The following is a 71,873-nucleotide window of genomic DNA, read 5'->3' as shown; positions in this document are numbered from 1 at the left end:
TCCGTTTTGTGATGGTCACTGTATCTCTGCAGGCACTCTCTGGGTGTTATGTCTGGTGGCTCATAAGAGTCCCCTGGGAGTGCCTGGCTCCAGGGCCAGTAGGTCTTTGGCTGACCCTTGTACTTTAGTGCCTGCTTTCTCTGATTGCTGACCATCTCCTCTTAGCGTTATCACTATCCTTCTGGCTGCAACAGGTCTCCCTTCATTGGTAGCAAGGTTTTGGTCCTTTGTCCCATCAGTGTTTGCACTAGACTGGTTGGCAGTGCTGGATGGGGTATTCCTGTGTGCCAAAAATGCTAACAAGGGTCAGAACCAGAAGAAACAGCCTTTCACAACAATTTTTTTCCAGCTGATTCCACCTTGCCATTACTCTGTTGGTCTGCTGGGGAGGAAGTATGTTGGTCAAACTCCCATTGGCATGAAAAATCATTTAATATTTCTGAGGCAAACTGGGGTCTATCGTGAATGGTGTCTGGAATGCCGTATCTTACAAAGTGGGCCTTCAATTTGTCAATCACTGACTTGCTGCTTTGTTTCAAGCAAGGACTCAACCTCCCCAAAATGTGAATAGTAGTTCACTGTAATCAAGTACTGCTATTTTCTGAAGGTATATAAGGCTACTCCACCTTTCCCATGGTAGGGTGGGCAGCTCATGTGGTAGCAGAGTCTCCTTCTGCTGGCGGTTATCGTATGTGCCATCCCCCTCTTGTACAAGTCTGCCCGAATCTTTCTGGGACCTTCCTCTCCACTTGCACACACTGCTGAAGTGGTTCAATCTGCCACATTCCTTGCAATGCTGTCCTAGTGTGCGGCACTTCTCCTTTACTTGCTCATGCTGTCTCCCTCAGTAAATTCATCTCACTGTGAGTGTGGAACCCTGGCCACCTGCTCTCCCTTGCTGTTGTCTCTCTACCTGTACTTCTGGGGATGTTGTGCCTCCTCAGGCTTTCATCATTTCTCTCAAGGTTTCCACTGCACACCCCATGGCTAAGCACCTGTCTAAGGTGAGAATGCCTTCCCAAAACACCTGCTGCTGCAGGTGGCGATTCCAAGTGCTGCGGACTGTCCTGTTCCAAATTAGGGGATCTATGAAATCCCCAGAATTGTAGCCAGTGTGTGTAAAGCAGCTGCAGTGTGGGGGTCTATCCCCTCCCCTTTGCACTGGTTGCTAGTGTAATACCTGTGTTGCTGCATGGTTTTGTTCTGCTTTGGGGAGCACTCATTCCCCAGGGCTCCTAAGAGTGCTGTGAGGCTTGAGGCAGCGGTGAGCTGCAAAGTACGGCAGATCTCCCTGCCTTGCTGCTCACTAAGGCAGAGTTACTGTTTTATTCTCCTGCTGCTGTTCTCCTGTATGACCTGGTCATTGTCCTGCTCAGGAGCCACGCCAGGGTTTTTGGTGCCTTAGGCGCAGGGCTGGCTCGCCGGTCCCGCGGCTCCGGTGGACCTCCTGCAGGCGTTCCTGTGGATGGTCTGCTGGTCCCGCAGCTCTGGTGGACCTGCCGCAGGTGTTCCTGCGGATGCTCCACTGGAGCCACGGGACCAGCGGACCGTCCACAGGAATGCCTGCGGGAGGTCCACCAGAGCAGTCTGCCGCCCTCCCAAATCCTGGCACCCTAGGCGACAGCCTAGGTCGCCTAAATGGAAGCGCCAGCCCTGGTCCTGCTCAAACTCTTCCTTCCACCAGGTCAATCACTACAAAATCCAGGGCGCCAGGGACCTTCCCTGGCTAACACTGCCAGCTGCTGCACTGCAGAGAACTCACAGCTCAGACGCTGCCGCCATGTTTCACTCACAAAGCGTGACGCTAAATGCAGTTTAAGTTGAACGAGTGAAACTTTATTAAAGCCTGGGGACTCTGTGTGCCTGTGGCTGAGTTGCTTCCATCCTAACTCCCCTGTTCTACTGGTGTTCTGTCAGTAACAGTCCCTCTAGGGAACATGGGCCCTGTGACTCTGGTTCTACTGGTCACGATGCAATATCAAGGTTGCCACAAAGCTGTGAATTTGTAGAACTAGGGTTATATCAACTGCTGTATGGAAGTAAAATACTGGCACTGAAGACAGCTGAAAAACACTGGAGCGACGTTTTCAATTCTCATCACCTCATCAGCTGCTCAATGTTAAATGGCAGGATGAGACCAGAAATGAGGATATTCAAAATCAAACCCAGCAACTGTGTCCACCCACATTGGTTCAGTTTTGGTGGCTTTCTCGGTATGGGCATATTATTAAAATGGACGATCAACGCATTCCAAAGCATGTGTACCAAGAAATGCTGCTACATGGGCCAGCAATCTCATGGGTGCCAAATGCTTCAGTGGCATGAAAAGATTGTCAGTGATGGACACAAACTGAATACCCAGACGTATTACCTTAAGGATATAGCCAGAGATCACTCCAGGTGGTGCTCAATCTTCAAGGAGGCTGCTCCCTTTGGGATTTTCCATGATAATGATGATCACCTAAGAGCCCCATTCATGGACCAGGATCCCATTGCACTAGGTGCTGTACAAACAGTGAACAAAAAATGGTGCCTGCCTTAAAAAGATTACAATCGGAGGTTATCTATGATAGAGCACCAGGATAGCTCTCCCACTACCTTAAGAACTGAGGATCTTTAAGAGCTTGGAGTTCTCCTAGTCTTGCGCTAGGGAGCTGAAATCCAGGAGTGAGACTCCTGTTGGAGTGATATGTTCAGTGAAGTAGAATTAGTGTCAGTGGAGTTACACCTTTGTAAAACCTCTGTGAGTTAGATCAGAGTGAGATCCTTGATTTTCAGAAGCAAGAGAAGGAAGAGGGAGAGGATCTGTATTAATGCAGAACTTTAAAACATTTCATATTTTATCACAATGTGTCTGATTTCATCCTATTTTTCCTTTTCATCTGTTTCTGTGGCCTGCATGTGCAAAGTTGCAGCATTTGTTATGTTTTGCACCTGTTATGCAACTGATGTTATGTTTTAAAACCCATTTAATCAAACTGATGCAACTGTGTGTGTGGACACTCATAAACTGATTTAAGTCTGGTTTAGATCAATTTATCTTGCAAATGTACAGGTGCAAGCTAACCTGATATAAGCCGGGCTTAATCTTGATGTGTATAGACCATCCCTGTATTTCTCTCTCTACAAGATACTCAGTCTGGCAACTTAACTAATGGCTACTGATTTGAGACTTAAAGTTACTTTTTTTCAGATTGATATGATTAAACTGTTCATTTTTTCTGTATTTAACTGTCTGTTTCTCCTTTCTGAAGTAGAACTACAGAGCTTAATTTATTTGATATGAAAATATTGTGATATTATTTATATGGTCCGTGATCTTTATCTGCAAATATATTAATTAAACTCTATAAATAGTTTTTTTTATCAACAAAACCCTAACCACGACCATTCTAGTTATCTGAAAACCGAAAAGACAATATTAGGGTTATAGTTTTCAGTCCTCTGAGACTCAAGTATGTAATATGGGCCTTTAAAATCTGTGACAAAGGATCCAAGCTAAAGGGTGAAGTTGTGACTAGCACTAATGCACTCCACAGGGGAACTGGGTTGGAGTAAGGAGATGTTAGGGCTACTTGGATATTGGTTCAGCATGGGGATCCTGCTGACCCCAGAGGACAAGTAGAGGAAGTAGGTGAGGCCATGTCCCTGCTCCCCACCTTCAGTGGAGATTTCTGGCCATGTTGAGGGAAGCATGCTGCCCCCTTTTCAAAGCAGCAGTAAATTACTTCCTACATTACAAGATGGGTGCCCTGGAAGGAACTGTCTCTCTCAGAGACAGTTCCTCCCAGGCTCCTTCTTGGGCACCGCAGCTTCCCTGGTACTGGGGTATCTAGAATGCGTGATGTTCAAGAACTTTGTAATCAGGTACAGTAGAGTGAGATGGTTTTGGTAGCATGAGTAACAAAACAAAGGGTGCTACAACATTTCCTGTGACAATGTCAGATGTAGGAGAGCCTGACAGATGCAGCATCTGGAGCTACAATGGCTTTGAATGGAAGAACCAGGGGTCCTAAGTGGAGTTTGCATCAACTGCTGGGATCCTGATCGGGTTTTGTAGTTATTTTCATTGAGACTGAAAGGACAATAGCTAGAATGCACATGCAAATCTTATTACAAACAAAAGTTGCAGCAGAATTACAGTAGTTCTTCATGTCAGCAGGTTTCACTGATTAAAGTCATAGTTATCGCTTCCAATACAGACATAACTTGGGGCTGCTGAACACCACTCAGAAGTAAAAGGCCACTTTTATAATTTTATCAGCATAGAACTTCTTAGGTGAAATCCTGGCCCTATCAGAGTTTGTCATTGACTTCAATGGGAACAGAATTTCACCTCTTAAATGCATACAGCCCTCACGAGCACACATACTGTACCTGTGAAGTGATCCTTAATCCAGAAGGTTGCCTGATTTTAGATGCAAATTTGCCTCTGTTTTATATTGATGTTATGGTATTATTATTGTGAGCATTACCCGATGGCACATTTACATATTTTACACATTATTTTTCTCAGCATGTAAACAGTGTCATCTTTGAAGAAATGCTGTATTGTTGTCAGTTTTGTGATGTTCCTTCTTTTTGTGGAAGCTGTTGCAAACAGCAAGAGAGTTGGCTCTGGCTCAATCTCTCCCTAAGCAGAATCAATTCTTGATGCAAAGTTGCTTCCTGGGAATTGGGCATTGGTGTTTGAGCTGAAGTTTCTGGAAGAGGGGTTTTGTTTGTAATCAACTCTGTTCTAAGACTGCTGTAGGTGTATAAATAAGAATTGTGTAACTAAACCATTAAGTTACTTACATTAAGAATACCCAGACTCTGCATCTCTGGTTTCTCTTTCAATGGGAAACTAACCTATAAGGGCCCAAAATTTGCTACTGCTTGGCAACTGTATTACTATTGACATTACTATTTTTGTCTGTTTGCATAGCCTTAATTTGGGGTGTTTGCCTCAGATTGTGTCCTATATTTGAACCTCAACGGGTAGAGAGATATGGACATAGATATGATCCATGGCCCAGATACTCAGTGTAAATGAAGTCAGAGAAGCTATGTCAATATGCACCAGCTGAGGATAGCGTTAAGGCCTAGCTAGGGTTGGGTTTTTTTCATTTTGGCAAGTTATTTGCAGATAATTCCTTACCAAGATGTTTAGAATTGTTATTTTTACCATATGCTGAAGAGCAGGATTGAATGCTACAATGTGTATTAAATTGCTTATTCTGTAATATAATCAAAGGATTGATATTGCCACTCTCCTGCATTTTCATGATACAAAATATTTAAAATTGGGGGGAAAAGCATGTTTCCAAGAAGAATATACAAGTAGTGGTAACATAAACAGAGGACATGCCACACTCATTCTTTTCCATTTATAGCAGTTACTTCTTTTAAAGCAATGTAAGTTACTGAAAATACCTGGAAACCGTGGACATCTAGAAGGACATTAAATGTCCAGATAGTTATGAAATGAATAATACATTGGGAAGCAAGCATAAGTATTACTTCTCTTCTCATCAGTATCATGAAGCATTTTACAAATTAACCACTTTCCCCAGACACTTACTGTATAAGTGGCTCTAGGCAGAGCTCCCATCAGGGTGGACTGTGCCATCTGCGTTTAGAAAATTGCTTGTACATAGATGAAAGTGAAATCTACTCATTAATTAATCCTGCCAGTGTTCTCCCTGGAGATTCTCATTAGCACATTGAGCTTATTACTGCAACCAGAGGCAGTAGGGAAGGTGGTTTTTTTTCAATGTAACCATGCAAAAAAAATTTCATTCTTTTCTTACTTTTACTTCAAGAAGATAAACTGACTAAGTCATAATAACCTTTGGAACTGAACAAACTTTCAGCCCTAGCAGTTTATTTTCTCTACATTCTAGGAATCTGTGATTGGCCTTGCTGGGTAGGCTTGCATTTTTAATAATTTTGACAGATAATATCCAGGTTTCTTTTTTAGCATTTTTTTTTATTTTTATCAATTTAGTTTTTCACAATTGCACAACATTCTGGGGACAGACAATAGGGGATTGGACAATAATTATAGTAGAAGTTGAGATTCAAAAAGTTAAAGCTTTATAACTATCAAAACATAAATTGTCAACAGCACATATCAAAATATACAAAGTAAATATCCTTAAATCAAACTCTACTAAGTTCTCAAGCAGCATTTTTCTTACCTTGCCTGTCTATATATTTTGATTGTTATCGATGGGAATCTCCCTTTCGTCAGTTTGTGTGTGGATGGTGAAATTGATATTTACCAAATTTACCAGTAAAAATTGAATCCTTCCAAGCTTACTTATGGGGAAAATAGTGAAGATACAATACAGATGATTTTAAAATGGATAAACTGATACCTACGTTCTCTCACTAGTCCATCAAAGAAGGTGCTAGGCATAAACAGACTAAGCAATTGCTTGGGGCTCTGAGCAGTTCAAGGGAGCTCCCTGTTCACTTTTTATTATGAGAACTTGCCTGTTTTAGTATTGGGGGCAGTGGGGATTCCTGCTTAGGGCTCCAATGGGCTAGCACTGGCTCTGTGGTCAATTTTGAGGCATTGCTATACTATTAATATCTTCTGACTTGGGATACAGATCATGCATTCATGTAGGAAACCTACAAAGTACAATTGTCTATTGCTGCACAGGAAGCTTTTGTCGTTTTCAGGACTGGACCACTCAATAAATTGTTCTGTTCACTCTGACACCAGCCGCTGATGGAAGACAGGATACTGGACTACATAGACAATAGGTCTGACCCAGTTGAGAGGGCTCTACAGGCCTTGAACCCAGGCCTATGTGTCCTCAGGCAGTGCTCAGGCAACAGTTGCCACCCAGCAGCTCACCTGACTAAAGTCCCTGACTGACTCAGAGGCCCTTTGCTCTGGGCACTGTGCAATACATAGTGAGAGACAACCCCTACCCCAAACAGCTTTCAGTCTGTGATGAGGCATCTGCTCCACACTGGCCTGTTAGGGGTTAATAGAATCTTAGGGTGGCTGCGCGAAAAGCGGCCAATAGGAAAGGGGCTGCAAGGAGCAGCCAGTCAGGGCCAGGGAGGCCCACATAAGAAGAGTTGCAGGGCAGAGCAAGTCCACTAACTGACTGGAGCTCGATGAGGGAAGATCAGGCTCTTGGCCAGCCAGCCGGGAACTAGCGCCCTGGACAGAGCATTGCTGCTAGCAGCAAGCCAAAGATGGCTCCTGGTTGGCTGCAGAGATTTGCAGGCTGAGGCCCTGAGGCAAGGGCAAAGAGGGTTCTGGGGCCATGGGGAAGTGGCCCAGGAAGCTCTATAGAGGCATCAGAGGGGATGCAGCAAGTGGCGGCCATCTACAAGTTCCCTGGGCTGGGACCCAGAATAGTGGGGGGGCCTGGGTCCTCACTACCATCACTAAGGAAGTAGCCAGATAATTGGCTGCATTTGTCACTGAGGGAAGTGGCTGGATAGTGGACTGCAATTCCCCTGGAAGCGGGGAGAACAAAGCATGACATGGCTGGAGAGCTGTGTTATGAAGAGGACAACATGGTCTTGGGAGTGATATGAGTCCTGGAGCAGAAGTGATGGTAGCGAGACACCACCAGAAAAGGGTGCACTAGCTAGCAGAACTAATCCCTGGGACATCCAGCAGGAGGCGCCACAGTGGTGAGTGTGCCTCGTCACACAGTCTAAACCAGGGGTAGGCAACCTATGGCACGGGTGCCGAAGGCAGCACGCAAGCTGATTTTCAGTGGCACTCATGCTGCCCAGGTCCTGGACACTGGTCCAAGGGACTCTCCATTTTAATTTAATTTTAAATGAAGCTTCTTAAACATTTTAAAAACCTTATTTACTTTACATACAACAATAGTTTAGTTATATATTATAGACTTATAGAAATATACCTTCTAAAAACGTTAAAATGTATTACTGGCACGCGAAACCTTAAATTAGAGTGAATAAATGAAGATTCGGCACATCACTTCTGAAAGGTTGCTGACCCCTGGTCTAAACAGACAAGACATAGAGTGGAAGGGGAAATAATCACACAGAGAAGTGGAGTGACTTGCCCAGGGCAACACAAGAAGTCAGTGGCAGAGCAAGCAATACACTTCTTGCATAAGGTTTGCTTAGGTATAAAGAAAAATGTCTTATTTTACAAGTCTATTTCTTTATCACAAAGTCATTAAAAATAAAACTCAGGTGTCCTGCCTCCATAGGTGCATGTCTAATACATTAGACCACAGGGCACCTTATGCAAGCTGCCATACCTCTCCATACTTCCAGTTCTCCCCCCGTCAAAAGGGAATAATAAGGAAGTTGAATGGGAAAGATAGTTCACCGGACAGACTCAGGGACCAGTTCTCAGACCATTAACGCCACAGAATATGTGTGAGCTATCCAATGGAGTCAGCTGTGTGGTGAACATTTGGACAGGGCAATGAGGAGGAGTCAGTGCTACAGCAGCCACCAGCAGGAACCATCGCATGCATGTGGAATTGCCAGAATCACTACTGTGACCAATCTGTTGCACAAGCTGAAGGAGGTTCTAGATGAGGACTTGACCAGCTCTTTCTGGGTTTGCAGCCTCAGACAATGAGGTCGCAGTGTGTGTACAGTGTAGAACTGAAAACTGAGATGCAGATTAATTGTCATTTGTTTGAAGTCCAATATGAGCTTGGCTGGGCAATCTGGAGAGCTGGGTTCTGACATGGCTTTGTTCTGTGGCCCTTGACAAGTCACATAGGCTGTTCAGTGGGACTGCTCACTTGCAGGCTTTCTACTCAACACAACTCCAAGTTGCAGAATTGGGCCCAGATCATTTTTTTTGTTCCTCTGCTTCTCCATCAATAACATGTGAAAAATAATATTTATTTCCTCACTTCGCAATAGTGCTGTAAGGCTTAATTTGTTACTGTGTGCACACTGCTTTGAATTGAACAGTGCTACTGCTATAGCAGTATAATTAATATTGGATGCTGCCTGTTGTTTGAAGGAGCAGAGAGCCGCTCTGCATCCTCCTTTCTACCCTAATTCTGCGCTTATCCACGGTGCCCAGTTGGAGAGTCTTGGAGTACGTAAGAGTGGAGAAATGGGATGGATTGGGGAAGATTTGGCAAAAGTATTTTATGCAAAGACGGTTTACAAAGAAAAGGAGAGCAGGCTCACAGCCAAGCCTGCAATGATAGGCTCAGCTGGAGGGAATGGCTGGTAGTTCAACTAGTAGGTTTGAAATATTTTAGTCTTCCTGGAGCCACTGGTTCAAAACCAGGCAGGGTTACTCAGCCCTTCATCTTCAAGACAGAGACACTGATTTCTATGTACTTTACTATGTAGATCTTTCAGGCAAGACTTACAAACTGAAGCCCTCTCTTCTCTGGATAGTAATGAGCCCATAATGCATTTTGTAAGTGAGATTGTAGTTGAAGTTCATTGTAAAAAGTTTCCCCTCCCCAGGATTAAACTTGATTTGTTATTAATTTTTGCACCGCATGTCTCATGTAACCAGAAATAACTAATGCCCTGATCCTGCAAAACTTTAGGGATTGTCTAGGTAGCGAATTGCAATGTAGATTCACACCCCAGCTTGCCATGCCCTAACTCGCCGTCTTGACAAACCCTTACAGAGATGGTTAACATTAAGCACACGGGAGAAGTGCCACTGATTTAAGCTCTTGAAATTAGGTACATTCTTAAATTCTTTGTCGAATGGGAACCCAAATGAATAACTTTACTCAGGTTTTTAGTGACTCTGAAATCAGTGGGACTAGTCTCATGAGTAAGGTTACTCTCACAGGTATATGTTTGCAGGTCAAGGCCTAACTGATCCTTTGCAAACCAAAAATATTCTGCATTTAATGAAAATATTACAACATTGCTTCCCCTAGAAGCAAAAGAGTATGAAATATAATTGCCATGAAAGTTTGTTTCTAGGTAGATTTTGACATGAACTAGGGCACAGGCTTGTTTGAACTTTATGGCTTTCTCATTCAATTTTTATCATTTTTAAAAATCTCAATAGGGTTCAGTTGCATTAATCTAACAATGGGGGAACTTTCCTGTGGCCAAAATAATTCCACAAATGCAGATGCTAATATAAAGACGTATAACATATTGATCTAAAATATCTGTTGATATTGTAGTTGGTACGTTTATTAAAATTCCTATTAACTTCCCTTCTATGCAAATGTAGGTCAATACTTGCCTTTTTATAAAGCACAGTGGTAAAAAGAAATGAAATAAATACTATCGGAGCCAAAACATTTCTCGTATAGGGAAAACAAACAAACACAAAAGCTAGAAAGCTAGAAAAGAAAAATTTCAGACACGTCAGTCAAGTCAGAAGAAGGTTTTTTATTTAAATAATCAAGTAAAACAAGATGAATTTAGGACTAATTTGTTTAATGTGACTATTTAAGTGAGTAAATCACTTGTACAGTGGTTGTTTTTGCAGATATTCATATTCATCCCTGGTGCAGATTTGATGTTTCTGATACAGTTACACCAGGGATGAGTATGGCTCATCCTTTCTTTAGATGGCCAAACTGCTTTTTCCAGCATAGCTTTTTTACATGAGAAATATTTTGGATCAGATAAGAGCTATGCTGATGTACCAATTGATATTATGTTCATGAATAGTTAGATAAATTCTTTAGCAAATTTGCATATAATGAACATGACCATAACCCTTTGTTGAAGTGCCGGTCCCTGTATGGCTGCTCCAGATAATAGACCCTTTCCATATCAACCGTGCAACCAAGCAGAGATGAAAAGCAGGTTCTGTAAGTTCTCTTTCACTCAGCCAACAAAACTACCATTGTGACTGCAGAGGTATCAAGTAGTTACTAGTATGGGAGCGATTATCCAAATGCATTTATGCAATGTTGGTATGGGAGTGATGACCTGAGTATGTCTATACTGCAACTAGACATCTGCAGCTGGCCCATGCCAGCTGACTCAGGCTAAGGAGCTGTGTAATTGCAGTGTAGATATTCAGTCTCAGTCTGCAACCTGAGCTCTGGGATCTTCCCATCTCCGAGGATCCTAGAACCCAGACTCCAGCCCAAGCACAAACATCTACTCCACAATAAAATAGCACCATAGCCCGAGTCAGCTGGCACAGGCCAGCTGTGAGCATCTAATTGCAGCGTGGACATACCTTGTGTGTGATCAGCGTAAATGAGATGTTTCCAAAAGCCTGAGCAGACTCAGACGGCACTGAGTGCTCACACAGTTAATAAAAAATGCTGTGCTTTCGCTTCTGACAAACTTGAATCCTGAATACTTATTGACTAGGGCTGGTGAAAAATTTTCTGCCCAAACTGGTTTTCTATGGAAAAGTGGCTTTTCAACTAAATACATTTTTTTCCCAAAAAGTGCCTGTTGTCCATGGAAAACGTTGACTTTTTGTTTAAAAAAAAAAAAACAACCCACACCCCAAACCCAATATCTTTTAATTTGGAAATGCCTCCTGGGAGTTACACTTTGAGTGACTCATGTTCACATTCTGTTGATGGGCTGGACTCGACTCACATCATGTACTTGGGGTAGTTTGCTAAGGTGGGAAGAGTGTGGTGCATCAGGGGAGATGTAGTCCAGCCAGAGATTCAGCCTATAGAGGCTCACACCCTAAAACCTTCCCAGCAAACGGAAACCAAAATGGTTCAGCTTTGACAAAACAGCATATTTTGCTGAAATTTCATTTTGGCAAAAATATTCTAACCAGCTCTATTAATGCTTTTTAAAAAAGGAGAATTTGGTGACAATCTATATGTATTTACCAGATATTTATTATAAGTATGGTACAGAACTATACATAAATATCTTTGCCTTGTTCAAGAACCTTTTCTGTCCTCACCAGACACAAATATGTATAACCTTAAGAGTTGCAATTAATTATTTCATGAGGTAATGGATACAAGAAGTTTTGCATTAGCACCATATGCAAGTGTATAAACAAAAGCAAATGTACAGTGATAACCTGTCATTGACCCAGGGCCCTCAAATTCCAGGGAAGTAGTTGGGTTTAATAGTTAGAATGTGGCACTAGGAGTCAATTGTCCTAGTTTCTAGTCCTAGCTCTGCTTTTTCCTTGCTCCGATGCTTTTAGACAAGACACTGCTCCTCTCCATGCCTCATGTTACACATCCATAAAATAGCTAGAATGGATATTACCATTTCCAGTGGCAGAGTAAGGCTAAATTGGGGTGCAGCTTGGTCTGGAGGAATGACTTATAGGTTTGAAAGTTAAAAAGTCCTGACTACTAATCCCAGCTCTGGCGTTTTCTTCGTGTATGGCCCTGGACAAAGCACTTCACCTCAGTTTCCCCAAATGGAAAACAAGGATAATGCTTATTTACCTTACAGGGGTTTGTTGAGGATTACTCGGATAGGTCTGTATGGTCCTTTGACTAGCTAAAAGTGCTGTCATAAGTGCTAATTATATTAACGTTCGTAAAGTACTTTGAGCTGCTCCTATGATCAGTATGACTGTATTTAAGTACTAATGTTACTTAATGAGCACATTTTACAGAAGGATTCTCTTGTGATTCTTCAAACCTTACTAAAATTAATGTGGTCATGTCTATGGTATGACTAGATCCTGCTAAATCTTATTTGCCCCATCTATAGTTGTGATGTATTGGAGAATTTGATGCTAGTTTGTGCATTAATTTCTGAGTGCAATTCAAGGGGTTGGTGCTGATCTGGTTTCTGAATCCCTGGTAACTAAGAGGCTGCTCCCCTCTTTGCTTTACATCAAAATATGAGCTCTAACACGTTGCTTGTGGTTCCATTACCCAGGTTTAAATGGAAGGTGGTACTGATGGTAAGAGATCCTCAACTCTGTGATTTTAATGTTATTGATAAATATACCTAGATATTGTGCTATGGTTGGTGCTGCATAAATCCAAGTAAATAAATAAAATAATACTTAGAATTTAAAGAGCACTATACACTTTTAAAGGGCTTTACAATCATGAACTAGTTAACCCTTGAACTTCCTGCTCAGACACAATGCAAAGGAACTGCCCCATTATATTTCAGATTGGATGATCATGTATGTACTAAACTTTGAGATGCCTGACATAAGTAACAGTTAATAATAGCTGTAAGAGAAAAGCAATTTAGCAAGGGATAACCAACAGCGAATGCACTAGTGGAAGGCGCTCAGATACTAGGGTGATGAGCATGGTATAGAAACCTGTAGAGTAGAACAGAATAATGTTACTTTTGGTTGTCTATCTAACCTGAGGGCTACATCTGTGTATGGAAATTGTATGGTGGGCCATAAATGCTCACGAAATTGGGGTTGGGGTGCACGAGGGGGTGAGAGCTCTGACTGGAGGTGTGGGCTCTGGGGTGGGACTGGGGATGAGGTGTTTGGGGTGTAGGAGGGTGCTCCAGGCTGGGATCAAGGGGTTTGGAGGGCAGGAGGGGGATCAGGGCTGGGGCACAGGGTTTGTGGTGCAGGGGAGCTTGGGGGTACAGGCTCCAGGCAGCACTTACCTCAAGCAGCTCCTGGAAGCAGCAGCATGTACCCCCCACCCAGCTCCTACATGGAGGTGCAGCCAGACGGCTCTGCACGCTACCCTGTCCACAGGCACTGCCCCTGCAGCTCCCATTGGTCACAGTTGCCAGCCAATGAGAGCTGCAGGGCTGGCACTTGGGGCAGGGGCAGTGTGTGGAGCCCCCTGGATGCCCCTATGTATAATAGCTGGAGGAGAGACCTGCTGCTGCTTCCAGGAGCTGCGCAGAGCTGCAGCATGTACGGAGTGGCCCCCAACCCCATTCCCTGGCTGGAGCGTGGGAGCAGGGCAAGTCCCAGACCCTTTTTCCCAGTGGGAACTTGAGGGCTGGATTAAATTGGCTGATGGACCAGATGTGGCCCCTGGACTGTAGTTTGCCCACTCCTGATCTTACCTATCTGAAAATGGAAGGAAGTAACACATTGGGCTGGCTTTTGCCACTAGGCTTTTCTGAGGAGCTTTCCTTTTAAGACTCTTATCCTGCAACAAGATCTACAAGGACAGAACCTTAGGATCACGTGGAGTCCAGTTGATTTTGGTGGGAGCCCATGGCTGTATAAGAGTGCTGTTACACTTACAGGGCTGAGACCATAGTCCCTAACTCTAGGCATGTTATAAGCCAATGGACTCTGGCAGACTGTCCTTCCTTCAGGGGGTGAAAATTCTGCTAGGAAAAAAAGTCAGGTTTATGGGATCTCTTGCAGCAACAGTGAAGATATGCCATCCAGTGACCCTACACCAGAGATAGTGGGTGGGACGGGGATTTAATAGTGGAGCTAAGCAGGGCAAAGGTGGAAGCAAGCTGCTGCTGTGGGAAGTCATGTATGAGCAAAATCTTGGCTAGAGATAACTCAAGTGGGGTTCTGGAAGTTGGCCCAGCTGCAGACAGGTTGCCTTAGGGGCTCTCTGAGAGCAAGCCTGGTGTAAAGATAGAACTATCTGGAAGCAAAGAGCTGTAGGAATTGACCATGACTGAGATCTGCAGTCTACATGAAAGCAGACAAAATTCTCCATAGGTACAATTTTGACATACTGGAAGCACTCTGTTTTCTTTGTGGATGGAAACACTGGAGCCACAAACAAGAGCAATCAATTGGCATGAACAGTTTTGTTCTCATAACAGATGGTGTTTGAGTGTATAATCATTAATTTTTAATAGTGTAAATATTAGATCTAGTGGAAGAACATCCCCATAGAAGGGAGATCTTAGCGGAGAATCAAAATTATAAAATTCCGCTAAGATCATAACTCTCTTGCATGTAATATTAACAGTGGGCCGAATCCTCAGCTGGTAGAGGTCAGCATAGCTTTCCGTGGAGGTATGGTGATTTACTGCAGCTGAGGATCTGATCAGTATCCCAGGGCACTTGAACTCAATCTGGAGACAGACAGAGGCAGACACACAAAACAATTTTAGGTTTATGGCAAATTAAATTCATAACAAAATGTAAGCCAATAAAGTTCTGAAGATCCCCACTGAGATTTTGAATAAAATTCCATTAGCATTATTTGAAGTATTTACAGCATTGTAAATTGTTTTCTAACTACACAGATATTATAACTAACACTTACCTAACGTTGTTTCTATTCAAAGGGCTATACAAACATTAACTAATTATCAGAGGGGTAGCCGTGTTAGTCTGGATCTGTAAAAACAGCAAAGAATCCTGTGGCACCTTATACACTAACAGACATTTTGGAGCATGAGCTTTCGTGGGTGAATATTTCGTGATATTCACCCAATAAAGCTCATGCTCCAAAACGTCTGTTAGTGTATAAGGTGCCACAGGATTCTTTGCTGCATTAACTAATTAATCAGCATCCAGGAATCCTCAGTCTTCTGAAGAACTTTTATTTTGTTAAGGCTGTCAGTGCAGCTCTCAGCTCATTGGGGAACCCTGATTGGCTGTTCAGACTTCCTCAGGGAGGAACATTCCATTATTATTTATTTACAGGACACTCCTGCCAAAAGGCCTGAACTGAGACTTCATTGTGCTAGGCACTGCACAAACACATAACCAGAGACAATCCCTGCCCTCAAAGAGCTTACAGTCGAAATAGACAAGACAGACAAAGGATAGGAGAGGAACCGAAAGGTGAAGTGACTTGCACAAGGTCACGCAGCAGGGCAGCAGCAGAGCTGGAAACAGAACCCAGTGTCCTGACACCCAGCCCAATGCCCTACCAACTAGAGCATTAGACTACTCTAAAACTAATGCCATAAATGAAACAGCACTAGTGCTACGATTAAAAATAGATCAATGATTTGTGATAAACAAACACCCTCAACATGGCATGTCAGCAGTAGTATTGCCATTAACTTTGCTTTGCAATTCTCCTACCCAAGCATCCACTTTGCGTAGGCCAGTTGATACCTGCTGTCTGCATGAAGCCTTTGAAGTGAACAGGCTAAGGCTGCTGAGAACAGTTCAGAAGAAAAATGGCAGCATTAAATATTTTAAAAGATGTTTCTATTCCCCTCGCGGCTCAGTTTTGGCAGAGCTTTGTGAGCAGAATAGTAAGGGGAGGTTTTGGCTGTTGTTTTTAAAATGCCATTTTGTCTCTTATGTTCCTTGTTTGTCACGAGGAGATTAGATGCAGGGTGTGTCCACCTGCACAATGCACAGGCTGCCCTGTGGATGTGCAGCCCACGGCAGGGAGATGCACTGTTCTGAGAACTTGGGCCAGCTTGTGCCCCTTTCCCCCAGATCTATGCACAGAGATGGCCTACCACTACACCCTCCCATCATCCATCTCAGTGTCACCTTCACATACACACATCCATCTGGTGGTACAATTCACCCAAAACGGAAATAACAGAACTGCCATAAGTGTCTCTCTTGCATTGATTCCTTGGAAACTCCCAGATGTCCCTTATCTGTGGGCAGAATTTGGCCTTGTAAAATCATGAAAAACAATGTGCATTACCCAACATTAAGGTCAAATTCTGCTTTCAGTCACGCCAGTACAAATACACCTCTACCCTGATATAAAGCTGTCCTCAGGAGCCGAAAAATCTTACTGAGTTATAGGTGAAACCGCGTTATATCGAACTCACTTTGATCCGCCGGAGTGCACAGCCGCGCCCCCCTGGAGCACTGCTTTACCATGTTATATCCGAATTCGTGTTATATCAGCTCATGTTATATCGGGGTAGAGCTGTATCAGTAACTCCAGGGATTTTTAAATGGAGTTACTCCAGATTTGAGCTAATGTGACCAAGAGAAGAATTTGGCTCTTAGTGGCCAGAAAATATACACTAACCTATTTCACAGAGAAAAGCTTACCATAGTGAACATCACTGCTATTTGTTATTGTACACTACAAAAGCTATAATCTAGCTATACAGGGGCAAAAGTTCTCAATTCAAAGTTCACACCAATGAATGTAACGATGTTCACACCAATAAACAACACAAAGTTCGGGCCTATGTGTTTCTATTGCACAGATCACAGTGGCATGCATCATAATATCCAAATATTTTTTAAAGGCTAATGAAACGTATATGTTTATACTAAAGATTAATTCTCAGCAGATTTAATTAAATACAATTTTAGGATTTCAAGTTTAGGGATTCAGAGCAACAATTAAGTGACTTACCCAGCACAATACAAACATTTCTTATTTTTCACTAGAATATGTAACATAAAGAAGAGATTGATTGGCTCGAGCTTTGTATTTCCAGTACGTACACAGTAATATAAAAGGTCGACCTGAATGTTTGTTATGCATTTTACTTGTATCCTCTGAAAAAAAAGTTTAGAGAGCATTTTAACTTTTGCATTTTAATAAACTGAGTGAGAACTCAGTGATGTGAATACTCATGTAGACCATTTTGTAGTACATGGTCTGTCAGTCAAATGCATCTCTTTCTTTACTGAATGCGGGGGTGGGGGGAAACTAGCTCCATACGTTATGAACCAGTAAATATTAAGGAAAGATGAATCAGGAATTTTGTTAAGAAGATTTTGCTCTGATCATGTTTAGTAGTAGATGGGAAAAAAACCTACTAGATTATCTTGGAATAAAACACACACAGAGACTATTCAGTTATAATATTGCTGATAAAACACTCTGCCACTGGCAACTTTCATGCAAAAGCTCCTCAATTCCTAATGTGTTGTTTTTTTCCCCAGCATCTACAAATTATTTTTGACTTAACCAAGCAGGGAGCCTACTTTCAACCCTCAATTGGAAAATCATGGAAGCTTTATCAAATCTTCCACCTGCATCTCTTTTTAGCATTGCAGTTCTTTATTCTCTAAAGGATGAAAAACCCTGGCATATAAAAACTTTGTTAAGCTGTCACTGTCAATAGAGTTAAAAAAAATAATAGTTGACAAAGAAGAAACAAATTGCATCTTCAAATAAGTTTCCTTCAAGCTATTGTTAAAAGCTATAACCTCTGATGTTAACTAAATTTAACCCATACTGACCCTCATTGTGCCCCTTAACCTCTTCTTTATTCTGCTTCCTGTGGCTGCTGAAGAAAACTGGCCCAGTCATTGGAAAAGAGTTCTCTGTTGCACACAAAGGCTCAGCCTAGCTGCTAGTCTGTCAGGAGGCACAGAATAGACTGAGAGGTCAGCACCTGTGCTGAGAAGCAGGTGACAGTGAACTGCCTGGATCATTCTAGGGCGAGTTGTAATAGTTTCTACCCTTCAAATATCACACTGTAGTTTAGGGTATTCAAGGCAGTGAAGTTCACGTTTTCTTTGTGAATGCAGACTCTAAACAAATTAATCTATTGCTGTTCAACTGACTGTAAAATTAGTAGATTTACTTTTGCAGGAAAAAAAAGAGAGAGAGAGCTTTCACTTCTACTTTAATAAGGTCATGGATGTGTCCTAGGCTGCCAACAAAGCAGCTTTTAAAATCTTTGCAGCTGAACCCAGCAACTTGCAACCCAGCAACTTGCAGCTGCAGAACAATGTCTCAGATGTACAGTGGAAAGTCCTCTTCATACAGTCAAGATGTAAAACTAGACATTTAAAAAGACCTGCTACAGTGGGAAGTTTTAACTTTAATTGTATTTCACCCTGGGGACTCTCAGGCTTGTTTTATGGTTAACATTCTAATATATTCAGTCAGCCTTTCTTTTCACTGAGTATAAGCAGTCCTTTGCCAGGATTCAGTAAATCAGTATAAGCAACATGATGGCAGGCCATGCATCTTCAAAAGATTTTTTTTTTTATTCATAGAAAAGACAGATTTTAAAAAAAACAAAACTTTAGCCTGTTTTAACTGGATTCTTGCATTATGTGTGGGGGCTCATTTAGAAGTTATTGTTTATCACTTGCTAGTTTTTTAAAATGTAATTGCCTTTTCTTGTTAGAAAAGAGAAATGGAAATGTGTGTATGAAATACCTTTCAAAGCCTATGGATAGAAAGTTAACAAATGAATTATTGTAGTCTCTAGGAATCAGTAAATGCATGTATTGAGAATTTTTGCATCATTTGGATGTCTGTATGTACTAAAACTGTGTGTTTTAAAAAGATATGTAAAGTTCTATCCTGTTCTCTCCCTTCGATGCAAGGGAGTTTTTCAAATGAGTTGCCTGACAGAGCTATATACAAAGACTGAGATGAATAATGGTAGTAAGAGTACTTATCATTTATTCATAGATCTCAACACACTGTACATAGGAGTACAGCATCTTTATCCCCATTCTGCAAATGGGAAGCCTGAGGCACAGAGAGCTATTGGGTACTGCAGGTGCTCAGCTCCTCTGAAAATGAGTAAACTTCTATTTAGGTGACTAAATATGGATTTAGGAGCATAACTGTAGACACCCAAATTTGAAAATTTTGCCCTATAATTCCTAGAGAATATTGTTTGGAAAATAGAAAAAGTTGCATAAACAGATATTTCCAATACAGTATGGATTTGAGTTGTACTTATCTCTTGTCCAATTCCAGGCCTAACGGCTGCTTGGAAAAACTTCTATTCCTGAATTAGGTGTTCATGGTATTACTCCTACGGGAATTCTGCACCACGGCACAATGCAGAATTTTGCAGAAATTAATGTGCATGCAGAAATTCCTTTTTCCCCCACAGACATGGGCTGCAGAGATGTTGGCTGCCACTAGGGGCTGCTGGACCAGGCAGAGCCCAGCTCGCAAATAGAAGACAAGGCCCGGAGAAGGGAGAGGAAACTGGAGGGTTCACAGCAGCTGCAGTTCCCAGCATGCCCTGAAGGATGGAGGTGGCAGTGCACATGATACTCCATGCAAGCTTGGGATCAAGCATCAGGCTGTTTCTCCCTCTGACTCCCTGGGCTCTGGGGGGTAGAGTGTGTGAGTGTCTGGGCCAGGTGGGGCCCCGCAGCTGGCCTCTGGCGGGGGTAAGGCATGTGAGTGTCTGTGCTCGGGGCTGTGGCTGGGCCCTGGGGGGCAGAGGTGTGAGTGTCTGGGCCAGGGGAGGTTCCGGAGCTGGCCTCTGGGGGGCAGAGGATGTGAGTTCTGGACTCGGGGGGCTACAGCTGGATTCTTGGGGTGAGGGGATTTGAGTGTCTGGCCCCCCCAGCTGGGCTCTGGGCAGGAGGGGGCAGAGAAACAGGAAGTGGGTTGTTGTAGGGCTTTCTTTAACTCTACTCCAGTGCGTTCCCTACTGTGCTCAACAAGCTGTTTCCTCCCAGCTTGTTAGTTTGATTGCTTTGTTTACTTTATTTGCAAATATACTTTCGTTGTCTATGGCTTACAAAGCTTGACCCAGACAGGTAAATCCACATTCCTTTGTCTAAGGCAGGCTTGCCTCAAAAACATATTTTAAAATCATATTTCCAGCACACGTACATAACTTTTTATACACAACCAGAACATATATCATGCAAAGATATTCATGACGAGCATTTCACCAGTTTTTATATCAGGCTTTCTCAAACAAGGGTGGCCAGTTGTGAAGAGAAAGCCCCTGGCGGGCTGGGCCGCTTTCAGCAGCTCCCATTGGCTCAGAGCAGCGATCCACGACCAGTGGGAGCCACGATCGGACGGACCTGCGGATGGGCCAAGTAAACACACCGGCCCAGCCCGCCAGAGGCTTTCCTGAGACTTCCGTGACAGACTCCCAGCCTTACCCACGATCCCTGCCCCCAGGATAGAAACCTGTCTGAAATTAGACATGCTGTGGGGAGTAACAAAACAAGGAAGTGAGGCAGGAAAGCTGGGCCAATAACAATAAGGTAATGTGGTTACTCAGTAACATAATATTTTAAATAAAATTAACAAATAAATGGATTAACTAGTCAAATAGTTTCTTGAAGGTGTAGCAGGAGTTTTAAAGAGATATTAGAAATTCCCGTTTCACCATGTAGCTGGGGGAGAGGTGAGACTGCATGAGCTGGGGAAGAAAGAACCTCTTGGGAGGAGCCAGCCAGAAATATAAGGAGCAGACAAGCAGTTGTAGCAGGGACCTTCAAACATTGATTACTTCATGGGAGCCTCACTGTCCTTCCATCCCCCTCCCATATCCCCTCTCCCTTCTTTCAGGTCTCTGTTTAGTTCCCCCCAACTAAAGCTCATGTGTATTTTTTTCTGAAAACATAAACAGTAAAATCGTGGACCTAACATGACATTTGCAGACCATGATACTGTTCGTGGTGCCTGTGGGCTATACTTCCATTCCTCACCCTTTGTCCATCTTGTTTGCTTAGACGGTAAGCTCTTCTGGGCAGGGCCTGTTATTCTGTTTGTACAGTGCCTAGGACAATGGGGCCCTGACCTCAGCTGGGGCATCTAGGCACTACTGTGATACAGATAAATTATAACCATGGAATGAAGGGAGGATAGTGACCTTGTCAACCAGTTTCAGAAGAGAGATCCACGCTAGGGGGTCACATGGAAAAACATGGAGACTGTTGTTGGAAGAAGTGGACAAATAGTCTATTGAGGCTGATGTCATTGGTGGACTGGACTGGACAGAGAATGATATGATAAAAGAGTGGGGGAGGGGGAAAGTGTTATCATTAATCATGTTATTTACAGTAGTGCCTAGGGACCACCTAAGATTAGGGCCCCATTGTGTTAGGCCCTGTACAAAAGATAGACAATCCCTGCCCTGACAAGCTTACCATCTAAACAGACAAGACAGACACCCGGCGGGGGGGAGGGGAAGGGGAAGGGAAAGAGATCAATGTGATGGAGGCAGATGTCTTGTTAGTTTCATGAGTTTGTTTATTTGGTGGAGGGATAGTTTAATCAGATGTTTAAAAATGATGGAATATAATCAAGTTTAGAATGATGAACTATAACTTCCTGCACGTTGAAATGTCTTGCTTTTAAGCATCAAGGTTTGGTCCCAGCTCAGTGAGCTGTGCATTAGCTGTATAGCAGAGGCAACCCATAACTGCTGATAGTGTGGGGGGCACAATTTAAAGGATTTGGTGGGGCATGTGACTGCTCCACGTGTTGCTTCTGCTACCAGCTGCAGTAGATGCCATGCACAGCAAGGCGATCATCAGGGAAATCACAAACAGTTTGTTTGACTCACAAAAAAGCAGCAATCTTCTTCTTGACTTCTGCAGCGTCTAAGCAAAGGGGTCAAGCAGCCTTGGCATAAGGGATCAGCAGCCTCAGCTTATTGCCAATAGAAAGTTGTTCATGACACAGATCCCAGAGGCCCTGGCTAATGAGCAGGATCCCGGGACTGGGTGCAAGCTGGGCGACAGAGCTACTTGGCGGTTTCACTCCTGCTTAGACAGCCCATGACCTACCCCCTAACACAAGTAGCCTCTGCCTTCTCCTCTAGTACCCCCTTTTGCTGTCCCCCACCCTGCCACTCCTCCATAAACCCCTGGCGGGGCACATCCTGCTCCCAGTGCTGTACGGAGAACCAACCCCTGGCGGGAGCACTCACCACACTTGCAGCCTGGCTGGCAGGCTCCTTCCTTCCCCGCTGCATCTGGCTGGGCTGGTGCCCTGGGAAAGCCCAAGGCCCTCCCGTACACACGGGGCACAGGCCAGGAGGAGCCAAGCCCTACATGTGCCAAAGCCATCTGGAGCCCCACACCACACTGGCATGGAGGAGCCTCTCTGCCCCTCAGATAAGCGCTGAAGTGGGGGGAAGCGATTTCCAGCCTGTTCCTGCCCTGAACTCGCAGGCTTTCCAGCAGCTCCCCGGGCAGGGGCTTAGAACCCTCTTCACCACTCCGCTGCCTCACTTAGCCCAGACCCTGGCCCCAGGGAACACAGGGCTGGTCTAGCCCCTAGGCTTTGTGCCCAAGGCAGCAGCCACATGTGGCGCCACTCCTCCTGTAGGGGGTGCCTGCCCCTGCTGAGCCACCTCTGACCCGGTATCATGGCGGCTGAAGCCACTGCAGAGCCCAACATCCATGGCTGGTTCAAGGAAGGTGGGGATGGATCTGCTGGTTCCCTTCCAGCCCAGCTCCCTGCTGCCAGATGCCAGAAACAGCCCTGACACGCCTACCCCTTGAGGGCTGCCCAACTCCATGGAGAGCCCCAACACTCAGTCGCTCATGCTGAGCACACTATATTACAATGGCTCCACTCTGCAAGCACCCAAAGTGCTGGAGCATGCCTGGTTAGTTCCTCTTTTCTTTGCCTTCATTATGCCGATGGGGCTGGTGCCAGATTAACAGGTTTTCAAACTGTGGGGTGCGCCACCTAGGAGGGGCATGCCCCCCAGTTTGAAAATCTCTGATCTAGAAGCTGTTGTAAATGGAAGTCAGAAATCTGTGGGGGCACATGGCCTTGTGTGTCCTCTCCCCATGTGTCGCCTATGCTTTATAGCTCATGCTAACATTAAAAATTGTACATGTAGGAGATTTTCAAAGACACTATCATTCGGGCCTTTGAAAATCTCCTCCTATTTAACATTACATAGTCCAAGATAAAAAAATGAAGTGGCAATTCAATCTTTTTTGCTTCAGCCAAAATTATCCTCAGTAGCTGCTGGCACTCTTGAGTTCCACACCTGTGTAGGTTAATCTGGATTCCAAGAGGAAAATATTTTGCCTTCTGCAGATGAAAAAAAGCAGTATCAATCACATTCTGTCACTTCTTTCCCTATGGCAGAGTCTTTTCCTCTCTCAAAGATATAACTGGGGTCTTGAAAATTATTATTAATAATTTTTATTGCAATAGCTTCATACTGAGGGCCCACTGGATTAAGCACTGTCCAAAGATATAGTAAATGAGAGTTCCTTCTTTGAAGATCTTACAGTCTAAAAGACAGGTAGATGAAACAGAAAAGCAGGCAGTAAGGGACGCTGGGAAGCAAGGTAACAAAAACAATAGGCTGTTTTATCATAGAATAAATGGATATACAATTTTTAGCTCTAGTGGTTAACACAACTTGCCACCTACCTTGCCATTATCATGAGTGGCAGTTTTCTGTATTCATTACCGTGGAGGTGAGTTTTAAAAAGGAATCTAAGGTGGTGGCTTTAGAGTTACTCATAGACACCCCAAACATTTGAACATGGGTTTGATTTGAAATTGATTTAGAAAAGATTTTTTCCTTTTATACAGAGCTGCACACACTGCATTTTCTCTGAAGAATCACAGACACACAAAAATTACAAACAAATTTAGCAAAAGCTACATAAAATGACTACGAAATTTCCTCAACCTACTGCAAGAATTGAAGCAATGACTGCAAACTTATATGGAAAAATATCACCCAGTCTCATTTTCTTTATAAGTTAAAATCAAAATATTGCAATTTTCTATCAGGGAGAGGTGGAAGCAAGGATCCCCTTCTCTTCCTTTTTTTTTTTTTAAATTTATTTATTTAGTAAAACAATTGGTAATTCCTAAACACTAAGGCCTGATCTACACGACCAAGTTAGGCTGATGTAAGTTGCCCTGCAACAACCTATGCGTGCGTGCGTGTGTTTTCTACACTAACACGTGCACTGTTCGAGCCCAGTGCAGTCACTCAGCCCCCTAGAGCTGCACAAACAGTAACACAAAAGCAGAACTCAGCAGCAGCCAGCGAGCTGCTCCCAACATGCGTCACACACACGTAACCCCCGAGTCACGCACGGGACCCCCAGACACCCCCGCAGACAGTAACACGCTGCAGCTCCCAGCGTCCCCCCAGCAAAGGCCATTGCCCCTCCCGCAGGACAGTCTCAGCAGACACCCCGCCGTTCCCGCCCCCCCGGCGCACCCTGCAGGCCCCGCCCCTCGCGCGCAGGCGCAGACTGTCCGCCTCCCGGCCGCCGAGCTGGCCCAGCTCCGCCCGCCCTGTGTCCGCCGCTGCCGGATCCTCGGCCCCGGCCCGGCCCGGCAGGTAAGCGCCGCAGCCAAGCGCCTCCCGGCCCGGCCCGGCCCCGCCCCGCCCCGCCCCGCCCCGCCACGGGCCTCGGATTCCGGCCGGGAGCGGTAACGGGGCCGCGGGGCAGGAGCGGCCGCAGGGTAGCGCTGACGTCCTGGGCCTGCCCCAGCCTCCCGGCCGGAGGAGAGGAAGCCCCGGACAGCGACACTGCCCCCCCCCCCAGGTATCCGCTCCCAGTACAGGTACCCCCCTCCGGTACCCCCTGTGCCCCGCCCACTGCACTCACCCGTACCCTCCCCAGTACAGGTACCCCCCTCCGGTACCCCCTGTGCCCCGCCCACTGCACTCACCCGTACCCTCCCCAGTACAGGTACCCCCCTCCGGTACCCCCTGTGCCCCGCCCACTGCACTCACCCCGTACCCTCCCCAATACACGTACCCTCCTCCGGTACCCCCTGTGCCCCGCCCACTGCACTCACCCGTACCCTCCCCAGTACACGTACCCCCCTCCGGTACCCCCTGTACCCCGCCCACTGCACTCACCCCGTACCCTCCCCAGTACAGGTACCCCCCTCCGGTACCCCCTGTACCCCACCCACTGCACTCACCCCGTACCCTCCCCAGTACAGGTACCCCCCTCCGGTACCCCCTGTACCCCGCCCACTGCACTCACCCCGTACCCTCCCCAGTACAGGTACCCCCCTCCGGTACCCCCTGTACCCCGCCCACTGCACTCACCCCGTACCCTCCCCAGTACACGTACCCCCCTCCGGTACCCCCTGTGCCCCGCCCACTGCACTCACCCCGTACCCTCCCCAGTACACGTACCCCCCTCCGGTACCCCCTGTACCCCGCCCACTGCACTCACCCCGTACCCTCCCCAGTACAGGTACCCCCCTCCGGTACCCCCTGTGCCCCGCCCACTGCACTCACCCCGTACCCTCCCCAATACACGTACCCTCCTCCGGTACCCCCTGTGCCCCGCCCACTGCACTCACCCCGTACCCTCCCCAGTACACGTACCCCCCTCCGGTACCCCCTGTACCCCGCCCACTGCACTCACCCGTACCTTCCCCAGTACAGGTACCCCCCTCCGGTACCCCCCGTACCCCGCCCACTGCACTCACCCCGTACCCTCCCCAGTACAGGTACCCCCCTCCGGTACCCCCTGTGCCCCGCCCACTGCACTCACCCCGTACCCTCCCCAGTACAGGTACCCTCCTCCGGTACCCCCTGTGCCCCGCCCACTGCACTCACCCGTACCCTCCCCAGTACAGGTACCCCCCTCCGGTACCCCCTGTACCCCGCCCACTGCACTCACCCGTACCCTCCCCAGTACAGGTACCCCCCTCCGGTACCCCCTGTACCCCGCCCACTGCACTCACCCGTACCCTCCCCAGTACAGGTACCCCCCTCCGGTACCCCCTGTACCCCGCCCACTGCACTCACCCCGTACCCTCCCCAGTACAGGTACCCCCCTCCGGTACCCCCTGTACCCCGCCCACTGCACTCACCCCGTACCCTCCCCAGTACAGGTACCCCCCTCCGGTACCCCCTGTACCCCGCCCACTGCACTCACCCCGTACCCTCCCCAGTACAGGTACCCCCCTCCGGTACCCCCTGTACCCCGCCCACTGCACTCACCCCGTACCCTCCCCAGTACACGTACCCCCCTCCGGTACCCCCTGTGCCCCGCCCACTGCACTCACCCCGTACCCTCCCCAGTACAGGTACCCCCCTCCGGTACCCCCTGTACCCCGCCCACTGCACTCACCCCGTACCCTCCCCAGTACAGGTACCCCCCTCCGGTACCCCCTGTACCCCGCCCACTGCACTCACCCCGTACCCTCCCCAGTACACGTACCCCCCTCTGGTACCCCCTGTGCCCCGACCACTGCACTCACCCCGTACCCTCCCCGGTACAGGTACCCCCCTCCGGTACCCCCTGTGCCCCGCCCACTGCACTCACCCCGTACCCTCCCCGGTACAGGTACCCCCCTCCGGTACCCCCTGTGCCCCGCCCACTGCACTCACCCCTTACCCTCCCCAGTACAGGTACCCCCCTCCGGTACCCCCTGTACCCCGCCCACTGCACTCACCCCGTACCCTCCCCAGTACAGGTACCCCCCTCCGGTACCCCCTGTACCCCGCGCACTGCACTCACCCCGTACCCTCCCCAGTACAGGTACCCCCCTCCGGTACCCCCTGTGCCCCGCCCACTGCACTCACCCCGTACCCTCCCCAGTACACGGACCCCCCCACCGGTACCCCCTGTACCCCGCCCACTGCACTCACCCCGTACCCTCCCCAGTACAGGTACCCCCTCCGGTACCCCCTGTACCCCGCCCACTGCACTCACCCCGTACCCTCCCCAGTACAGGTACCCCCCTCCGGTACCCCCTGTACCCCGCCCACTGCACTCACCCCGTACCCTCCCCAGTACACGTACCCCCCTCCGGTACCCCCTGTACCCCGCCCACTGCACTCACCCCGTACCCTCCCCAGTACAGGTACCCCCCTCCGGTACCCCCTGTACCCCGCCCACTGCACTCACCCGTACCCTCCCCAGTACACGTAGCCCCCTCCGGTACCCCCTGTACCCCGCCACTGCACTCACCCCGTACCCTCCCCAGTACACGTACCCCCCTCCGGTACCCTCTGTACCCCGCCCACTGCACTCACCCGTACCCTCCCCAGTACACGTACCCCCCTCCGGTACCCCCTGCACCCCGCCACTGCACTCACCCCGTACCCTCCCCAGTACACGTACCCCACTCCGATACCCCCTGTACCCCGCCCACTGCACTCACCCCGTACCCTCCCCAGTACACGTACTCCCCTCCGGTACCCCCTGTGCCCCGCCCACTGCACTGACCCCGTACCCTCCCCAGTACAGGTACCCCCCTCCGGTACCCCCTGTGCCCCGCCCACTGCACTCACCCGTACCCTCCCCAGTACAGGTACCCCCCTCCGGTACCCCCTGTACCCCGCCCACTGCACTCACCCCGTACCCTCCCCAGTACACGTACCCCCCTCCGGTACCCCCTGCACCCCGCCCACTGCACTCACCCCGTACCCTCCCCAGTACACGTACCCCCCTCCGGTACCCCCTGCACCCCGCCCACTGCACTCACCCCGTACCCTCCCCAGTACAGGTACCCCCTCCGGTACCCCCTGTACCCCGCCCACTGCACTCACCCCGTACCCTCCCCAGTACAGGTACCCCCCTCCGGTACCCCCTGTGCCCCGCCCACTGCACTCACCCGTACCCTCCCCAGTACAGGTACCCCCCTCCGGTACCCCCTGTACCCCGCCCACTGCACTCACCCCGTACCCTCCCCAGTACAGGTACCCCCCTCCGGTACCCCCTGTACCCCGCCCACTGCACTCACCCGTACCCTCCCCAGTACAGGTACCCCCCTCCGGTACCCCCTGTGCCCCGCCCACTGCACTGACCCCGTACCCTCCCCAGTACAGGTACCCCCCTCCGGTACCCCCTGTGCCCCGCCCACTGCACTCACCCCGTACCCTCCCCAGTACAGGTACCCCCCTCCGGTAACCCCCGTACCCCGCCCACTGCACTCACCCGTACCCTCCCCAGTACACGTACCCCCCTCCGGTACCCCCTGCTACCCCGCCCACTGCACTCACCCCGTACCCTCCCCAGTACACGGTACCCCCCTCCGGTACCCCCTGCACCCCGCCCACTGCACTCACCCCGTACCCTCCCCAGTACAGGTACCCCCCTCCGGTACCCCCTGTACCCCGCCCACTGCACTCACCCCGTACCCTCCCCAGTACATGTACCCCCCTCCGGTACCCCCTGTGCCCCGCCCACTGCACTCACCCGTACCCTCCCCAGTACAGGTACCCCCCTCCGGTACCCCCTGTGCCCCGCCCACTGCACTCACCCCGTACCCTCCCCAGTACAGGTACCCCCCTCCGGTACCCCCTGTACCCCGCCCACTGCACTCACCCGTACCCTCCCCAGTACAGGTACCCCCCTCCGGTACCCCCTGTACCCCGCCCACTGCACTCACCCCGTACCCTCCCCAGTACAGGTACCCCCCTCCGGTACCCCCTGTAACCGCCACTGCACTCACCCCGTACCCTCCCCAGTACAGGTACCCCCCTCCGGTACCCCCTGTACCCCGCCCACTGCACTCACCCGTACCCTCCCCAGTACACGTACCCCCCTCCGGTACCCCCTGTACCCCGCCCACTGCACTCACCCCGTACCCTCCCCAGTACAGGTATCCCCCCTCCGGTACCCCCTGTACCCCGCCCACTGCACTCACCCGTACCCTCCCCAGTACACGTACCCCCCTCCGGTACCCCCTGTACCCTGCCCACTGCACTCACCCCGTACCCTCCCCAGTACACGTATCCCCCTCCGGTACCCCCTGTACCCCGCCACTGCACTCACCCCGTACCCTCCCCAGTACAGGTACCCCCCTCCGGTACCCCCTGTACCCCGCCCACTGCACTCACCCCGTACCCTCCCCAGTACAGGTACCCCCCTCCGGTACCCCCTGTACCCCGCCCACTGCACTCACCCGTACCCTCCCCAGTACAGGTACCCCCCTCCGGTACCCCCTGTACCCCGCCCACTGCACTTACCCCATACCCTCCCCAGTACAGGTACCCTCCTCCGGTACCCCCTGTACCGCGCCCACTGCACTCACCCCGTACCCTCCCCAGTACACGTACCCCCCTCCGGTACCCCCTGTACCCCGCCCACTGCACTCACCCGTACCCTCCCCAGTACACGTACCCCCCTCCGGTACCCCCTGTGCCCTGCCCACTGCACTCACCCCGTACCCTCCCCAGTACACGTATCCCCCTCCGGTACCCCCTGTACCCCGCCCACTGCACTCACCCCGTACCCTCCCCAGTACAGGTACCCCCCTCCGGTACCCCCCGTACCCCACCCACTGCACTCACCCCGTACCCTCCCCAGTACACGTATCCCCCTCCGGTACCCCCCGTACCCCGCCCACTGCACTCACCCCGTACCCTCCCCAGTACACGTACCCCCCTCCGGTATCCCCTGTACCCCGCCCACTGCACTCACCCGTACCCTCCCCAGTACACGTACCCCCCTCCGGTATCCCCTGTACCCCGCCCACTGCACTCACCCGTACCCTCCCCAGTACACGTATCCCCCTCCGGTACCTCCTGTACCCCACCCACTGCACTCACCCAGTACCCCCTCCCCAGTACACATACCCCCCTCCGGTACCCCCTGTGCCCCGCCCACTGCACTCACCCCGTACCCTCCCCAGTACAGGTACCCCCCTCCGGTACCCCCTGTACCCTGCCCCCTGCACTCACCCCATACCCTCCCCAGTACACGTATCCCTCTCCGGTACCCCCTGTACCCCGCCCACTGCACTCACCCGGTACCCTCCCCAGTACAGGTACCCCCCTCCGGTACCCCCTGTACCCCGCCCACTGCACTCACCCGTATCCTCCCCAGTACATGTACCCCCCTCCGGTACCCCCTGTACCCCGCCACTGCACTCACCCCGTACCCTCCCCAGTACAGGTACCCCCCTCCAGTACCCCCAGTAACCCGCCCACTGCACTCACCCCGTACCCTCCCCAGTACACGTATCCCCCTCCGGTACCCCCTGTACCCCGCCACTGCACTCACCCCGTACCCTCCCCAGTACACGTACCCCACTCCGGTACCCCCTGTACCCCGCCCACTGCACTCACCCCGTACCCTCCCCAGTACAGTTACCCCCCTCCGGTACCCCCTGTACCCCGCCCCCTGCACTCACCCCGTACCCTCCCCAGTACATGTACCACCCCGTGTACCCCGCCTACTGCACTCACCCGTACCTTCCCCAGTACAGGTACCCCCCCTCCGGTACCCCCTGTACCCCGCCTACTGCACTCACCCGTACCCTCCCCAGTACACGTACCCCCCTCCAGTACCCCCTGTACCCCACCCACTGCACTCACCCGTACCCTCCCCAGTACACGTACCCCCTCCAGTACCCCCTGTACCCCACCCACTGCACTCACCCAGTACCCTCCCCAGTACATGTACCCCCCTCCAGTACCCCCTATACCCCGCCCACTGCACTCATCCAGTACCCTCCCCAGTGCACATACCCTCTTCCAGTACCCCCTGTACCCCGCCCACTGCACTCACCCCGTACCCTCCCCAGTACACGTACCCCCCTCCAGTACCCCCTATACCCCGCCCACTGCACTCACCCGTACCCTCCCCAGTACACGTACCCCCCTCCAGTACCCCCTGTACCCCGCCCACTGCACTCACCCCGTACCCTCCCCAGTACACGTACCCCCCTCCGCTACCCCCTATACCCCGCCCACTGCACTCACCCGTACCCTCCCTAGTACACGTACCCTCCTCCAGTCCCCCCTATACCCCGCCCACTGCACTCATCCAGTACCCTTCTCAGTACACGTGCCCCCTTCCAGTATCCCCTATGCCCCTCCCACTGCACTCACCCCATACTCTCCCCAGTACACGTACTCCCCTCCAGTACCACCTATACCCCGCCCACTGCACTCATCCAGTACCCTTCTCTTTACGCGTGCCCCCCTCCAGTATCCCCCATGCCCCTCCCAGTGCACTCACCGGTACCCTTCCCAGTACGTGTACCCCCCATCCTGCTCCCACTGCACTCACTGGTACCCTTCCCGGTACACGTACCCCCCTCCAGTATCCCCTTGTACCCCACCCAGTGTACTCACCTCGTACCCTCCCCAAAACATGTACCCCCCTTCAGTACTCCCCATACCCCGCCCACTGCACTCACCCTGTACCCTCCCCAGTACACGTACCCCCCTCCAGTATGCCCCATGTCCCTCCCAGTGTACTCACCCTGTAACCTTCCCAGTACCCCCCAATACCCCTCCCTGTACACACACTCCTCCAGCATGCCCCAGGTATCCCTTCCTAGTACATTCACCTGGTACCCCTCCTAGTACACGTTCACCCCGAAATACCCCTCCCAGTACACACACTCCTCCTGGACCCCCCAGGTACCCCTTCCCAGTACCCCCCAAATAGCCCCTCCAGTACCCTCAAATATTCCTCCCAGTACACACACTCCTCCAGCACACCCAGGTACCGCCTCCAGCACCTCCAAATATCCGCTCCCGGCATACACCCCCAGCACCTCCCGAAAATATCCCCTCCCAGCGCGCACACCCATCTCAACACCCCCAAATACCTCTTCCCGGTAAACACATCCCTTCCAGCACCATGCCCCATACCACCAAGATACCCCCTACCACACCCCCAAAATACCCCTTCAAAGTACTCACACCCTTCCCAGCACCCTTCCTAAATACCCAGCAAACGCTCCCAAAATACCCTCTCTTGGGTGGATAGAAATGGATTAAAAATATCAGATTTTTTATTTAAACTGGAATTGTTTATTTTGTTATTTAAATTATAATAAGATTTTCTTTAAAATATTAAACTGTTAAAAATATCTGAATTTAATACAAAATATGCTAAAGCCTAAACTTATTATAATCTCTTAAAACATGTAAATACTGTATGATCAGAACTTTGAGTTAAAGGCTGCTTTTCTTGATAAAAGTTAGATGGGGAAAACATCTAACTTTTGAGATCAAGTTTTATAAATATGGCAAAATAGTTCAAGTACTATGTTAAAGGCTTGTTTTGTTTAATACAAATAAATGTTGTGTGCTGTTTCCTCTGTTTAATTAAATTCGTTACCATCCTAATGCAGCTTGACAAGTCTGAGCAAGAGGGTTGGACTAGATGACCTCCTGAGGTCCCTCCCAACCCTGAGATTCTGTGAAGTCATGAGCAAAAAGTTAATTATCTAGTAAATAAGCAATATATCATTCACCATTCTCTAACATACTAAAACTGTACAATCAATAAGAATGTGAAAACATTAAATGAAATAATTGCTTACGTACATGTATATAGTTATAGTGTACTCTACTAGATAGCAAAAAAAAAGTACCAAATCTAGAATAAAGGCTCTAATTGTAAATCAGTATGTTTTAATGATTATATCAACTGATGAGTCTGCACTTTTCTTTAGAAAAGAACTGAAGTACAAATAGAAAAGTTGATTAAAATCAGTGATTTAAATCATTATAATTTAAATCACCCCACATTCCCCAAATACCCCTCAAAATACCCTCTTCCACCACAGGCCTGCAAGTACATCCCAAATACTCCCTCCCACCCCATCTCTAAAGTATTCCTTCCCAACACACACGCACCCAGAGTATCTCCTCCAAGTGCCCTTGTGCACAGAAAAAAATATCTCCCTTCTAATGTGCATGCACACTCCCACGCAGCAAAATACCTCATCCCAGCACTCAGCAAAACACCTCCCTCTCAGCATGCATATGTGTCCCGTCAGCATACACACACAGCAAAATACCCTCCTCTCTGGACACACATACCCTCCCCAGACACTGTAAAACTCATAGTAAAATACCCTCTCCCAGTTGTGCATGGTCCTTCCCAGAGAGTGTAACACACACACAGCAAAACATGCACCCCTGTCAGAAATACAAGCATCAAAATCCGTTGATGTAAAAAGATACTTATCTCTCCCACAGCAAATGAGCGTGGGTTTCTTGGGGGGGCAGATATGGCATTTGAAATGTTAGTTCATGGCACTAAATAAGGAAGACAAGGAGAACAAAGTTTGAAATGATGTGTATGTTTGGGGTAACAGGAGTTTCATTTTTCTGGTCAGTAATTAGTGAAATAATACCAGGTTCTTTGGGATGGAGGATACATTTTGGTATTGAGCATGTGACATTCTTTATGATCAGGTACACGAGAGGAAAGGCAATGTGGTGCAGTGCGTAGGGTACAGGACTGGGGATTCAGGTGACCTAGGTTCTAATCCTGGTTCTGCCACTGTTCTGTGACCTTGGGCACGTCACTGAATCTCTGTGTCCCCTTTGACCCTTCTCTGTTGTCTATTTAGACCGAAAGCTCTTGAGCATAAGGACTGCCTCTTACTAAGTGGTTGGTCAGCACCTAACACAATAGGCCCCCAATCATAGAGACAGTCATCTCAAAACTTGTGCCAGCCATAGGCCCTGATTCTGCAGACCCCATCAGTATGTCTACACTGCAGTGTAAGCCCAGGGTTCAAACTCAGGCTCAAACCTAACCCCCTTCCATCTACACACCATCACAGGGGCTGCCAACTCCAGCTGGCTCATGGGGCTTGGGCTGTTGCACTGCTGTGTAGACTTACTTCTAGACACACCTTGCAGGGTCCTAGAGCCCGACTCCAGCACATACTTGGAAGTCTGTACTGCAATGAAACAGCCCTGCAGCCTAAGTCAGCTGGCACAAGCCATATGTGGGTTTTTCTTTGCTGTACAGACATACCCTGAGCCTGAGTTAAGCCAGGACCCAGGGTTCAACTTTATTGCTTTACCGTGTAGATGCAGCCCCACAAGATTCATTGTCTTGCAGTCCACCAAAAGTATCCCATGAGTTGATTTTTCATGTCCTCTTTCCAGTCAAGTTTTCCCACACTAGACCATGCACAAAAGGCTAGAGGGGCCACCTTTTGGGAGGGTGCTATGGGATATGGGTGGCTGGACTCAGGGCCACATGGTGCACTGTAGATGCTGGAGCCCCAGATTGGCATCCAGGCTACAACTCCTCCTAACCTGGGGCTTCACATGCCTCGGCTCCTTATACAATGTATGTGGAGAGAAAGGGTCCTAAGAGTGGGATCCACAAAAGCTAGTATGCTAGGCAGGGAGCAGCCTAAACTAAGCAATAGGAGACATCAAGGAGAAGAATGTGTTGTAAGCCCTGCCCTCTTGCAGACTTAAGCACCTATCTCTGCTTGCTGTCCACAGCCAGGAACCTTTGTCATGGAGTTATGTAGGTGTTAGGATGTTTACACTACAATGTAAGCCCATGATTAGTAGAACTTGAGTTAGCAGCCCTGGAGATTGTTAACCTAGGGCTTGCGCCTCTACATTCATTCGTGACTCCCAGTTAGGAATTGTTAAGCCCTGGGTCCCAACCTGAGGTTTCCAGCATCTACACTGTGGGCCCAAGTCCAACCAACCATATCTCAGACTTCCTAGCGCCCTCCCAAAATGTAGCCACTGTAGCCCTTTGTTCATGGTGCAGTGTGGGAAAACTTTACTGGCCACCAAACTTGACTGTCCAGAGGACAAACAAAGTTGGCCCATGGGATACTTCTGGAGCATGGATCTACTAGGGCTGTGTCTATACTGCAAAGCAAGAGGGTTTGAATCCAGAGCCCCGGCTTGGCTCGGGCTCAGACCCCCAACCCTGGTGGGGTCCTAGAAGCTTGGATCTGAGTCCTCTGTTAGTGTGATTTGTGTATAGACAGAAGGGAGGTTAGGCTTGAGCCTGGGCTTACACTGCAATGTGGACATACTCTATGAAATACTGCTCCATTCCATATGCCTGTACCAAACTCTTACCTTACCTTCCTCTCCCCCGTCTGCCTGCTTCACAAACATCACCTTGGACAGAAAAAGCATTTTAACAGCTAGGTTGGGATAGCCATAGTAAAATGCACTCTCCCCACACGCCTTGGTTTCTTCGTTGAGTGCATTCTTTGTGTAAGCTCTTTAAATGCCTTTGGAGGAGTAGGGAGAAACATCAGGATATTGTCCTAACTCACTATATACAGTAACAAGATTGTGCACACCTTTAAACACTGTCAACAGCAAATCTTTATTTTCAACTTTTGACAAAACAATATAGCTTGACAAGTTAAACCACTAATATAGATGCAGCTGTGCTCTATTACAGTATATATGTGTTAACTTAGAGATGACAGAGCTTTCTAGTTTAGTTACTGAAATGACAATAGGACTTAACACGTATCAGCAAAACTGTCAAGTATCCTCCTTTGATTGCTAATATGGGACTAAGTTTGGGTAGCTCATGTTTTGCGGAAAATAAACTATTACTGTTGTTTTGAGTCAGTGATGTAAGAAATAGGTTGTATACTAAAGGACAATTGCAACCCTGGGCTAAATGTGTGCTCCTCTATATGGGCTTCCTATAGATACGTTAATGGTCAGGTTTTAACCACACATGCAAAGATTATGCATGGAAGTCTCATTCTTTTAAGTTCCAAGCCTCCTATAAACCTCAGGGACATGAACTTCTAAGGACTTTGCAGAGATAAAATAAGATAAAATAAAAAAAGAGCAAGTTAAAAATCACTTAGAAAAGTTAGATGCCTGCAAGTCATCAGGGCCTGATGAAATGCATCCTAGAATACTCAAGGAGTTAATAGAAGAGGTATCTGAGCCTCTAGCTATTACCTTAGGAAAGTCATGGGAGACGGGAGAGATTCCAGAAGACTGGAAAAGGGCAAATATAGTGCCCATTTATAAAAAGGGAAATAAAAACAACCAGGGAAACTACAGACCAGTTAGTTTAACTTCTGTGCCAGGGAAGATAATGGAGTAAGTAATTAAAGAAATCATCTGCAAACACTTGGAAGGTGGTAAGGTGATAGGGAATAGCCAGCATGGATTTGTAAAGAACAAATTGTTATCCTATCAAAGAAAGCTATCAGATTGGTTTGACACGAGTCTTGTGGATAAGGGAGAAGCGGTGGATGTGGTATACCTAGACTTTGGTAAGGCATTTGATACGGTCTCGCATGATATCCTTATCGATAAACTAGGCAAATACAATTTAGATGGGGCTATTATAAGGTGGGTGCCTAACTGGCTGGATAACCGTACTCAGAGAGTAGTTATTAATGGCTCCCAATCCTGCTGGAAAGGTATAACAAGTGGGGTTCCGCAGGGGTCTGTTTTGGGACCGGCTCTGTTCAATATCTTCATCAATGACTTAGATGTTGGCATAGAAAGTATGCTTATGAAGTTTGCAGACGATACCAAACTGGGAGGGATTGCAACTGCTTTGGAGGACAGGGTCAAAATTCAAAATGATCTGGACAAATTGGAGAAATGGTCTCAGGTAAACCGGATGAAGTTCAATAAAGACAAATGCAAAGTGCTCCACTTAGGAAGGAACAATCACTTTCACACATACAGAATGGGAAGAGACTGTCTAGGAAGGAGTATGGCAGAAAGAGATCTAGGGGTCATAGTGGACTACAAGCTAAATATGAGTTAACAGTGTGATACTGTTGCAAAAAAAGCAAACGTGATTCTGGGATGCATTAACAGGTGTGTTGTAAACAAGACACGAGAAGTCATTCTTCCGCTCTACTCTGCGTTAGTTAGGCCTCAACTGGAGTATTGCGTCCAGTTCTGGGCACCGCATTTCAAGAAAGATGTGGAGAAATTGGAGAGGGTCCAGAGAAGAGCAACAAGAATGATTAAAGATCTTGAGAACATGACCTATGAAGGAAGGCTGAAAGAATTGGGTTTATTTAGTTTGGAAAAGAGAAGACTGAGAGGGGACATGATAGCAATTTTCAGGTATCTAAAAGGGTGTCATCTGGAGGAGGGAGAAAATTTGTTCACCTTGGCCTCTAATGATAGAACAAGAAGCAATGGGCTTAAACTGCAGCAAGGGAGATTTAGGTTGGACATTAGGAAAAAGTTCCTAACTGTCAGAGTAGTTAAACACTGGAATAAATTGCTTAGGGAGGTTGTGGAATCTCCATCTCTGGAGATATTTAAGAGTAGGTTAGATAAATGTCTATCAGGGATGGTCTAGACAGTATTTGGTCCTGCCATGAGGGCAGGGGACTGGACTCGATGACCTCTCAAGGTCCCTTCCAGTCCTAGAGTCTATGAATCTATGATGCACAGACCTCAACTACTCTTGAGTGTCTTGGTGGACCTGAGTCAGTGTAGTATAAGTGAAAGAAAATATTCTAATCGAGGGTGCCAGCAGCACCAGGAGAGAGGGTCCACTGTCAGATTTTCCATCCAATTTTCTTCATTTGTGCATGTAACTTCAAATGCTGAGACTTTATATAAAAGCAAAACCCACCCCTCCAGACTATGACAAACTATCTGTTGTTACATTAGTAAATGAGCTAGCTCACATAACTCTTTGGGGTTCTTTAAAATAAGTTTAGACCCTACATTTTAAAATATTGGAAAAAAACTCCATTTATAATGACCCTTCAGAAACTTGAAATGGTTTCCCTGCCAAACCTTCTTTCTCTGTTGTATGAACACTTTATTATTGTAAGATCGCTGATGACTGTGCACCTTGAGTCTTATTAAATCAAAAAATGCATGACTTTGCAAACAAATGAAAGGATAGTTTAAAAATTAGGGCTGCCAACCTTGACTTAGGTCTTTTAACTAATGACTAGAGGTTTGTTTTTCCCCATTTTCTCAGAATGGCTGCCCTTTGCCTAAGGAAATTAATACATCAAGCCACAAGGAATGAAACTAGTTGTGTAAGTAAATACTTGGACATTCTTTTGGTGCGAACCATGCAAAAGACAACATTCTCTCAAACACTGATGGTGATGGCTGGTGCTAAAAGGAGACTTATGTTTGTACCTACAAAATCATTTTGTACAACTGAAGAAGCTGAAAAGAAACCAGAAGAAAAGAAAAAAAAAACAAATGCCCAAAAAACATTTGGAAGCATTGGGAGGAAAATTCCTCAACGGATCCTTCATGTAATTAGCGAAAATGGGGACAGCTTAGGAAATATGCACAGGGGAGATGTGATTCGACTCATGAATGAGCGTGATCTGAAGCTTGTTCCACTGCGTGAAAATGAAGAGCCTCCAGTGTACAGACTAATGACTGGGAAGCAGATTCATGAAGAGCAGCTCAAACGTAGAGAGAAGCAAAAAGCAAGTTCAAAAGCTGGTAGGTGCCTTGCTAATATAATATTAAACATTTTGAAAATTGCTGTATTAGAAGTAGTGGCAGTAGATCAAATCCTGTTTGTTACATCAATGAAATCCAGAGTACTGTCATCACAGTCAATGTTATTTTGGATTTGCATGCTGAAAAAGCAAAAATCAGTTTAGTCGAGTTAATGTAGAAAACCATTCTGTTATGCTCTCATAATTAATATTTTGGCTTGTTTAAGTACTTATATAAATGAATGACCTAGATTCTGGTACCATGGCATTCATATTGAATTTCTGTTCTTTTAAATGATCATTAATTTTTATGAATGCAAACTTCTTTATAAATGACACACAGTTTTCACAACTGAATATACCATATCTATAAGAAGCGTACTTTTGTCACCGATAGTCACAAAACATTGCTCAACATGAGAGAGAAAATCTGGAAGTCTTGACAGCAGTGTATTTACAGTGTTCCAAATGGACCCTTCCACTTTTTTTAATGTAAAATAACCAAAATTACTCACTTTTTCCTCATAAATCATTCTGTACCCATAGTTTAAATTATTGGGTTGATAACTTGGCAAGATGGAGCACTTAGAGGATGTGTTTGTATATAGCTATGTCTGACTATCTTGGGTTATCCTCATGCAAACTAAGAAATTGTTCACACTTTTTGATGTTTTCTGCTATTTACTACTGATTTGAGACAGGTGAGCTACTGCAGTAGCACCACTGTAACAGTTTTGGTTAGCTCTTGTTAAAACACCTACAAAAAGAAGTTTGTACTAATGGATATTTAAGAGCATATGCAGAGGTGGGAGGAGAATGAGTTGTATTTATGCTATTACAGGGACTTATTTCTAACAGAATTCAAGGCTGTTTGATCTTTTGAAACAGAATGGAGTGGAGGGGGATGACTAATTTTTAAAAGTTTTTCCACTGAACTATACAGTGGGAAAACACTTAGCCTTCTTATATTTAAAAAAGCATAATTAGGAATTCATACATTTCATGGCCAGGTACACCTTGGACCAGCCTTATTTGTTAAGTACCTGAGTTGTACTCAGCCTCATCTGAGACAGACCTTGACCAAACCTGGTTAGTCTAAAGAACAGGGATTGAGTGACTAGAAATGGTAATGGTAAGATGGTGGAAAGGCTAACAACCACCCCACAGCTCTAGTTTAATATTGGTTAATGGTTATGAGCCTTATGGAAGAGAGAGCTCTTTAAGAGGGATGTTGAAAGAGGAAAGGCCTGTCATAATGGTAGAGGGAACATGTTCCAAGCATAAGGAACAGCATAGGAGGCAGCGGCCTGGTAATGAGCAAGATATGAGGACATAAGGTATTGTGAGTGGGCAAAAAGAATGATAAACAGGTAAGACAGGGAACTCTTAATGGAGTAGGCAAGATGGGTTCTTTAGAGTGAAGACACTTGTCTGACCTGTACTCCCCCCCCCCCCCCCCCCCCAGTAGCCTCAGTGCATTAGAACACAGAATAGGGGTGTACACAACACTACTAAACTTAGTTTGAAGCCTATATATTATTGGTTATATTTTAACAGGGCCTGTTCAGCTGAAGGAGTTAACTTTTTCTGCAACTATTGCAAAACATGACTTAGAGACCAAAATTAGACACATTCAGCAGTGGATTGATAAGAAGCATCATGTCCGAATTTCTGTACAGCAAAGAAATGTTGCAGATGGACCAGAAAAGATGGTAAGCTATATTAAGGTTTTTTAAAGTGTTGATCAGCCAACTGTATTCAATAAGGCAACCAGTCTCAAGTGTTTCCAGGTATAATACTGCTTTCTTCCTTTGACAGTATACTCTTACCAGTATGTGATGGTGGTGACATTAGTACAGAGGGCAAAAACCTGCTGCTTCCTTTTAAGTGAAGTTATTTCCATTTATCAGACACCACTCTTCAGGACTAATTGTCTCTTCACAGAGATAATCTGAACAATGCATTTACACAAGTAAATCTCACACATTGCCTAGAAATTTTTTAACACTGCATTATTCTACTGCATGTGCCGAAGGCTGCACACGAACTGATTTTCAGTGGCACTTACACCGCCCGGGTCCTGGCCACTGGTCCGGGGGACTCTGCATTTTAATTTAATTTTAAATGAAGCTTCTTAAACATTTTTAAAACCTAATTTACTTTACATACAATAATAGTTTAGTTATATATTATAGACTTATAGAAAGAGACCTTCTAAAAACTGTTAAATGTATTACCGGCACGCAAAACCTTAAATTAGAGTGAATAAATGAAGACTGGGCACAGCATTTCTGAAAGGTTGCCGACCCCTGGTCTAGATTAAGACAATATGGAAGTTGAAGCTAAACAAATTCAGACTGGAAATTAGGTTTAGCTGTTTAACAGTGAGAGTAGTTAACCATTGGAATAATTTAGCAAGGATTATGGTGGATTCTTCCTCATGGGCATTTTGTTAATGTAAGAGGATTTTTTTTTAAAGAGATGGTATAGTTCAAAAGGAATTACTCTGTGGAAGTTTTACGTCCTTTATTCTACAGAAGGTGAGACTAGATGATCACAATGATCCCTTCTGGCCTTGGAATCTATGACTCTCTTCCACAAATATGCATGAAATCTAGCTTATTGTACTTGGCCACCTTGCTTCTGCCTCCCCACTCCTACTGGAGTACCTTCTTTAGCAATTCCATTTACTGGAGGGTCAATGGGTGGCTTCTGGGGCATGCTTCCTTGTTTCAATACACATTACTTTGCAGTGACTTACATCTGATCATGGTGGGGTCTATTTGTTAATTTAGGAGAACAGGATTTAGTGTCTCACGGTGATGCAATTCTGTGTGTGTAAATGTTAATGATTTACTTTAAAAGCGGAACAACATTTTATTGATACAGATTTAATGAAATGCTTTTTTCAAGAACGATTGAGAATGGGGCTCCGCCTACTTGTGCAGGTACAAAACAGAATCTTCTATGACACCATTCAGTCATTATGAGTTAGTTTAAGGCGGACTTTGAGTAGAGAAATTTACTGACCCCACCTGGCAGGTTCTTTCTCTACTTCTGACATTTTGTAACTTATTTTAGAAGTGTTTCCTTCACTCAGTCACTAGTTGAGCCTACCACTGCAACTACTTTGCTAAACTTAGGCTAACTTTTTCTATTAAAAGATTTCCTGGTCACATTATGCTTATAATTTCACTTTAAAATCAAGTGGAAAGAATATAGCTGTAAAGGAGAATGTGCTTACTGAAACTTCACTGAAACAGCCTTCTAAAATGGAGGGATTCGGTAGTAGCTGTAGCACTTTAAAAGCCTCATGTACTGTGGTGATGAATAGAGTAAGAGAACTAGGACAAGACATAAATTATTAGCTCTGATTTGGACTATGAGTACAGCACAGAGATAATGGTGTATCAGATTAACTGTAAAACTGCCACAGATGTAGACCAGACTTAACATTTTAATCGCTCTTCACTTACTCTGATGAATTACTAGGAGTGAGTGACCTGCTTAAGTCTCATTGTTAATATAACCAAATTTTAATTTTTCTTATTTTCAGCTTGCGCTCTTTGATCAGATTGTCGAGACTATGCCTGAGAAAGCTACTTACTTATCCCAGCCAAGAGTCATTAAAGAAGGAAAGAGCACATGTGTTTTGAGACACATGTCAGACAAAGAAATAAGTGACTACAGGAAAAGGGAAACAGAAAAACAGACAGACATTCTGAAAAAGGAGAGTGGAAATGAAACTACTGAACCAAGTGAACTGCAATGATTTTAATCAAATACTTGAAGTGACTATAAAACAAAATATTCAGTTTTCTATATAAGCCGTTATAAACTGACCCATGTGATAATAAAGCAATTGTCAATTCTGGCTGAAGTTGTCTCCAGAAGTCTCTAGTGCAGAGTCAGTGTTTCAACAGTTGGTAACTCATTTTCTGCAGGTTTATTCAGAGCCTTATTTTCTGTTGCCGCTTCAACCTTTCGTCGCTGTGCTTTAGGAGGAATATATCCACTCAGACGAGAGGCCAGACTTCGTTTAGGACGAGTTTGTTTTGCCTTATAAAAGATTCACAGTACAGTATTAGCAGCCTTTATAGATTAAAAAAAAATCCTGATCTGAACACTCAAAAGTTTTTCTTTGCCCTCCTTTACAGTATTTAAATTCAGAAGTCTGCAGCATGCCTACATAAAATAAAGTAGTAGGTAGACTAGCTTCCAATTTTAATACTAGTTTTAAAGACATTTTACATAATTGTATGTGTTAAATTAATTTACTCTTTGTTCCTGGAAGAGAGAGGAAATGGCTCAGAGGTGTTTGTAGAAGTACTTGACTTACTTTTAAGTTCAGCTTTCCCTTGTCAGGATCATGTACAACAGCATGCCTTGCAAGACTTTGCTGCAATTGAGAAGAAAGTTATGTTGACATGACCCAAGAGAAGATACTCTGGATTTTAAGGCAGTCTACAATACCTACTTTCATTGCAAACACTTTTCCACAGCCAGCATAATCACAAAAAAATGGTTTTTTCTCCTCATGAAATGAAAGAATATGACTCTGAAGATTGAACACAGTTGTGTAAGTTCTCCCACAGCCTTCTCTTGGGCATCGACATACTTCTCTTTCTTCAGCATGTGTTTTCTGATGTTGTCTAAGGTAATCTTTGCGTTTGAATGTTTTGGAACATACACCACAGATTACTGGCTCTAGGTGAAAAACAAGAAGAGAGCAACTTACTAAAAAAAATCCAAATGAAGGTTCTGACTTAAATAACTCAAGTCAGTCCTTCAGAATATGAGTCTGCAATTCATATTCACTAATTGAAGGAAATTCAGGGGCTGTTTCATGTTGTTCCCATCCTAGACTATTCATGTTTTGTACTAAGGAACTATATCCTGTTACACACAATCAGATCAGTGGGCAAATGGGACAGACTTGAGTACTATTTTTCAATTACAGATTAGCCAGAATGGTATAGAACAGGGGTAGGCAACCTATGGCATGCGTGCCGAAGGCGGCACACAAGCTGATTTTCAGGGGCACTCACACTGCCCGGGTCCTGGCCACCGGTCTGGGGGGGCTCTGCATTTTACTTTAATTTTAAATGAAGCTTCCTTAAAAATAAACCTTATTTATTTTGCATACAACAAAAGCTTAGTTATATATTGTAGACTTATAGAAAGAGACCTTCTAAAAATGTTAATGTATTACTGGCACCCGAAACCTTAAATTAGAGTGAATAAATGAAGATTCGGGACATCACTTCTGAAACGCTGCCAACCCTTGTTATAGAAGTATCTCATATTAAGCTGTATTAATTTGTAATAAATTATATAGAGAATCATTAAAGAAGGAATTTATAAAAATAATAAAGAACAGGTTGGCAAAACCTTTAAGTTAGTATTTGGGTTCTTATCCAATACACTATGGCACTGAACTTAAGCCACTGTATAGAACTGTAAAAGCAAGTTTTACTGAACTTACCTGCATGACAGTCCTTCATATGTTTTAGATGTTCTGTCCATGTTTTCCCAACAAATGAACAGTTGTCTTTTTTGCATGCATATCCTATTAAAACACATTGCTTAGGTTTAGAAAATACACTAAAATGTGTGAATTTGCCAGAGATCAGTCAACTAAATGTTAGATACACAGATACACCTGCTCAATAGAGGTCCAAGATAAGTGAAACTAAGTCATTCTTAACTTCCAGTGCTTGAATGGTTAAGGAAACTGAGTGTGAGGGGTTTTTGAGCACTCCCATCTTCTTCCTGACCTCCTCTTACTTCTCCCTCCCACAAAAAGGAAAAAAAGGTTTCCACTTAACTGACTTTTTCAGAAAGGAAGAATTTTGAAACTTGGCATAGTGATATTTCTGAGTCTTGAACAATTTGATTAAGTTTTATGATTGAGAAGTGTCACTCTAAGTGGATGAAATGTTTTTTAGCTAAGGATAATGAATCCCTTTCCCATTTGGACATCACTATGCACTCAAACAGCCTATCAGGCAAAGGCGGCTGCTGAGATAATCTCCTGGTACATTAACATCTCCCCGCCCGCCCCCTTCAAAATTAAAAAAAAAAAGCTATCATCAGAGAGCAGGAAGAGAGCTGGACACAATGCAAGTCTCATGATTTTGGAGATTTTCCCCTAACTTGCTAAAGTCTGCAAATTCTTTCATTTAGAAAAATGAAATTTGCTACCACTATACAGTTAGCAGCAAGACACTGAAGTTGCCCCTCCTTTGCTCAATTCAGTTTTCAAGGCAGGAAAATTGAGTGCAACACAGGAGTTGTACATTTACCAGAAGATGTAAAATTAAAGTTTCTATAACAATGCTAATACAGCCACACTGTTTTCATGCTAAGTGCACAACTATATAAAGAGATCTGTTTTGTTAATGTATACCTAAAATCCACAGCACGTGCAGCATGCCTCAGCGTGTAAGGCTGCTAGAACATGTTCGTTTTAATTTGAGGGTTGCAAGGGTTCAGAAAATTAGCTAGGATACACAGATATGGCATCAATTACCTATATAGCATACTTCAAGTTCATAGCAGCCAAAAGCCACTGGCTATTTGTCCTATGTGAAATGAGTAGTTCAGTCCAATTCTGAATTAAGATATATCATTGTGAAGTGGCATTGCAATTAGCTCCTTTGTTGGCACTCAGCAGAGAGCGCAAACCTCACAGATTATCATCAGTTCTTAGATGGCTTCCCATTAAGAACTGAGATAGGGCAAAACGGCATACCTAAGCACACTGTAAAGCTGACTGGAACCAAATATTGGACCTACAATACTGAAGCTATTGGAATTGTACCTAGATTTTGTGATAATTGTCCTCTTACATTTTACTAGTGTAAGCCACATACCAATCTTTGATTTGCCAAGATGCAAGTTTGCATTAGGTATGATTAAATTAGGCTTAAGTCACTTGACTTGGAGTTAAAACTGAGCACAATCTATCTTATAATAGGTACTTATATGGCCCTCATTAATATCTGAGTGCCTCAGGAGCTAGTAATGTATTCATTCTCAGCCCCTCTGTGAGGTAAGCAGGTACTATTATCCCATATTACAGATGAGGAATGGAGTCAGAGGCGAGGCCCAGATTTTTAAAGATATTTAGGCACTTCTCTGCTCAGCATTGCAAGGTACAAATGACAGCCAACTAAGTCTCATTTTCAAAAGAGAGAAGGCATATCTGCACTGCCCTCCAATTTGCGCTAAGGTGGTGTGAGTAGCTGTGTGCACCAATGTGCTGTAACTCCCCTGTATGGATGATTTGGGCATGAATTTAAAGTTCCTAAATTTGCAAGAGATTAAATCTTACTGAAAATTTATGGAACTCAGAGTATGTACCTAAATCACTTTTGAAAATGAGGCAAACTGCTGTGTCACTTATGCCTTGCAATGCTAAGCAGAGCAGAATTCTAGAGGTATTCAGGTGCCCAGTGCAATTTTCAGAAGTTGGGAATTAGCACCTGGACACTTTTCAAAAATCTCACATCTGCATTTTTAGGCCCCTCTGTAACTTTAAAAATTGAGACCTATGTGACTTGCCCAGGGTTACACAGGAAGCATGTGGCAGAACAGGGAACAGTATCCAGGTCTTGCTAGTGCCTTAACCACTAGACCATATCAAAATAATCTCAGAGGGAAGGAACGTGTGATCTGGGAAGGACCTACCTGAACAGTATGACTAAAAACACTTGGAGCTATTCTGCCAAGACCGTGAATGTTCTCACTTACATTAAAAGTGAGGTACACACTGAATGCTGCAACACCCTATAATTACACCTCAGCCAGCTATCCAATTAGTCTGTGCTGTTTTGTGTCAATTTAGACTGTTTGGTTTGTGAAGTGAGGGCCATGTCTCAATCTGGTTGTAGATCTCCAAGCCTCCAGGCTACACTGAAAAACAAGCTAGTTTTGTGGTTACTTCAGGGTGACTGAAGCAAGAGGGAGAACTAGATTACCTTCATGTATCTTCTCATGCCGTTTTAGTCTACTTGGAGTCAGAAAATGTTTTCCACATGCTTCATGACTACATCTAGGTGTTAAATACATTAAAAACAATCAAACAAGGCAAGGCAAAGCAAAGACACGAATGAGCCAAAAGCAATCAGAAAGGTGCAATCAAATGTATTTTTTCAGAAAGGATTCTCCATATTTTTATAATAAAATAGAACACTACACAGTGCAGCTCTGATAATCCTGATCCACTCAACAGCTACAACTTTATGTTGTAATTATGAAACATTTTCTATGTATATAGCAAGTATCATCCACGACTTTAAAAGCTTAGTTAAACCTCATGTCATCCCTGTGAGGTAGTTTCTCCTTCTGTAAAATGGGGCAAGGTCAAATGATACATCCAAGGCAATGCAACAAGTCAATACCAGAGCTGGAGGTGTGGTGGGGTCTCCTGTTCTTGTAATCTAGCCAGTGGACTATGCTGCCTCCTTCAGTTATGCTACATATAGTTAGAAGTAACAATGAAACTCATAAGAAAATTCCACCTATAAGAAATAAAAGACCTAATTTTGCTTCCATCAATTAATACGGGTTTGCTTTGCTAATGGAGACATACAACTCCACAAAGGTAGTACTTTTCAGTCAAGTCAATTGTGTCCTTACACCTAACTCACACTTGCTCACCACTCACCTGTGTTAATTAAGCAGCTACTCCCTGATGGGGAAGCAGGCAGGGGAGCCAACCTGGTAAAGGAAAATGCTATTCTACCTATGGATTACACTTTATATGTAAAATGTAAACTATACAATTGGATGATGCTGTAACAAATCCAAAGCACTGAATGTACAAAATATTTCCAGTTATAGAGCACAGGACTGCTACTCAGAATAGACTGGCAAAGTGAAGGGATAGTTCAACACATGCATTTGTATGTATGTCTGTAGAGCAGAAGTAAGCTGTTAAGCCTGAAGTTAACCTAGCAGCATCCCTTAAAAATAATTATTTGTATCCTGTATCATCCACCTACATTGAAGATCTTGTATCTTATTTCACTTAAATATTGTATATGGGAACATTTACAGTTTATTAAAATTATTCACTTACTTGAAAAAAGGTTCACTGGTGTGTTGACAATGATGAACTTTTAGCTGTTGATGTTTTCTAAAAGACTTGCTACAACCTTCAAAGTCACACTGTTTGGAAAATTAAGTTGGTTATGGTTAGAGAGGCCAATATGATCCACAGGTTTTTGCTAATATTACAAATTCAGTACCAAATATGCAACTGTTTTATAACAACATTTGAACATGCACTCATGTTTCCAGGGTCTGAAATATCTGGTTAACTAAATTAAGTGGAGGCTGTTTAATGCTAAGCATGTATTAGCAAAGAGTTACTTACTACATACTGCTTTTGCTGATTTTCATGCTTGCGTTCAACATGCTTCTTCAAGTTTGATTTTGTTGTAAATTTTTGATTACAACCATCAGCTGTGCACCTGCAAATAAATTATACTTTCTTAATACTGTATTCAGATAATCGGGAGAGTGAAGGGAAAGAGTTAGAGCAACAAGTTTAATTCTTTATATACGTTCATTAAAAAACACTGACTTATGTGTATCAGTGTCTTCAAAATATTGCACAAACATTAATCAAACCTCACAACCATCCTACAGAGTATTATCAATATTTTAAAGATAAAATGGCAGGATAAGTGACTCATTTAAAGCTACAGTGGAAATCCCTGTCAGCACAGAAATTAAAATTTAGGGGTTCCTGGCTCCCAGACCACCACATACCCACACCAATTCTTGGAAGTTTGTACTTAGCATTAGAAAAGTTGGAGTACTTTATAGTATTATGGTATTAAAAATTCCTGAAATCTTTTAACAAACAGTCTTGTACAGTTTATTTCATCCTGAAGGCTCCAAGAGAGTTCAACCCACATAGAAGTCACTTCACCCACTGAAATGGGGCAATATGTGATAGTTTAAACACCCAAGAGTAACACTACAAATTTACACAATCACCAGTGTTCTCTGTTTTATGTCTCATTTGAAAGAGGAGCCCTTCAGCAGCAGTGCTCCCTAGCGATGTTGATACATTCAAGTAAGAAGTGAGCCAAAGACAAAATACTTGTGGCTGAATCACCAACATCCTACAAAACCTGTTTCTCTTAGTATTCCAAGTTCTGTCCATGCCCAATCCTGTTTAGCACAAAAGACTTGGCTGACCAAGTTAATATGGTTTTGCATTTTCAATTTGGTTCATTTGCAAAAAATGTAAGAGAATTACTTGGTAAGTTTATTTACGCAGTTGCTTCAGTGACCTCATTAAGAGTAAGAAATACATAGCTACATCCTCCCATTTCTATTAGTAATAGAACTAGTTGGGAATTTTTTGACAAAATGATTTTGTTATCAGAAAATGTCATTTTCTCTAAACCAAAACCTTCATGTGAATTTACCAGATTTGATTAAAAAATTTCCTTGGAAAGTGGGAGACCAAGGGTCAAGTCCCTGCTCTGAATCAGGCAAAGGTGTCTCATTTTGGGGGGGGGGGGGGGGGGAGGAGGGAGGGGACAACAAAAAAGAAAACACCTGTAAAACATCTTTGTTTCATCTGCTTACGCAACAGGAAAAATTTATGAAATCTCAACAATTCTCCTGGGACGGAAAAACAATTTCCCACCCATCTCTAGTTAGTCAGGCATGTAAAATGTTGTACATAGCAATATGCATTTTTAATATATTACAAAAATAAAGGAGCGATTGCTGAAGATTTTAGTAGTACAGGAAAGTTTAAATGACAGCAAGGAGAGGTCAAGAGCTTAGTAGAATTCCAGTAAAGGATTTGGTATTTGTACTGAGAACATGCAAAGTTACCTTAGATTAGATAAACTAGAACCCTCAGGCACCATTGCACAAGCCAGCTACTAACTGCTTGGTGCTAGAAGGACAGGGTATTCCATAAACATCTACTATGGATTCTTCCCACCCCACCATCCTCTGAAGCATTTGGTATGGGCCATTGCCAGAGACAGGATACCAGGCTAGATGGCTCACTAGTCTGAAGCAGCATGCCGACTCATGTTGGTTTCTGTGACACTGAAATCATACTAGTTTTATATTTTGTTTGGCTTTCCTGAAAGTAAGTTTTCTTTTTCAGTTTGTTTCTATAGGACAGCAGTTGATCATCTTTTCAGTGCCTGAAGGAAACAAGTACAATACTTACTCAAATGGTTTTTCTCCACTGTGCGTAAGAAAGTGGCGAGTAAGATGGAAGTCTCTGGTGAAACCTTTACCACAACCATTATAATTGCAAATAAATGGTCTCTGACAGAAAGAAAGAGAGAGAGAGAGACTGCTTAAAAATCATAAAAGTAAGTTGTTTTAGGAGACTGATTTTCAGGAGAAGCTGCCCTTATATGAATGAAACCAAGTGATTTTTTTTCCCATATAAACAGTGCATTTAAGAACCATGAGGGAAAAAAATCAAAGCATACAGGGCACAGCTTTAGTCAGTGTTAAACCATTAACAGTTACAGAAAATGTTTAAAATATTCATTAGTGTGCATAAGTTTTCTCTTTATAAAATTAAAGCACTTTTATATCCTCAGGTTGCACACACTGACTGTTATGGGAACCCATTTAAAATATTTTCCTAGATAAAAAGAAGAGTCTCAAACTTTAATCTGGATTATTTTTTTTAAATTTAAGAAAATGCCAAAAATCTGTACCCATAAGCCTTTGGGTTTATTTCTAGAGTTCAGACAAGTTTCTTACAAGATGATTAATGTTTCAGAATTAGCACAGGGTGATCCTACAATAGTTTAACTGAAAGAGAGAAAAATACTAATGCAGTTTTTGTTTACATTGTATTTGACAGCATTTTGAGTATAGTCAATTTTATTAAAGTTAGTTTCCTCTTTGTGTGTAGTTTTTCCATACAGCCACACGGGGAAGTGCACAAACTTTAAAAATAATTAAATAGGGAAGTTTGATGGTTAAGCCACAAAATTTGGTAGGAGGGCAGACACCTGAAGGACCTGGATCTACTTTTAATTAACTAGATTTCAAATAGTTAGTTAAAAGTAGATCCATCTGATGAAGTGGGTATTCACCCACGAAAGCTCATGCTCCAAAACGTCTGTTAATCTCTAAGGGCTTGTCTACATCACAAAGTTGCAGCGCTGGTGAGGGGGTTACAGCGCTGCAACTTAGGAGGTGTACACATCTGCAGGGCATCACCAGCGCTGCAACTCCCTGTTTGCAGCGCTGGCCGTACTCCCGTTTTGTCTCGGGTGTAGAGGATCCAGCGCTGGTAATCAAGTGTAGACACTTACCAGCGCTTTTCTTGACCTCCGTGGAATAAGCAGGTATCCCAGCATACCTGAGGAAGCCTCTGGTAATCAAGCTGGTCTCCTTCCCCAGTTTGCTCTCGCGTTCCCCAAACCCCGAGCAAGCAGGTCTTCTTCCCTGCGGTTTGCAGGGTGGTTCGGGGAACGCGAGAGCAAACCGCGGCGAAGCTGGTCTCCTTCCCCGGCTTGCTCTCGCGTTCCCCGAACAAGCAGGTCTCCTTCCCTGCAGTTTGCAGGGTGGTTCGGGGAACGCGAGAGCAAACCGCGGCAAAGCTGGTCTCCTTCCCCGGTTTGCTCTCGCGTTCCCCGAACAAGCAGGTCTCCTTCCCTGCCGTTTGCAGGGTGGTTCGGGGAACGCGAGAGCAAACCGCGGCGAAGCTGGTCTCCTTCCCCGGTTTGCTCTCGCGTTCCCCGAACCCCCATGCAAGCAGGTCTCCTTCCCTGCGGTTTGCAGGGTGGTTCGGGGAACGTGAGAGCAAACCGCGGCAAAGCTGGTCTCCTTCCCGGTTTGCTCTCGCGTTCCCTGAACCCCCCCTTGAAGCCGCCCAACAGCGCTGCAGTATGGCCACATCTAACACCACTTGCAGCGCTGGTTGCTGTAAGTGTGGCCACTCTGCAGCGCTGGCCCTATACAGCTGTACTAATACAGCTGTAATAACCAGCGCTGCAAAATTGTAGATGTAGACATACCCTAAGATGCCACAGGATTCTTTGCTGCTTTTATAGATTTCAAATAGATAGCGTCCTTTTAAATTGCTGGAGGCTATTAACATGGTACAATGCTTTCTATTTCTATAGATTCTTTCACCCAAGGAGCTTGAGGAATTATCAGAGGTTTGTAAAGTGCTGTGGAGATATGTTGCTGATCCTGCAATTGACTATGCAATCCCAGGGAGCCCCAAATGATTTCACTAGGGAAAAAGGACAAGGGAGGGAATCTGTTCAAAGTCAATTGAAGGATCAGGGTCCAAGTGAATTGTACCACCACCTCACAGATAAGAAGACTAAAGCACAGAGATGTTAAAGTGTAATGTGAGTGGGGGCTTTTTTTAAGTGACAATTTTTTAAAATCAATTTTCTGAGAGAACATCCTTTCTTATACCAGGATTTTTTAAAAATCCTTTTAATTTAAAGGGCAATTTAGAGTTTGCATTTTTCTGTTACGTTTAGAAAGGGCTTCTAAACCAATCTGACCAGACCATCACCAAACATGCTCAGTCACCCCTTCCCCTCCCCAATTCACACTCTTGTCTGTGACTTGGTTACTTCCAGTTTAAGTTCTACTGTTACCATGAATGGTAAACATCCTCTTGCAGAACTTAGGGAAGGGTGTGCACCCTCAATAAAAGTGAAACCACCTAGACAGTGTTGCCAAACCTTCAAAATAAAATGATGAGAAAAACATGGAGTTTTTTATTCTCTCTCACTCACTCACAGTAATCACAGCGGTTGCTTGCGACAGCAGCAGACACCAGATTTTTCTTGTGAAAATTGTGATTTCCAACTTGATACTGCCCAGCAAAGTTATAAATGGTACCCAGGAGTCCCAATGCCCATTTACACAGCTGTGCTCAGTAGAGTGCTGCATGTCGAGTGCATCACTTCCTCTGAACTGTTTTCTGTTGAAATAAGTCACCGCCTTGAAGAGAAGGCTCTGCTCCTTGCCCTGAAGTTTCTTGATCTCCCTCAACTCCTGCCTTCTGCCATTGCAAAATGCCCAGTTACTCACTGCTGCCCCTCCCAAGGGTTATGTTACAGTGGGGGCGAGAAGGGTCCCATAAAGCACACAATAGGGCAGCTTGCACATCTGAGGCACAGGCCCCTGGCACACACTAGTCCTGGGGGCTCTATGGGACTATGTGAGCAGTGCTGGCAACTTGTCTTCAAAGCACTTCAGGCAGCTTGCGACAGTTCCTCAGGAGGACAGAGGCATGAGGCACAGAGCACGTTTGCTAGCCCCATGCCAGCTGCACCATGCGGCCTGCCAGCTTCCTTGCCCACAGGCAGCCCACAGGGCCTCATGTGCATGGCCCTAGGTGGCAGCAAACCAGGCCTGGTTCATCTGGCAAGTCGGCCCAGAGCCTCACCCTGCCAGGGCAGCCCAGCAGGCAGAGGCTCCCACAGCCCTGGGATCTTGGGGTGAGAGACACTGAGCAGAGCCCAGCCCAGGAGAGCAGGGCTCCATAGGTGGGCAGCCCGCCCCGCCCACTTCCCGGCCCCGCCCTCTCACCTCCCCGGTGTGCCGGCAGAGGTGCGCGTTCAGCCTCCAGGCCTTGCTGAACGTGGCCTCGCAGTCGGGGAAGGAGCAGATGAAGCGCTTGGCGCAGTCCGCGGGGGGTCTCGACTCCCCCATGAGGCCCCGCACAGGCAACCGCCGGCTCTGCACACACTCGGCCGCCGCTCCCGCCGCAGCCTCCTCCTCGTCCCCGGCCATGCTGACACCACGTGATGCGCTGTTATTCTTGGCGCCGCCCTGCGTCTCCTTTCTGTCCCCTCTCGGCTCCTATCTTCCGGCGCGCGCCCGCTTGATCTCTATGCGCTGCTATTGTGCTGTGTGCGCGTACCAACGAGGCGCGTCGGCCCGCGGGCGTCACGTGCTCCCGAGCGAGCGTCAGGACGCAGCCTGGAGGCGGTCCTCCCTGGCATAAAAGAGTGTGCGCAAGTGCTATAGCCCGCTCTGCTTCTCTCCCTTGTGAGCGGGAGGGGGAGAGCTGCCTTAGGAGAGAGGGTTGGGAGCCCGCAGCTGCGGGTTCGAATCCCGTCTCCGCTGCTCTGTGCACGGAGCAGGAAGACAGTGGGAGGAGGCAGGAAGCGGCCATGGGCAGCCTGTGTAGAGAATTAGCTGTGGCTCCCTGTGTCAGCACGCCTTGTAACAGTTTGTGAGTGAAGGTATGTTAACAGCAGTTGGATCAAGGGTTCATGAAGTTAAGGTGTGCCTAGTTCAAGAAGGGGCCTGATTGCCTGCTGTCTAATCCTTGGGCAAACTCCCTGCCTGGGGTGCACACCTGAGGGGTGTGTATGTATTGATTTATACAAACAGCCTCACACACTAGTTACCACCACAAGTTAGGATAGCTGTATGGGGTAAGCAGTGTCATAGGGCACAAAAGTCTTTCACATAAGATTTGAGGTACCATAGCTGAATGTTTAAGATTATTCTTACACACTTTAGCCTCTCCATTGTTAGCATGTACTCAATTTTAGATGTTATAAAACAGAAACAAGTGTTGCAATTAAAATGTTTTATATTCTGAGCTGTAGTTAGTAAAAATCCACCAGCAGAGATTTCTTTCTTGGCTGGGTGTTTGTTATGCAGCCCTAGAAGAGCTCATGCTGTATTGAATAAGCCTGGTTGTCACCTTAGTTTCCTACTGATGCCTATAAACAAATTCTGTTTGTCTTCCTATGCCTTGCTCAGTCTACTCATGTGTTAGCCATCTTGGATTCTAATCTGATTTTGCAGTTAGCATTGTTTAATCTACTGACAAAGTCATTCAGTTCATTGTCAAACTTTTTAAATTTTAAGGCCATCCTACTCATATACTTAAAGTTATATCTCTATATAGAGACTTTTAAAAAATCAGCAGGAGTAAACTTTTTTTGTTGGTGAATAGATGTATAACTCATCTTCAAAAGCGGACACAGATTCTGAGTGTTTAAACTCATCCCCTTCTGGTAGCTTGGTTTTATTGGTAACTCAAAAATAATAGCACAGCATAAACCTCAGCCTCAACTTCCTTGCATAGCTTGGCTGTTTCTCCAATTGATTTTCTCCAGTATTTGCATTGTCCCAGTTTCCACAGTCCGTCTCACATCCCTTATATGCAGGGCAAGCTGCACCTGCCACAGTATCTCAATAGCAATGAGTCAACATATCCATGTATGGTTCTAACTTCTACTAATAAGGTGAGGCAAAAGAAAACCCTGCTAGAGGAGGGATGATGGGAAATCATTAGTATAAATGTTCCTTTCTTGTCCTATCCCAATAATGCTGACTAGTGCAATATTTCTAGAAGTGGTGTCTCACAAAGCTTAGGGGGAATTACTGAACTGGTCTCTGAGAGGGTCTTTCTATTAGCCAGTGGTCCACAGAGCGAAAACATTGGAAAAATCTGTGGAGTAATTTTTTCTCATCTGAAAAATGTGTTCTAAATCAAAAGACTTCCAATAAGTCTGCCCCTGTCTGTGGAGGACCAGGGTTTGATTTCTACCCAGTCCCTCTCACTGGAGTTTTGAAGCACTTAGCCCCCAAGGGAAGGGCATTCCTCTTGTCATACCACAGTGATTGGTTTAGTTGATTAGGCATCACTGTTCACAGACTCCAAAGTGCATCCCATTCTGTTGTCTCTAGACTGAAGATTTTGTGGCTGCCACATAGGGCCTCAAAGTGTGAAGGAAATGACAAAACTCAGCATTCCCTCAGCTCAGGCTTAGGTTCTTTGACTGGGACTTGGGAGACCTGAATTCAGTTCCTAGCTCTGCCACTGATTTCCTGCATGACTTCGGGTGAGTCATTAACCTCTCTATGCCTCTGTTCAGGGATGATAATACTTCCTCGTTTTCTCACCCATCATCTGCCTTGTCTGTTTAAATTATAAACTTTTGGGGTTATGATTTGTCTCCTTGCGTGTACAGTGACTAGCACCACATGGGGCCTGGATCTTGGTTGGGACTTGAAGGTGTACAAATAAATTATTATTATTATTTATTTATTATAGAAGTTCCCAGAAGATAGCAAAGAAACTTACTTTTTCTTTTTACTTGCCAAGAATAATATTTGTTTTATTAAAACTTTCTTTCTGTTCTGCACACCACCACTTTCCAGTGTATTTGAAGCAACATCTCTGAATAGTTAACAGGAGATTTAAAGAATACTGTAGGTACTGAAACAGTAGGGTGAATATAAAAGGGGAGAGAGTAATAGAGTTAGGACAGACCTGGAGAAGATGAGATGAGACTAATTATGTCTGTATTTGCTTACATGAGATTAGATTATATAACGGTATGCCGTTGATGAAGGGACAAAAGGCTTTACATTAGAAAGCTTCATACTGCCAAGTGAGTACAAGCTCTGGCGGGACCTTCCTCTGTATGAAATATTAAAAGGGGAAAATATTTTTCTGACAGATGGCAGCAAGAGAAATTGTCCCTCTCCCAGTGCCTCAGGTATTTTCGTGGCATTTCAATGAACTGATCCAGCACAACTCAGCATAGAACTTTCCCCTTTCTGATCGTTAAAGGGGAATTGTTTCCCTTCAGCCTGATAAAGAGCTTGACAAATATTTAAGGCCTGATTCCCCAACCCTTATGTTGAGTAGCACTTGAGGGTGCCATTGAACTCAGTGGAACCACTTGTGTGATTAAGAATTGTAACAGACTGACAATATCCTAAAGAAACCTGATGGAATTAACATTAATTGAATTAAGCTACACTTTACTGAACTAGAGTTAATACCTTTGGGTACATTGTATTAAAAATGCAGTTGTGTATGTGGTGCACTATGTGTATCTTCTCTAGTTGGGAGGTGATGAACTTCCTTCCTTATCAGCCTTTGAAGCATCCCCTGGGGAGATATGCATGTACTAGTTCAAACTGGATTCTCCAGAGACCAACAAAGAAAAGATTTTTGGATAAAGTCTCGGTTTAAGATGACTCAGGGCCTTTTTCCTGATCCAGCAAACAAATGGGACCCCTGATCCACAGAAGGCCAGGCCCCAATCCTTAGGAGAGGATTGAGCCTACTGAGGCCTCATAAGATTATGTGGTTATTCTCAGCTGAGGCTGTGATGAACTTGTAACTGCAAAGAAACCCCTAGGATGGGATGATAATTAGCAAGCTTATTAGCAGGCATGTAGGTTTTTATTCTTAAGGTAAAAAGCATTACAAAGGAAACATTAAAGTAGGCTTGTTTAGAAAGATTTGTATTGTAACTTATATTTCAGTTATCAGTCTCTGCAGAGAAAGCAAGCAGGTGTCCTTGGGCAATCTGCCTGGGCTGGAAAATACACAGTGAAGGCAGGGAACTGTGCAGCCTGGGAATGGCCTGTAGAGAGATATGGGTGTCCACCCAAAAGTGGTAACAGTGGGGACCCGGAAGCCTGAGATTGGGTGCCCTTGCTGGACCACAAAAGGGGACATACAGGTGCAGTTGCCCTGACCTGTCCAGAACTACTAAGCATAAATGAGAATTTCAGAATTGGGTCTTCAGTAAATTTCCAAAGAAAAACCAAGATGAAGGTTGAGAGTAAATGTCAGTAACTTGCAGAATACATTATAGGAATATTTCCAAAACCAGGTATTAGAAACCAAGAACTTCAGAGTTAAAGCTAAATTGAAAATAAATCATTTTGAGGTGTGGAAATGCACCATTAGGCCACCAAGATAACCTTTAACTTGCTCTTCAGTGACGCTATGCAGTAACCATCTGTTTGATTAAGATATTTTAGGGTTTGTGGTTCCAGATTAGATTGACCTGCTTTGTAAAGATGCATTCATCCCCTCCCCTAATACAATGTGCCGCCTTTGAAACTGGCCACCACCTCTCATTGTTTCCAATGAACATGAAACCAGTGGCTATTTTTTAAGAGCAGCCTGTGGCCTGCATCCCCTTGAGAACAATGGAAGATATACACCACTCTCTCAAAATGGCCACTTAACAGTGGGTAAATTGTGACCCCCAATTAACTGAGAATGATGGATGGTATCAGCCATTTTGAAAGCCTGCAATTTTACAGGGTATTCTCTGTTGTAGATATATTATTCATCAGATCCCACTGATGGAGAAACTTTCCGTTATGAAGAGTAACTTGGAAAAATTATCTGTAATCCTATTAGGAAAAAAAAAACAACAAAGCCCCCTGCGCTTCAATGTAGCCTATGCACAAGATTACATTATAGGGGAATTCTGAACCATCTGTGGTGGTCTATTACAAAGTTAATTCAGAATTCCAGACAAGGGAACAAAGGGCTTGACACTGGGTACTAAATTTCATAATGGGCCAATTTTAAAATTAATTTTAACTAATAAATTAGGAGATTTACTTGTAAATTCTCAGAAAATCTGTTTGGCTCACAGATTAAATGTTGTAATTTTAGGGATGATACTCTTTAGTTTTCATGCATAATCAAGTGATAAAATCCCTGCTTTCAGTGTAAACCTCAACTCACCCTTAACTATGGAACCATGAACATGTCGATAATAATTAATTTTAAAGTGCTGTGGAATGAGAGCCCAAAATTTGACCCGTTACTTTTTTGTAAAGACAATATAATTCTTCACATACATTTTCCCCTCAGATTCTTCAGCATAATTTTTTATTTTTAAAAGATCAATGGCATTAGCCTGGCACTGCAGTCCTGCTCTAAGAAATCACTGCCTTGTGTGTGTGTGTGTGCAGTAGAAATGCTGGACTGGTGGATATCAGTATGTTGACTGGCATAGATCAGTGTAATTTCATTGCTTTCAGTGAAGACGTGTCAGTTTGCACCTGCTGAGACATTAACCCCTCATGTTCATGCCTTGGGGAGGTTGTTATAAACGTATGTGAGAAAAAGAACACTCTGAAAAAGCTAAGAGAAAAACCAACAGCATCCTTTTAAGAAAATACATATAGAAGAAAGAAGGGGGAAGAGATGTGATTATTAACTTTGAGAGGGATCAACTTGGCTCTGATGTGAAGTGACTCATATTTATTATATTGCCTTAATCCACTGCACTGTTTTCTACAGCTTAGATCTGGCTGTGAGGTTGGAGAGCTCCCCACCGCCCTCCTCCCCCACCCAGTACTATCATTTTTATCCTTCCCTTCATCAATGCATTGATTCTCCCCCTCTTTCTGTATTAGAATACAGGTTGCTTGTCTCACAGGGAGGTGATGGCAGATGAAATATATTTGAATTGTGTAAACTAGATACTGTTGGTAACTAGTAAATAGGGTGATATTTCCTGGATCTCTCTGTTTACAGAATTATGGCGGGCTGGTAATGATGTCAGTATCCTTAAAAGACCTTTATAGGGATTTCTGTTAACTACAAAAACACATTAGGAAGAGGACAGAGTTAATCAGTTGGGCTTTCCTGCTGCTATATTCAGCCAAGCAAGCTGACTTGAACAGATGTTTCTGTTTTTAGGCCACCAGGAACTTTATAGACTGGCTTTCTCCTGTGCTCAAGAGGCACATAAATGGAGTGAAAGTGTATGGAAGTCACATTTTCACAATAAAATTTTTCTGGCAGGCTTTTCCTACTGGCTCCTGCCCAGTAGGTAGGTCTATCTTAAGTATTTCTAGATGTACTGCTCCCACTTAGAAAAAATCAAGAGTCAGAAATCACAGTACTTTGTGTGACTGAAGATACGTATTTTTCTTACTATCTTGTCCCTTTTAAAGAGATTTTCTCCTAATTTCAACCTAGTATGTGGGTCCATAATCTCCACTGCTGCTTCCAGGGCTGATGAGAAGGCAGATAAAGGGGGACAATTTTATGTCAGGGTCCCAAGTTTGGGTGTAGGGGGGTCAAAATGTCTGTAACATCTGTGTAAATAAAGTGAAATGAGGGAGGAGCAGTGAACGTGATGTACTGCCCGCAGTCCCAAATTTCACTTGATTTCCCTAGGTGCTTTGTCTTGAGGACAGCTCTGTTTGAGGAGAAGAAATTGATGCTTTCTCCACTGTCCTGTCTGCAAAATGTTTTCCCACTTATATGAGAACAAGTCACATAAACAGTAGCTTCTAGCCACTGTATTCTAAAACATATATCATGCAAAGTCTTAATAAAGAACTTTGGAGGGATGTAAAAGTACCAACAATGGGGAGAATTGCATCTGCTTTTGAGTTTGAAATCGAAATTTGAATACCACTCACATGTCTGAGGTCGGAAATATTATTTGCCCATATTACAATAACATCTATTGGCCCTAACGGAAATCAGGAAACCCTTGTGCTAAACACTGAACAACCTGCGCTGTACAACCATATACTAAGAGGCCTCTCCCACCATAGGTGCTGGAACTAGGGTGCTGGGGGTGCTTCCTCACCTGCTGGCTTGAAGTGGTTTCCATTCTATATATTCTTTATAGTTTAGCTCAATGGCTCTCAGCACCTCCACTATACAAATTGTTCCAGCACCCGAGCTCCTGCCCCAAAGAGCTTACAGTCTAGACAAAACAGAGGGAAGGGGAACTGGCACAAAGAGATGAAATGTCTTGCCCAAGTTCACGCAGCAGGCAGTGGCTGAGCTGAGAATACAGTTCAGGTCTCTCCTACCAGTGCCCCATCTCCTAGACCAGGCTGCCTCCTTTGTTTGGATGTTCGTGCCTCAGTGCTTGAAACCAGAGACTTGTGTTGTATCTTGAATGCAAATTAATCCCTGTGCCCAAATGATACTACAGCTTGTCTGAAAAGAATGTATCTAGCTCATCCAGCACAGGGGTGTTGTGGCCTAGAATAATGGGCACCAGACTGGGTATCACGAACTCCTACATTTTAACCTTGGATCCTCCACTAACAACTTCTGCAGCTTTGGGCAAGTCACTCAATTTCACTGTAAGCTTCTTGAGCTACAAAAGTTTTGGGTTTTGATGCTGTGTTCCTTGCACACACTGGCCTCCTGTAGATTTCAGAAGGCATTTTAAATGCAGGATTGAGAGCCCCTAGATTCAAATGTGAACAAAGGGCTAACTCGGCCACGTTTTGGGAGGGTGCTAGGTCAGGAAGATATGGATGGTTGGACTCAGGCCCGCAGGATACAGTGTAGATGCTGGAGCCCTGGGTTCCATAGGGATCAACAATTCCTAACCGGGGTTACAAATGAGTAGATGCTCAAGCCCTAGGTTAACAAACTATGGTCTGCTAACTTGAGTTCGACTAACTGGGCTTACATTGCACTGTAGACATGCCCACACCCAGACCCCCCACTGAGCTGCCTACACGCAGATTGCCCCACCCAGAACCCTCTCACCCCACATCAAGATCCCCCTACCAAGCCCCTCCACACTTGGATCCTGCTGGGCTGAGCCTGCCTGCCCTACACCTGGATCAGGGGCCCGGGCTGGGCATATGTGTGAGACTCTGTCCCTCTCGCTCTCAATCTTGGTACAACTGGCACAGAAAGGCAGCACCCCGCGGTGTTTCTGGGGCAGGCTCAGCCCTTGCGCTGTCAGGGTCAGGTACAGCCTCATTGCTGAGGATGGGGGCGCTGCCAGTGGCCTGTGCTTCCCACTCCCATGCTGGAGCCTCCACATTTATTTATTAGCAAATAACATTTGCAGAATTTTAAACTGTGTGCAGAATTTTAAAAAAATTTGTGCAGAATTCCCTCAGGAGTAACCCTGGTACACAGTCTGTTTACTGGGAGAAAGGAGAAGCATTACAATTTCACACATCCTTTCATGGCAGTACTGGCTTCCCATGATGATTATTCTGTTGGATCATAACATTATTATTATAACTGCTCCTTCATCAATTGGAATTATGTCAATAATGTGCTGTAGAAGCAGATATCAGATGCTTGTTAATTATCTAAATAAGCAAAGTTGCTTCCCTTCCCACCACAATTAATAGGCACTTGTGTTATTCAATTAACTGAGGGTATGACCCTACAGATACCTACTCCTGCAAGTAGTTGTTTATGTGAGTTGCCTACTTAATAAGGCCTACTCATGTGAGAAAGAGGTGTGGGATTGGACCATTGGAACTGATCCAAAGCCCTTTGAGATCAATGACTCCTGTTTTTACTAGACTTAACTTGCAGCCTTTTCAAGGCAGGAACTTGACATCTTACATCTCTCTAAAGCACCATGAAGATCTATGGGCCAATAAAATATTCATCCTCACAGGAAACTAATACAGCCACAAGAGTATGTGAATTTATATTGTTTCTTTTTAATGTGCAGACTCTCTCTTTGGAAAGACAACCTTTCTTGACAGATTTGATCAGCTGTACTCTGCGAGTCATACATGCAGAAAGTTTGGTGTTACATAAATAACCTCCCCCAGTAATAAAGATAAGAGCTCAGTCCAAAACTGAATGGGGCTTTAATTTCAAATGTTTGTAACAATAAGCATCAAAATGACAAGAAAAGAACCCAAATGAAAATATGGGAGAGGGATTTGAACAAAGAAATTGGTCTGGATCAGTGGGTCTCTATATGTGAAAGGAGATATCCATCTTCAATTTGTGTAGTTCATAAAGAAGTTCTTTTATAAATTGCCACATAGGTGGCATTTGATTCCAGATAAATTTCATCATATTTTTGCTACTAGGGGGGTGCTATATAGAAGGGATTGCAAGAAGAGGGAAACATACTTGCATTTGTGGTAGTTGTTTCCAGGAATTGGTTTTGGGAGGAAATTATTAATGAGATTAATGTTTAATGAGAAAGTTACAGGTTACTAGAGATCTCCTGACCTGCTTACTTGGTGCTTTAGTAAAAGAGCTACATTTTTTAAACAGAGCAACAAATTACTTTTTTTAATTTTTAGCAGCAAGACTTTGACTTGCACGTGACTGGAAAAATGTGACTCCTCTTCCTCCTATGGAATTGTGATATAGTAAAATATGGACTATTTTGTCCTTGTGCACATACTTGGTGTGACATCTTTTCTGTTACAAGAGAAGCTCCACAAAGCGCAAGTGTTTAGAAGTGTGGTCACCGTTTTTACCAACTCAGAGGAGAAGGGCTCCCCAGCCAGCAAAACAGAATCTTTAGCCAGATTCTTTGAACATTAACCTGATCCTGAATAAGTAATGTGTGATGTAGTATATTAATAAAAAGTTTCAAGATGATCTCAATATATTGTGATAGCATTCAATTTGTATTTTTTCCTTAAAGTCAAACATACATAAGAGCTGTAAGCTTATTGAGCTACAACAGATTTGGGTTTTGATGCTGTGTTCCTTGCACACGCAGGACTCCTGCAGATTTCACTAGGACTTTTAAGTACACTTTAAATGCAGGATTGAGCCCTCGTCTTTTAAAGATGTTGCCTAAGGTTTTTGTTAGGTATAAGAATTGGATTCATCGTGGACTTGGGTGCTGGAACAATTTTTATAGTGGGGGTGCTGAGAGCCATTTAACCAAACTGTAAACCCTGTATATGATGGAAACTACTTCAACCCAGAAGTTCTGGTTATTCTTCAAATGGTAGTGTCTCTGTCAATAACCTAGTCCCAGATTTGGACCTTACTGTCCAAAATATGGGGGTTAGCATGAAAACCTCCAAGCTTAATTACCAGCTTGGACCTGGTACTGCTGCCACCACCCAAAAAATTAGTGTTTTGGGGCACTCTGGTCCCCCCAAAAACCTTCCCTGGGGACCCCAAGACCCAAATTCCTTGAGTCTCACAACAAAGGGAAATCATCCTTTTTCCCTTCCCCCCTCCAGGTGCTCCTGGAGAGCTACACAGAAGCAACCTCCGTGAATCTAAGCAGAGGAACTCCACCCTCCCCGTTCCCAGTCCTGGAAAACAGAATTACTTCCCTCTTCACCCAGAGGGAATGCAAAGTCAGGCTAGTAAATCTAACACACACAGATCTCCCTCTGACTTCTTCCTCCCACCAATTCCCTGGTGAGCTGCAGACCCAATTCCCTGGAGTTCCTCACTAAAGAAAAACTCCAACAGGTCTTAAAAGAAAGCTTTATATAAAAAAGAAAGAAAAATACATACAAATGGTCTCTCTGTATTAAGGTGACAAATACAGGGTCAATTGCTTAAAAGAAATATGAATAAACAGCCTTATTCAAAAAGAATACAATTTAAAGCACTCCAGCCACTATAGACATGTAAATACAAAAGAAAAAACCCACTTTGTACTCACAACTTGGAAACAGAAGATTAGAAAGCAGGAAATAGGAAAATCCTTCTCTAGCTGATAGAGATTCAGGCAGAAGACAAAGAACTCAGACACAAACTTCCCTCCACCCAGAGTTGGAAAAAAATCCTGTTTCCTGATTGGTCCTCTGGTCAGGTGCTTCAGGTTACTTTTTTTTTTCAGGTGAAAGAGACATTAACCCTTAGCTATCTGTTTATGACAGTCTCATACCAACTTTCCCAAAATAACCAGGATGATATTTGTCAAAGTTAATTCTGTGGTGGTGCATACCCCTGGCATCCCTAGTTCCAGCACCTAAGTCTTGGACCCAATCCTGCTTCCATTGAACACAATAGTAAAACTCTATCTAGCTTCACGAATAAGGTGGTAACATTTGTACCCTCATGTGCCCAAATCCTGAGTAATTAGGCTTTGGGCAGGGAATTAAGCAGGGATGAGGCAATGAATGCAGACCATGGGACACTGACCTTCCCAGACAAGGTATTTTTAAGGTGTCTATCACATTAGTATCAAAGCACCAATACCACGCAGCATTGAAACCATGGGCCAGCTGATTGGAAGGCTGTCTCCCACTCATGAATGATAGCAGAGGGTTCCAACGATCTTGAAGAACACCGCTATTATGGAAGGTCCTGAGGCAAGAGAGGCAAAGTCTGAGCTAGCTGTGGCACAGTGTATTGAGGGCTTTGAAGGCTAGGGCCAGAACTGGAATTCAATCTGGCTTTCAATGGGGAGTGTAGAGTAGTGTTTGGAGCTCTGGGTTTATGACTCTGTGGGCAAGCTGCTGCATGTAGAAGCAGCTGGAAATTTTCCAAGGCTGTCATTGTCATTCCCCAGTACAGTGTTCTGTAGTTACGCCTTGAAGGGGTGGGTCACAAATTAGTTGATAATTGAGCCCGGTCAACACCTGGCAGGATGAGGCATAGCTTCCAGGCCAGTTGTAGATGGAAGAAGGCATTTCTGGCAGCTGCTGCTGTTTACAAAGCCAGGAGCAGCAAAGAATCCTGGAGAACCCTGAGGCTGCAAACTGTTCTGATATGGCTGCGGATTCTAGTTTGTGGGCTGGAAAAACAGCTTCTGCCCTTCTGTTCCCCCTCCATGTGGCTTTCAGGCCATTGGAGCTGCACAAGCCTACATCTTGGGGGCATTCCCCTTTGTGCCAGTATAGTCAGAGATGGTGCAGAGATACCTATGCACGGCTAATTTACCTGTTGCACCCACCCCAGCACAGCCTCTGGCTTAACTGGTGCAATGAGTATTGTACAGGACCCATGCGCCTGCATGAATTTCACCCCTTATGAATAAAAAGATTTTCTCTTCACTGAAACTCAAAAGCAGTTGGTTGAACAACACATCACTTTAGCAGTGACCAAACGCCTGTCTTTCTACATCTAGGCCACGTCTAGACTACCCACCGTATCGGCGGGTTAAAATCGATTGCTTAGGGATCGATATATCGCGTCTAATCTAGATGCAATATATCGATCCCTGAGCGCGCTTATATCGATTCCGGAACGGCATCAACCCCAACGGAGTTCCGGAATCGACAGGGAGAGCCGCGAACATCGATCCCGCGCGGTGTGGATGGGTGAGTAATCCGATCTTAGATATTCGACTTCAGCTACGTTATTCACGTAGCTGAAGTTGCGTATCTAAGATAGATTTCCCCCCCCGTAGTGTGGACCAGCCCCTAGTTTGGGCCTTAGAGGCACAGCCTTGAATAAGCAGCAGCTCAGAGCTGCTGCCACCTCACAGACAGCTCAGGAAGGGATTGTGCCTGCTGTGATGGGCGTGTGCTATTTGAATGGTGCTGGCTGTTCCCTCTGGGCATTTGGCTGATTCTGCGTCTTTGCCCACTATTGGATGAAGTGTGCCAGTATATGCGCACACACGGAGCAATTCTTGTGTCGGATATGTAAGAAGAGGAAATTTCTTAGGTCACCATCCAATGCAACTGAGCAAGGGTCTGCAACAGTTTAGCTTACTGTTTCTCAACCCATTTACTATCGTGGACCATATATGCAGCTCTCCATCTGTTATGTGGGCCACATCCACAAAATATATATACTGCTTGTACGGCCCTGAGGATGTCACATGGGCTGCAGCTATATGCTGATTGGGCCACACACGGCCTGCGGGATGCAAGTTGAGAACCACTGATTTCTAGCCCATAGAAGATTGACGCCTAGTGTTTGTATTTCCAGGACAAAGGCACCTCTGTTGGTGATAACTTTGGGTTCAGTTATGGACTCCTCAAAGATGCCAAACTCCCTTTGGCTTCACTGAGAGTTTGGCCTGAGTGAAGCCTGCAGGATTAGGCCCATAACTCTGTATTCATGAAGGGCCAGTTTTCTACAAAGACAGAAATGTGGTGCCATCACAACGAACAACTGGAATTTATTTTTGAAATTTAAGTAAATTTCATTTATTCAGTAAAATTTAGGTAAAGGTTTCCCAGCTGTTCCTTCAACGGATTCACCTGTGTGGTTTCATTGAGGGCCCTGACGCATGGCAGGCCACTCCCATTAGGGGTGAAGGGCATGAGCTCCTCCTCTGCGTAGTTGTGTTTGTGTTTGACCCAAATCCTGCAACTGGCTGAGCACATAAGCGGCAGCGTGCACATGTGCAGCCAGCTGCTGTATTGGGGCCATACATGTTGGCCCCAGTGAGAGCAGAGTTAGGCCAGTGCTGAGTGCTTTTGAAAACCCTATCTTGTAATCTTAACCCTACTGTAAATCTTACTTTTATTTGTGGTTATAAAGGGGAAAGAACATAGTTTCTTATCAAGATCAAACAGAGGCACCTAGTGGCAAGAAAATGAAACTCCACTTCTAACTTGGGGTTGAGTGATTTACTGCACTTAACAGCAGCTGGTATCTGAAAAAAGAAAGGCCTTTATCCTAGTTTTCCCTTTGAACTGGTTTTACCCACATGGCAAAGGAACATTTATTACCAGCTATCAAGATTTCATAATTCTCTAACTTGTTCTACCAACTCACATACTGAAAGTAATTTACTTGTATGCCTGGTTTGGTTCAGTTTTTTTTTTAAATCACTATTGTCTGGACTGCCAAAATTGATCTATATTGACATGGTTCCACTTTTGGTCCTAGTTTTATTCTAGCAAGACTCGGTTTTAGAAATATAGAAGCAGGACTTCCGTGACATTGCAATATCAATCAACTGCATTCGCTAAGTAACTTTATTCCATGGAGTGAACTGTGACCATGGAGGTTTGGAGAGCCTTTGGAGAACTTTATTCCATGGAAGTTTGGAGAGCCCAGACTGCAGTGGAGCTGTTAGAGGCTCAGCCGCTTGAGGGTGGGGCAGGACCTTGCGCAGTGGGTTCCCTGCACCCAGTGCATAAGGAAGGTTTATGGGGGGTGGGCGGAAGCAGCCAAGTGCATGGATAATTGATCTGCAACTGTCAGTAAAAATTGATGCTTTGCCCTTATGTGAGACATCAGTGTGTGGCTCAGTGAGAGTTGAGCGCGTTCACCATCTCGCAGGTAGTGCTTAGCACTTTGCTGTATCAGTCCCTTTCTGCACATAAGCATCATGTGGTCCCATTCTCTCCTCATTTGATTGCATGTGCTGTTTTCCTGGCTAATTACATAACTAACTTGGTTGCACTCATAGCAAATTAAAGTCCAAATACTGCTGTTCAGTACACTTTCTCTGTACAGCGGATAAGCAGAGTACTCAGAAGAGTTTGTCTTTCAGTTTGTCTTCAAACTTCTGTTAGAACAGTTAGTAAAAGATAAAGGGGAAAGTGTTATAATTAGTCCTTCTATAACCCTTTACAGACATTTAAGGAATCCTCAAACAGCCTTGGGAGGGAGGCAATTATTATCCCCATAGTGGAGATGGGCAAACTGAGGCACAGAGGTTAGGCAATTTGCCTAAGGTTACTGAGGAAGTCCATTGTCAGAGCCAGGATTTCCTCAGGGCTACCTCTCGTTGACTGGAATACAAAGTAACTCTGAGTTTCATAAGATATGACTGAGATGAAAACGGTCATGGAACAGTCTTATGAAATATAACAGAAAACTAATTTGTCTATGCTATTGAACCATTGTACAATATTTAATTTATGTCCCTTCTATATGATTGTTCAAAAACTATTGAAACTATAGCACTGCTTTTAAATTTCTATAGGAGCTCAGAGGGATCTCTATAGAGCACTTAACTTTCTGTACACCCACTTACTTGAATCCCTGTTACATTCAATAAGACTTTTTGTCCATAATGGAATACTCACTGTAATGGCAAGAAGAATAGTTAGTGGAGGGAGAATGATTGTTCCGTCCTCTAAATGCATAACTTAGAGTAACAGCATGTGTGTTCAGGGAGTGTTCTCATGGCCATGCCCGGTAGCAGAAACATGCACACAAATATAATTGCGAGTAAATATACAGCACTTCCCTTTTGTATGGAGCTCTCTAGTGGCAGGTGGAAAGGGGAAAGCTAGAAATCCTGCTGGCCATTTGAAATGCTAATTTGAACTTGGTAGCAAACATGGGGCCAGATCCTACAATAGTTATTACTGCTCTAAAACTGAACCGGAGTTTTACTGCGTTTCCTGAGTGCTAGAGTGTGTCTGATTGTGACAGCCCAGAGTAGGGGGAGGTACAAAGCCACCCTGCCCAAGGGGAATGTCTCTAGGTGCACCCATCTCAGAGAGGCAATGCCAGTGCACCCCCACTGCACACTCAGTTTGCATCAGTGCAGTGGGAGAGATGTGACAATGGCCCTGTCTCTTGTCCAATGCCTTGGAAATATTGCACACCCTAAGGAAACACAGACTGAACATTCCCTATGCACCCTTAAGAGAGTCAGGTGCAAGCTGGCTCTGAGCAGAGACTGCAGGGTCAGGCCCATAGTGAATGAGAGGAAGCAAATGGGATAGTCATACCAAGATGTGACCTTGTTGGGAGAGAAGGAGAATGAAAAGATTTTAACGATATTGACTTAACAACAGAGTGTGCAGGACTCAGAATTTTTGTTTGTGGGAAATCCTGTGACTATGATACTTGGTTTTGTTCTGAATTAGAAGGAACATAAACATTTCAAAACTTCCTGAAGAATGAAATGTTTGATGAAGAAAAATCATTTCAGGTCACAGTTTTGTTTCAATCCTGACTTTTTACAAAAAATGTAAATCTTTTTTGATAAGATCAAATTTTGAAAAAAAAAGAGTAAACTTTCTATTCAAAAAATGTCGATGAAATATTTTGAATCACCTTATCCAAGTGCTTTTCCAAATTTTTTCTAAACAAAATTTCATCCCTGTTGATACATTCCTGTGGAAAAAATTTGATTTTGACAAAAAGGCATTTCTTGGTGGAAAAATGTTGTGTCAGAAAACGGCTGACCTGCTCTACTTAACAGTTTATTAATCTATAGCTTTGTCTACACTAGCACTGTCGTCTGTCGGGGGTGTGAAAAAGCTACCCCCCTGACCTACATAAGCATCAGTGTGGACAGCGCTATGTTGGCAGCCCAGCGGGAGCCCTTACAATAGGGCAGCTGCATTGGTACAGCTGTGTCACTGTAAGGTCTCTAGTGTAGACATACCCTCTATTGAAATGCAGTCAGCATATGGGCTCGACAAACCCCTGCCCCAAAGACCTCATCACCTAATTCAGGCAAGATAAGGAGTGTGGGTGGAACAAGCAATCAGAGGAAAGGGTGGGGGGAAGAAGGAATGAAACAGTAATAAAAACGTGCATTTATATAGGCTAGACATCTTCAGATAACAAAGATGTACCTCTGCTATGATGCCTGCAGAACACAACCACCTGACAATGCCTAGGCAAGTGGTGAATTGAGACTTCTGCTGTCACACAGACATTGCCGCTTTTATTGTTAGCTCATCCTCCCAAGTCCCCTCAACCCATTTGTCTGTTTCAGCCACCCGTTTTTGTCTGCTGCTCATCAACCTACATTCCAAGGTGTCTGAGGGCAGAGGCTGTCTTTTTTATTAGTGTTTGCACAGCACCCAGCACAATGGGGCCCTGATCCTTTATTGGGGTTCCTGGTTTCACGTGTGGCTATAAATAAATAATAATGGATGAGTATCTGTAATAGCAGGGCCTGAGTCTGATCTTGCTTATATAGAGGTGAACCTGGAGTAACTGCACTGAAGTTAACTGCACCCAAAAACTAGACCTTGTGCACGTGCTGGTTTATTTTTAGACCAAAGGTTTCCTTCACTTTCTTCATAATGTGCCTTATTTCTAGAATGTGTGTGATCCAAAAAGGAAGAGGAATGCTGGTTTCTGAAGTTCCCTCTCCTGCTGTAATGGCTCTGTCTGCCAACCAACCAACTTAGACATAATCAAGATCTTTTTTTTTAAAAAGTCCCCAAAGAGGACTCTTAATTCCCTCGTGCCTCAAGTTGCTCCTCTAGAAAACTAGTGAAATAGTCTATATGTTTTCTGCAAATAGCTTCAAACCAACAACTTTTCACTTCGTATGACGTTTTAGTTTTTAACAAAAGAAAAAAAATCAGTTTTAACCCTTTCTTAGTGTTGCAACAAAAAAACCCAAATTGACCAAAACAATTTTGTATTATATTAAATTATTTTTCGTACAAAAAATGTCTTGGTGAAATAATTTCCTCTTGTTCTAGTCCCCAGCTGTTACAGGGGTAATCAGTTCCCTGATCTCTCAGAGAAGTCCAGCTCATGCTTGGGAATTAGCTTGCTTCAGCAGTCCCTTAAAACATACAATCCACTCTCAGCAGGAGACTCCTGTCTCTAGGGTCTAATACAACCTTTTCTGGCTAGGTACTTCAGGTTGTGCAGAACTGAGCCCTGCTGCTCAATAAAAACATCCTTTCCCTGACCAGAATCATTTCCTTTGGAGAGCAAAGTATTTTTATATACCTTCAGTTATAACTAGCTCCAGCTGGAGCATTTCCTGTTTCCCTCAGGCTCTCCTAACACCTCCCCGGCCATGCCACCTGCTATGCCATTCCCTCAGACCTGTTTATCTGCTGCTTTTCTCGAAGAGATTCACTTCAGCCCTAATACCATATTCAATCCCTCTCCTGTTCATAGGCGTTACTTGTCCAGTCAAGCAACACAAACATTATTATGTGATCTGTGTATCATCGTTACTAACCAACACAGTTTATATTTTGAATATAGAATATTGAATTCTTGTAGCAAACTATTTGCAGTTGGGCTATAGAATAAAAAATGTTGCTCTGAGTAATGTCAAACAACGAGTCAGTGCAAGGGAGTTACAATTAATTTAGGTTTCAGAGTAGTAGCCTTGTTAGTCTGTATCCACAAAAAGAACAGGGTACTTGTGGCACCTTAGAGACTAACAAATTTACTGAAGAAGGCTTATGCTACAATAAATTTGTTACTCTCTAAGGTGCCACAAGTACTCCAATTAATTTAGGGACAGTTTGCAAGCAGAAAAAGAGGTTAAATTTATCTAGCGAGCTTTGTGCTGTGAATGACTCATTCAGCTCTGTTTGTGTATGTTTAATCAACAGTACAGAGAATATTCCATAGTTCTTCATGAACTGATGGATTACGAATGGATTTAGCCATGCACTTACACTTATCTCTGCTATACTCTCTGAGATTTCATCCTAATTCACACACTTGTATGCAGTGATGTATTATGACTTCTTAAAACTCAATGCATAATAGTTCTTCTCGGGACATGTAGTTAACTCAGTCAGTCAGCCAGTTTTCCATTGAAGAAGAAAAGGTATTTTACACTTTCGTTCAGAGAGAATTGAACTATGAGGCTGCGTGGTGCCCCTGTCTGACTCCTCTACCTGTTCCGTCATGGTTGAGGCAGTTGGGCATTAGAAGTGGCTGCCATAGAATATGTATTTGTTTTTCTCCATGACCCATAAAAGGGTATTAGTAGCAGTAACTGGGGCTGACTGGAAAGTAATAATTCTGTTTTGCAAAAATTTGCAGGGTTTTGAAGTTCATTTTCATTCCTGTTCAGAAGGAAAATGAGGCCTTTTGAAATTTTGTTGTGATAAAACATGTGAGACAAAGACCCCAGAATAACCAGTAGTTGGGACAGTCTTCGTGGATGTGGAAGACCCAGCTCAGGTCCCTGAACTGAATCAGCCAGCACTGGAACTTGGTTCTCAGGA

General features: G+C 44.9%; 2 protein-coding genes across 4 annotated transcripts; one reads left to right on the top strand and one right to left on the bottom strand.

Moving 5' to 3' along the window:
• Positions 1-24,690: 24,690 nt before the first annotated feature.
• On the top strand, positions 24,691-42,438 carry MTIF3 (mitochondrial translational initiation factor 3). Of its 3 annotated transcripts, none has more exons than XM_030562565.1 (4): positions 24,691-24,754; positions 38,078-38,565; positions 40,122-40,276; positions 42,121-42,438. In XM_030562565.1, exons 2-4 carry the CDS (start codon positions 38,082-38,084, stop codon positions 42,334-42,336), a joined length of 855 nt encoding a protein of 284 aa, XP_030418425.1. In that variant the 5' UTR covers positions 24,691-24,754; positions 38,078-38,081; the 3' UTR covers positions 42,337-42,438. The 3 variants fall into 3 exon arrangements, with proteins under 3 accessions (XP_030418425.1, XP_030418418.1, XP_030418434.1); XM_030562558.1 differs by having other exon boundaries at positions 24,691-24,762; positions 38,081-38,565; XM_030562574.1 differs by lacking the exon at positions 24,691-24,754 and adding an exon at positions 24,938-24,964.
• Positions 42,319-53,482, bottom strand: GTF3A (general transcription factor IIIA). Its single transcript, XM_030562547.1, has 9 exons — positions 53,136-53,482; positions 49,780-49,880; positions 47,947-48,043; positions 47,650-47,738; positions 46,547-46,620; positions 44,050-44,133; positions 43,042-43,271; positions 42,904-42,963; positions 42,319-42,623 (listed from the first exon to the last, which is right to left on the bottom strand). Exons 1-9 carry the CDS (start codon positions 53,337-53,339, stop codon positions 42,462-42,464), a joined length of 1,101 nt encoding a protein of 366 aa, XP_030418407.1. The 5' UTR covers positions 53,340-53,482; the 3' UTR covers positions 42,319-42,461.
• Between the last annotated feature and the right edge of the window lie 18,391 nt (positions 53,483-71,873).

The sequence above is a fragment of the Gopherus evgoodei genome, chromosome 1 (assembly GCF_007399415.2).
Source record: "Gopherus evgoodei ecotype Sinaloan lineage chromosome 1, rGopEvg1_v1.p, whole genome shotgun sequence".
Taxonomy (NCBI): domain Eukaryota; kingdom Metazoa; phylum Chordata; order Testudines; family Testudinidae; genus Gopherus; species Gopherus evgoodei.
This window is presented reverse-complemented; position numbering and strand designations above follow the sequence as displayed.

Bases quoted from the DNA above. Each gene is read 5' to 3' on its own strand.
- MTIF3 (XM_030562565.1), top strand. From the start codon at position 38,082: ATGGCTGCCCTTTGCCTAAGGAAATTAATACATCAAGCCACAAGGAAT. The intron at 38,566-40,121 runs GTAGGTGCCTTG...ATATTTTAACAG, and splicing joins AAAAGCAAGTTCAAAAGCTG to GGCCTGTTCAGCTGAAGGAG. The intron at 40,277-42,120 runs GTAAGCTATATT...TCTTATTTTCAG, and splicing joins CAGATGGACCAGAAAAGATG to CTTGCGCTCTTTGATCAGAT.
- GTF3A (XM_030562547.1), bottom strand. From the start codon at position 53,339: ATGGCCGGGGACGAGGAGGAGGCTGCGGCGGGAGCGGCGGCCGAGTGT. The intron at 48,044-49,779 runs GTAAGTATTGTA...ATTTATTTGCAG, and splicing joins AGTGGAGAAAAACCATTTGA to GTGCACAGCTGATGGTTGTA. The intron at 44,134-46,546 runs GTAATCTAGTTC...GTGTTTTAATAG, and splicing joins GCATGAGAAGATACATGAAG to GATATGCATGCAAAAAAGAC.